The sequence below is a fragment of the Lolium rigidum genome, chromosome 2 (genome assembly GCF_022539505.1).
Source record: "Lolium rigidum isolate FL_2022 chromosome 2, APGP_CSIRO_Lrig_0.1, whole genome shotgun sequence".
Lineage (NCBI taxonomy): Eukaryota > Viridiplantae > Streptophyta > Magnoliopsida > Poales > Poaceae > Lolium > Lolium rigidum.
Genome location: NC_061509.1, coordinates 68,183,413 through 68,254,487, shown reverse-complemented (window position 1 = coordinate 68,254,487; position 71,075 = coordinate 68,183,413). Strand labels below are relative to the sequence as shown.

The following is a 71,075-nucleotide window of genomic DNA, read 5'->3' as shown; positions in this document are numbered from 1 at the left end:
TCAGGGTTTAAATTACCCGATAACTTCAAAAAATTCGACGGCCTGCAAGATCCAGAGGATTGGTTAGTTGATTATCTCGAGACGGTGAAGTTGATAGGAGGAACCAGAGCAACAACCATGCAAAGCATCCAAGTACATCTGAGTAGAGCCGCAAGATCGTGGATAAAGAAGCTCCCACCAGGATCCATCGACAGCTGGGACAGTTTCGAGGAGGTTTTCATCAAGAACTTTCGATCCACTTGCAAAAAACCTGCATCATTAGAAGAGTTGAGATCGTGTCGACAAAAACATGATGAATCAATGAGAAAGTACATCCAAAGGTGGAACATCATTAAAAACTCGGCAGAAAACATATCTCACGAGAGAGCAATAGATGCGTTTGTGGCAGGAATTCGGCGAGGAGATTTTGTCGAAGACTTGGGGAGAACTAACCCAAGGATAGTGTCAGCATTGATGGAGATAGCAAACAGATGGGCAGACGGAGAAGATGTTGTTCACAATAAGCGACACAGGTCACCAGAGGAGGACCGTAGTCGAAACTTTCAAAATAAAAGACGATTTCCTCGACAATTTTCGAGTTACGATGCTCCTGGCCAAATATCGGCTGGGTTTCGGGGAAACAATGGAGGAAACAATAGAGATGAATATCAAAGAAGTAACGAGCAGCGAGGCGACAATAGAGATGACTCTCGGAATAACAGGCAAAATAGCGGATCAAGGTTTCAGAGACCTTTTGTAACTCCCGAAGATATGATGAACGGGCCATGCCAGATGCATTTTTATCTCGACAGGAATGGGAGAAAGCAGTCAGGACATCTGCAGAAGGACTGTCGCAATTTTCAAGCAATGCTGCGAGTTGCAGGGATAGCTAATGCACAAGCAGCAAATAGAAACCCCCAGGGGCCCATGAGTGAGATCCATTTACCACCTCCTCCCGCAATCACGGACGAAAATCGACACCAGCTCAGAATAGCGGCAGCACCACACCCACCTCCATATGTTGATCCTAATTCCAATGGCGCGGTCTAGATGATTCAGAAAGCTAGGCCATCTAATAGGGCTCAGAAGGTAATCTCGCGACAGGTGTTCATGGCAGAGAAGATGCCTCCACCAACAATAGAGTACCTAAATTGGTCGGGACAGGACATTGGCTTCACAATCGCGGATCAGCCGCAGCAAGTTCCTCGACCAGGGCAGTCAGCACTTATCTTACCAGCGGTGATCGCAGGATTCGACGTATCTCGAGTTTTCATAGATAGAGGCAGCAGTCTAAACCTTATGTATGCAGATACACTAAGGAAGATGAATATATCTATGGCAAATCTAAAACCAACCGACACGCGTTTCCATGGGATCACACCAGAGAAGCCGAGTTATCCGTTGGGAAGGATCAATCTCGACGTTCAGTTTGGGACCCGAGAAAACTACAGGATAGAAAGGTTGGAATTCGAAGTTGTGGATTTCCCGTCGCAATATCACGCTTTGTTGGGACGACCAGCATATGCCAGGTTTATGGCGGTACCACATTACACGTATCTGCTATGGAGGTTACCTGGACCTAAGGGACCAATCACAGTCAAAGCAGTTTCGCGTTAGCCGATAAATGCGACAAGGATTTTCATCGACTGCCAGAAACTTTCGGGATGCAAGCGGAGTATATGGCGTCAAGGCATACAACTGATTATGATGTGTTGCCAGATGTAGGAAGGCCTCTCAGAGAACCAACCTTTAACACGACAAAAGATTCTAAGGAGGTGCAGATTCACCCGACAGATTCGAAGAAAACGACGTCCATCGCGACAGACATGGACCTCGCATAGGAAAGCGTGCTTGTCGAGTTCCTTCGTGAGCACTGGAAAATCTTCGCATGGTGTCTAGCTGACATGCCAGGAGTACCCAGGGAACTTGCCGAGCACCACCTAAACTTGGATCCAATCGCGAGACCAATCAAGCAACCTCTGAGGCGTTTTTCGGAGCCAAACCGCAAAGCTATGCTGTCAGAAATTGATCGACTAAGAGAAGCTGGTTTCATTAAGGAGCTGCATACAGAGGCCACATGCGTAGCAAACCCAGTGTTGGTCCCGAAGAAAAACACTAAAGTTCTTCGCATGTGTGTCGACTTTACGTGTCTCAACAAACACTGTCCAAAGGATCACTTTCCCCTCCCAAGGATCGATCAAATTATCGATTCCACGGCAGGATGTGAACGTCTTTCCTTTCTGGATGCATACTCTGGTTACAACCAGATCAGATTGAAAGAAGAGGACGAGGTCAAAACAGCGTTCATTACACCTTATGGCGTGTTTTGTTATAGAACAATGCCCTTTGGTTTGAAAAACGCGGGAGCAACATATCAGCGGATGATGCAGAAGTTCTTAGTAACACAGATCGGGAAAACGTACAAGTGTACATCGACGACGTCGTCATAACATCAAAAAAGGGGGACACGCTAATCGAGGACTTGAAGGAAACTTTTGACAATCTCGACAAGTTTTGTCTCAAGCTGAACCCGACGAAGTGTTCTTTCGGCGTCCCTGCAGGAGAACTTCTCGGGTTCTTAGTTTCAGCAAGAGGGATTGAAGCAAACCCCGAAAAAATCCAAGCTATCGTAACAATGAGGAAGCCAACGAAGTTGAAAGAAATACAGCAACTAACTGGGCGAGTCGCAGCTTTAAGCAGATTCGTCGCCAGGTTGGGAGAAAATGCATTACCATTCTACGCCTTAATCAAACAAGGAGAGAAGTTCCAGTGGAATGAAGAGGCAGATAGAGCCTTTGAGGATCTTAAATGCACAATCTCGACACCACCGATCTTGGTGGCGCCTAAAGAGAAGGAACCCCTCCTGTTATACATTGCGGCTACACCCCAGGTAGTCAGCACGGCGCTAGTTGTCGAAAGAGAAGAAGAAGGAAAACTCCATGGAGTACAGAGACCGGTATACTTCATCAGTGAAGTTTTATCACCTTCAAAACAGCGGTACCCGCAGTACCAGAAGCTAGCGTACGGAGTGTTTACAACCGCAAGAAAATTGCGGCACTATTTTTCGGCGCATCCGATAATAGTGGTCAACGAGGCGCCTCTATCCAATATACTAAACAATCCAGAAGCTACAGGTCTTGTCTCCCTTTGGGGAATAGAACTTTCTCCTCGGGACATCACGTATGAAAAAAGAAAAGCAATAAAGTCGCAAATTCTGCTAGATTTCATCGCAGAGTGGATGGAGCTGCAAAATACAGGACCCCCGGATCTATCGAGAACCTGGACTATGAACTTTGACGGATCCAAGAGGTTAGAGGGAGCTGGAGCAGGCGTGATACTCATATCACCTGAAGGCGACAAATTAAAGTATGTTTTACGGATGACGTTCCCAAACGCGTCTAACAATGAGGCAGAATACGAAGCTCTTATACACGGGATGAAGATGGCAAAAGCTTGTGGCGCAACTCGACTAAAAATCTTTGGCGACTCACAATTGGTGGCTCAGCAAGTCATGAACCAATGTGACGCAGTCAATGATAGCATGGTGGCATACAAAGAAGTGTACAATGAGCTCGAGAAATTGTTCGATGGATGCGAGGTAAATCATATCAGCAGACTGAGCAACGATGAAGCCGATGTTCTTGCAAATATCGGGTCGCAGTGTCTCGCGATTCCTCCGGGAGTGTTCTGGGAGGAGATAACAGAGAGATCTACAAAGCCGAAGAAATCAAAAAAGAAGGAGAAGGATGAGAAATCCTCGGAGGCTGTGAAAGAAACATTGGAAGAAGAAGAGGAACAAGATCTAGTATTGATGGTGCAAATACCATGGATGCAAGCGTACATATCATACATCCTAAGGAAAACAATACCCGACGATCCAATTGAAGCAAGGCGAGTTATTAGATGATCCAAAGCTTTCACGGTGGTCATAGGGGAGTTGTACAAGCGAAGTATTTCGGGTGTGTTACAAAGGTGCGTTACACCCGAAGAAGGAAGGATAATCCTGAAGGACGTGCATGAAGGAATATGTGGTCATCACGCGAGCAGTCGAGCTATTGCAGCCAAGGTTTTCCGAACTGGATTTTACTGGTTGACAGCAATCGAGGATGCAAAGGAGATAGTACGAACTTGTCACGCATGCCAGAGATTTGCCGCAAAGCCTCACTCCCCGGCAGCTGAGTTGATGCCAATACCCTTATCTTGGCCCTTTGCTCAGTGGGGTCTCGATATGGTGGGAAAGTTACACAAGGCCTCGCCAGGAGGATACGAGTATATGCTCGTCGCTGTCGACAAATTCACCAAGTGGATAGAAGCAAAGCTGATAAATTCACCAGACGCAGCATCAGCAATAAAGTTCATGAAAAGCATTGTTTTTCGATTTGGAGTACCTCATAGCATCGTCACGGAGAACGGCAGTAACTTCACATCCAAGGAATTCAAGGCATACTGTGCAGAGGTAGGCATCAAACTGCACTTTGCGTCAGTCGCGCACCCGCAAACCAACGGCCAAGTCGAGAAAGCTAATGGTATCAAGAAACGCTTGTTAGGACCATTGGAAAAAGCTCGACATACCTGGCCAGAGGAGCTGCCAAGTGTGTTGTGGAGTATTCGAACAACACCAAATACGACAACATAAGAAACACCGTTTTTTCTGGTCCATGGTGCTGAGGCAGTATTGCCAATAGAGATAGAGCATGATTCTCCAAGAGTCACGGAGTATGATGAAGAAGCTTCTAGAAAGGCATTGGAAGACGATGTCGATGCACTGGACGAAGCCAGAGACGAAGTATTGTCGCGGGTCACTAAGTACCAGCAAGACCTGAAAAATTATCATAGTCGACGCTTGCGACCAAGGTCCTTTCAGGTGGGAGATCTAGTTCTACGACTCAATCAACAGAGTACTGAAAAACTCGAGTCACCATGGCTTGGCCCTTATATCGTCACGGAAGTCATCGAAGGAGGAGCGTACAGGATTAAGGATAAGAAGACAGGGGTTCCCGAGAAAAACCACTGGAACGTGGCGCAGCTAAGGCGTTTCTACGCTTAGTGTCGAAATATAGTCCTCCTTGTAAAAATACAATGTACTGAAACGCCCGCGAGTTTTCAGACGCACTCTTTTCCTTTTTCGGGGCACCGAGTGGGGCCGGAAGAGGTTTTTAATGAGGCGGGCTCGCGGTGCTGCAATATAATAAAGATAGTCGCGATATATATCTTTTTCTTCGACAGGATCGAGGGCTTATGCCCAAGAGTTGCAATGCAATATATATTACCGACAAATATTTCGCTTTGGTGTACAACACCTTGCAAAATAAATAAAGATACAAAACAGCGATCAGCAAAAACACTCGGGGGCTCGTACCCGCAAATATAGTATATTCAATATAATTTAGTTGCCTTGGTTTAAAACCTCGCATACACAATAATGAAATTCACCACCGAAACACTCGGGGGCTTGATGAGGAAAAATAGAAACACTTACTGACTTTACAATATAGAATATGTTTACAACATACAAGATGCAATTCCTGAGAAAACTCAACGAGTTAAAAGAAAAAGAAAGTCAATTGCTGCCTAGTATATTATCTATAGTCATCCGTTCAGTATTTGCAGTACGAGTACAGTGTTCAGCATAGCTGCCCTTCACAAAGAACTCAGCGTCCATCCGAAGAAGTTCATCCATCATATCTTCTGCTATAGGGGTCACATGATCATCAATTTTGCCAACATCCCTTTTCCTTTTCGCCATCTTGGCCAAGCACTTGGTAACAATTTGACTCATGTCAAACTTGGGATAGCAGATTTTGATCATCATCATAGCAAACCTGGCGCCGACAGATAGTTGGGCCCGAACAAATCCATGGATTCGAGGAGCATCCCGAAATTTCTCCATCAAAGCAGGAAGGGTCTCTGGCATCTTATTGCACGGAAACATGGTGCCGTAAACTAAGGACAATGTCCTTGTACAGAAGTCGAGAAACTCACGGACCTGAGTCGCACGATCTTGAAATCTGACGATTTGGCGAGTACGTTCAGGCGTCACCCAAAAGTTGGAACCATGTTCTTCGGCAAGCCTGAGAAGCACATTGGATCGAGCTTCAACACGTTGATCCTCGGCAGCGGTATCCCGAAAAGAACCTGTTTTCAGCAGAAGAATCAGAAAGGAAGGAAAAACATGGAGAATACAGATAATTATGATCAAGCGAACGAAGCGTACCCGCCATATCCAAGCTGGAATCAAGCATTAGCTCAAGCATGAAATTTTCTCGTCGAGAAGCTTCGGCAGCTGCAGCAACTGCGTCCTCTTTTACAGCTATAGCATCCTGGGCTTGCTGAAGCGCAATCTTTTCCCTCTCCGACGATTTTCGAGACTGCTCCATCATTACAAGTGCTTGCTTCTTCATAGACTGCAGCTGCTGGCAGAGATCTTTCAAATCTTGTCCGGATTCTTTACCCGCGGAACCTCCAGTAAAGTCATCACCGACAGATATTTTCTTTGGGTAGGAGGAAGCAGGAAAAGTGTCGACAGGACGAGAAGTTGAAGTGTAGTTATCAAATATCAACTGAAAACAAAAGGTTCGAAATCAATCATCAAGCAAAATAGAATTCCATTAATTCTTAGAATATTTACAAGGCATTACAAGGGAGGACGCCCTAGCAAGCTAGTAGGGTCAGTGTCGACAATAGCTACTTTGGCGACAGCATCAAAAGGACTAAAGAAAAAGGAAAAAGAAAGACAGGGCACTCTACTAGACCTCCGGCTTCGACGAACTAGGAGCAGGAGTTGGCTTGCATCCAAGATAGGCGAGGATCTTCTTCGAGTTTGGCTTCGCAGCCTTGATCAGCGACTGCCACTTCTTGGTCTCCATCTCCTGCGTGTCGCCAACCCTAGTCCAGTCGATATTTTGTTGGCTGTCGGCAACCAGGGCAATAGTGCCTTCAATGCCAACCTTCAAACCTTCTTGGCGAAGTTTGAGCCCAAGATTTTCTTGAGTATTGAAGCACTTGGTGTTATCACCAGAATTTGACTAAATCAGGAGGTGGGCCGCGATCAAGATGGGCTTGAAGAAATATATATATGGAAGAGTGCGTGGATCGGCCTTTTATACCAAGTTGGGCTTAATTCCCCGTGTATCTGTAACATATTAGATCGCATCTTAGTTTAGAGATAGAATCTTACTCGTGCACGGTTTAGTGCACGCCCACATTAGAAAGTCCCCCGGACTATAAATATGTACCTAGGGTTTATGGAATAAACAACAACTCACGTTCAACCCCAAAAACAAACCAATCTCGGCGCATCGCCAACTCCTTCGTCTCGAGGGTTTCTATCGGTAAGCGACATGTCTGCCTAGATCGCATCTTGCGATCTAGGCAAGCACAAGCCCCACGTTGTTCATGCGTTGCTCGTACCGAAGCGCTTTTGATGGCGAGCAACGTAGTTATCATTAGATGTGTTAGGGTTAGCATTGTTCTTCGTTTAAGCATGCTTACGTAGTGCAACCCTTGCATATCTAGCCGTCCTCACGCCTATCTCAGGTGTGGGGGCGGCACCCCGCTTGATCATTATTTAGTAGATCTGATCCGTTACGATTGCTCCTTGTTCTACAAGGATTAGTTTAATATCTGCAATAGTTTGGCCTTACAAAGGGGGGAGGATCCCGTGGCACGTAGGGTGGCGTTCGCAAGTCCTAAACGGGATGTTCCTAGGATCAACTTCATGTTGGTTTTTTGGCCTTGTTTAGGATCGGCTTACGAGCACCGTGCGTGGCCATCCGGCCCAACCTGGAGTAGGATGATCCGATTATGTGGTGAAAACCCTAAATCGTCGTAGATCTCATTAGCTTCATCTTGATCAAGCAGGACCACCAAGTATTCGTACACCCCGTACGGATCATGGGTGGATCGGCTCTTTGAGCCGATTCACAGGATAACCCGAGAGCCGATCGAGGCTCGTATTTAACGTTTACATGTATGCCCCGCAGAAACTAAGCGAGGCAATCTCATCACCTTCCCGACCAGGTATAGGTCAGGTGGCACGCCCTTGCACTTCGCAACGCCGCGTGTGACCGAAGAGCATTGCGGGCCGTCGCTCGGAGGGGTCTCAGCCAGCCGCAGCTCTAGGCTCCCCCGGCTCTACAAGTGCTGACAAGGCCGCTGCCCGCCGGTGGGTTTTGGCGACCAACACATTCTCGGCACGCCCGGTGGGACAATCGTCTACATCAACCACATCGCCATCTACATCCGAGATGGCGGACGGCACGCCGCTCACCTACGAGGATCCGCCCGACGACCTCAAGAAGCAATACAACGAGATCAAGGCTACCCTCGAAGCCGACCTCATCGGCTCTTTTCGCAGAACCCGTTCGGTGGCATCGATGGAAGGGGTTCTCACCGTAAGGTGCACTCGATGGGGTAGACCTTTCTTCCCCGTCGGAGGAACGCACCGTGGGTCTCGCGGCAAGAGATCAACTACCTCGGTGGCTCACTCGCTACACCGCCACTCGAGAACTTGGTTAACGTGCTGGAGCGTGTCGCCCGCGCGTGATCCAGAGATCATGAGCCACCGCACTCGCCGTCGGACCAGCTCTCGGGACGCATCAAGGAGAATTGCCATTCCAGCCCCGTCCACCGCTGCCATTTGCGTTGGCAGCACTCGCTGAAGTGCCGACTACACCGGCATTCCTCGTTTGCTGCAACTGGTGGCGACCCCGAGTGACTACCAGCTCTTAATGGAGGCGCCTAAGGAGATCCCTCATGGGTACGCATGCATGTATGTGCCGGATTGTGGTGACCGGGCACTCACTAACCAGGCCACAACATCGGGGACTCCGGCGAAGACAGGAGGAACGTCGGCGACAGAGCGTACGTGGCTAACTAAATACGCCACACCGACGAAACTCCCGAGCCCAGCTCCCGCAGCCGGCTCGTAGCCGGAAAAGCAAATGTGGCAGGCCAAGTACGCCACCCCGGCGAATCTTCGCAGTGCAACTCCTACGGCCAGCACGGCGGATCAGATCGCACCATACCGAGAGACCAGCTCGGCATGATGCCGAAAAGAAGGGCGGTCGGCTATTCCAAGCCGTACCCCGACGATTACGAGATGATCCCGCTGCCACCAAAATATCGGCTCCCCGACTTCTCCAAATTCAGTGGATCGGATGGCTCCAGCTCCATCGAGCACGTCAGCCGATATTTGGCTCAACTAGGACCGGCTTCGTTGTCGGATCAGCTACGCGTGAGGCTCTTTTCACAGTCCCTCACGGGATCGGCTTTTGGATGGTACACCTCTCTACCAGCCGAACTCCATCCAGCCTTGGAAGCAATTGGAAGAACAGCTCCATATGCAATACCATTCGTAAGCTTCCGAGTCCGGCATTGCCGATCTAGCACAACTACGTCGAAGCGCGGGGAAACGGTGACAGAATACATCCAGCGCTTCAGGAATCTTAGGAACCGATGTTATTCGGTTCGTATAACCGAAAAGGAAGCAAGCCGAGTTGGCGTAGCAGTGCCTTGCAACACAGCTCAAGGACATGGCCTCCCAAGCAGATTATCCCTCACCGGCGCACATGGTTCAGAAACTATCGGCATATGAACAGCGCCATCCCGACCTCGTACCAAGACAAGTTCAAGCGTGCAGTAGTCATGGTCGATACGGAGGAGGATGAAGTGCCCGCGGGAGGCCAAGAGATAGCAGTGGCTGAGTGGACTCAGTGAGGAACCCCGTGGCCTCGCAAATGGGTAAAGCCACCAGTGGCCGCCTGTGGGATTTGATTTTGACGTGACCAAGACCGAACAAATCTTCGACCTCCCGCTTAAGGAGAAACAGCTTGACGGTTCCCGAAGGTCTCAAGTTCCCCACGGCGAAAGAGCTAAACGGAAAGCCGTACCGCAAATTCCACAACTCGCTTTCCCATGCCACCAACGACCGCCGGTGTGGCGTCGCACATCCAAGCGGCGATAGAGAAGGGGCGGCTAATTTTCAACCAAGCACGCCATGAAGGTCGACACCCAACCCTTCCCCGCCGTTAACATGGTAGGAATCACCTACCCCGAAGGTTGCCAGCCAGGCCCCTCGTTCAAGCATCAACATGGTAGGGCCTCGGAAACCACTCGGCAAAGATGGAGATGAGGGCAGCTGCTCTCACAAGCAAGGATACGGATGAGGCCGCTCCATGCGATCGGCTCCGTCATGATGGCAAGCGCTATGTCACGCAGGGAGAGGTGAAGAATATAAGATATCAGCGACCCCTCTCTCGATCACCTCCTCAACAAATATGTTAATCAGCATGGTCAACGCCGGCGACCCTATTACAGTTGATAGAGAAGATCGTTTGGCTAGAGAAGCCAGAAGATATCGTCGGCAGGATCACGATGAGGAGGAGCATGAGCGCTATGCCACGGAAGCATCAAGGGAGCAAGACGACAACGCCAGGCATTGGGACTGCCCCTTCTTCAGACACCGCTGGGATTCAGGAATGAGCCGATTGCCCACAATCGGCAATTGCCCGTAATGCAATCGGAAAAGAAGGAGGCAGCCAACGTGTCCGTGTTCGAGCGCTTAGGGCCTCTCCCACCACAAAGCAAATGCGCCGAGTCACCTCGTTGGGCAGATCTTGAAGATTCGAAGACGAGGGAGAAGTGGAAGAAGACAGTACCACCGGCCAAGGTGGTGCCCCGACGGACTCAGCCGTTCCCGTAAGCGCAGGGTTCAGCGATTGCGCGGCCCGGAGGAAGCCGAAAGGTTGTACCTGCATACGCTAAGAAAGGCACGGCCCGATCCGGCTGCAAAGGTTCAGCGAACCCCGGATGAAGAGGGTCGTCCACGGAAAATGGAGTGGCGCCCTAAACAGAGGAAAGCCGATGATGAGACATCGGCCGGCACAAACATGGTACTCGTCTTGCCGACAGAGCGTAGCGCTCCACGACTCTACGGAGCACACAAGGTGGACGACAAGCAGCGCATCAAGTCGTAGGTTGGGTTGGTTTCATCCAGCCTGACCAAGTAGCAAGATCAAACCAATGGGCAAACCAGGAGAGGCTGATCCTTGTGATCGGCCCCAAAAATTTACGAAGGGAACGTACAAAACCTTCAACGAACAAGTAACGTGGAGGCTGATTCCAGCAATCGGCCAAAATTATCCTCACCTACCTCTCTGGCTCGGGTTCAACATATTATCCAACGGAGCCGATACCATCAATTTTCTTGACAGAACCGGCTCGGGGGCACCTGTGTATATGGAAATATGAGGGTATACAACAGAAGCATCTCATCTTTTGTTGATGGTTATTGGAATATGGGGGCCGATGCACAGGTCGGCCGCAAAAAAAAAAAAAAAAAAAAAATGAAAATTCGAAAGTTTTCGAACACAACCGATGCAGTGGCCATCGACTCAAGGGAAATTTCTTCAAGGACAATGTCAGGAGCAGCATGTCAAGAATCAAGAAACAGCCGATGCGTAGCCATCGACTCTGGTTGTGCGAGGATTATCCAATCTGTGGGGTTAGTACAACTGGAATGGAAGATTATCTACCGTCGAGGAAGAAAGAGCACATTCTCGCCTCGAGTAAGAACTCGGGGGCAGCTCACCTTGAAGGCTTTCCGTCGGAGAGGCCGATTTGTGTTCAAATCGGCCGACGCTACATAAGGAATTTCCCCGCACACAATCAGGCCCAGGTCTACACAGTTCATGCGCGTATTCCTCGTCTCTGTTTTACATCGGCTGAGACTCGGGGGGCAACAGGCCTGGTAGATCGCTCTGTTGAAGGGCCGGTGCGTTGTTATCGGCTCATCACACATTGGCAAAGTGGGCAAATCGGCAAGGTCAGTAGGAGAGGCAAATCGGCTCAATCAAACTCAGAAGAAATCGGCAAAATCAAAGTGGGGAACAATTCTTCATTGATAAGCGGGATTTCTTACATAAAGAACTGAATTGCTCTCAAAAGGAAATACGAGGGGATACATTGCCCCATCTACCACTACTGACCCTATGACAGAGGTCCTATCTACGGGCCGTCATTGCCCTCATCGTCATCCTCCGAGCTCTCATCGGCACTGCTGCCGATGGGCTCCTCGTCGCTACTCCCGTAGCCCTCCACGGGGGCTTCATCCCCGTCTTCGTCGTCACCGCCGTCGTCGTCCCACCACATGCGGAGGCGCTTCGCCGGCGGGTAGCCCTCGAGGGAGTCGTCGTCGTCGTCGTCTTCTTCTCCCTCTTCTTCGCAGGTGGGGCAGCCGTCCCGAGAGAACCGGTCGTCCTCGCTTTTGGGCTCCAGCTTCCCCATCGGCAAGGAATTGGAGATCTTCGTCCCCGCTGGTCAAGGACTTGTCGTCCTCGTACCAAATGGAGGAGGCATGGCTCTCCTCGTCCCGCCTTCCGGGGCACGAATTTCGGCGGCGTCTCGCGGGAGGAGTTGGACCCGTAGGAAAACTCGGAGGAAGAGGAAGAAGACATGGCGGCACCGAGGGTTTTTGGTGCCGATGCGAGAAGGACGAAGGGGACGCAAATTGTTTAGAACGGTTAAATAAAGGGGATATGGGAGAGATTCAATGCCACAAGCAGCTTCCGAGGAGGTGTTGCCCAACAGAAAATTTTACGGCCACGTGGAGAAGTGGAAGGGGCAAGGCATCATGATGCGGATTCTCGCGGCAGCTCGCTCCGCCATGACATGACCCGACGAAAGAAAGCGTAATGATTTTGGAAATGTCATTTCCAAAACCAGGGGGGCATGTGTTATCACCAGAATTTGACCAAGTCAGAGGTGGGCCGCGATCAAGATGGTTTGAAGAAATATATATATAGAAGGAGTGCGTGGATCGGCCTTTTATGCCAAGTTGGGCTTAATTGCCCGTGCATCTGTAATATATTAGATCGCATCTTAGTTTAGAGATAGAATCTTACTCGTGCACGGTTTAGTGCATGCCCACATTAGAAAGTCCCCTGGACTATAAATATGTACCTAGGGTTTATGGAATAAACAACAACTCACGTTCAACCCCAAAAACAAACCAATCTCGGCGCATCGCCAACTCCTTCGTCTCGAGGGTTTCTATCGTAAGCGACATGCCGCCTAGATCGCATCTTGCGATCTAGGCAGCACAAGCCCCACGTTGTTCATGCGTTGCTCGTACCGAAGCGCTTTTGATGGCGAGCAACGTAGTTATCATTAGATGTGTTAGGGTTAGCATTGTTCTTCGTTTAAGCATGCTTACGTAGTGCAACCCTTGCATATCTAGCCGTCCTCACGCCTATCTCAGTGTGGGGGCGGCACCCCGCTTGATCATTATTTAGTAGATCTGATCCGTTACGATTGCTCCTTGTTCTACAAGGATTAGTTTAATATCCGCAATAGTTTGGCCTTACAAAGGGGGAGGATCCCGTGGCACGTAGGGTGGCGTTCGCAAGTCCTAAACGGGATGTTCCTAGGATCAACTTCATGTTGGTTTTTTGGCCTTGTTTAGGATCGGCTTACGAGCACCGTGCGTGGCCATCCGGCCCAACCCGGAGTAGGATGATCCGATTATGTGGTGAAAACCCTAAATCGTCGTAGATCTCATTAGCTTCATCTTGATCAAGCAGGACCACCAAGTATTCGTACACCCCGTACGGATCATGGGTGGATCGGCTCTTTGAGCCGATTCACAGGATAACCCGAGAGCCGATCGAGGCTCGTATTTAACGTTTACATGTATGCCCCGCAGAAACTAAGCGAGGCAATATCATCACCTTCCCGACCAGGTATAGGTCAGGTGGCACGCCCTTGCACTTCGCAACGCCGCGTGTGACCAGAAGAGCATTGCGGGCCGTCGCTCGGAGGGGTCTCAGCCAGCCGCAGCTCTAGGCTCCCCCCGGCTCTACAGTGTTGACAAGGCCGCTGCCCGCCGGTGGGTTTTGGCAGTCAACACTTGGCGAGAGCAAGAAAAGGCGCGGGTTCCTCTTTCTTCGGGAAGAAGTAAGGGTAGAGCCGCGACAGTCCCGCCCCAGCTTCAGCAAGGCCTTCGCGTGCTTCGTCTCCATGAATCTCAAGGAGAGAAAGCGCGTCAAGAAGGGGATCATTGTCAGGATCTTCAAGTTCATATTCTTGACACGTTTTTCCTGCTAAGGCAAAATTTTGTTGATGAATAAGCAAGAAAAGAAAAGCAAGTTCAAGGAAATCAAAATAGTTGGGGCACTTACTGACAAAGCGACGGCTCTGCGACTCCAAGCGCTTGATAATTGCCTCTTCGCGAGCAGATTGTTCGGTTATATGCTCACTTAGAGAGGTTTCCGCCTCATGCAGCCTTTTTCGAAGGTCTTCGACGACGGCGGCATCAGCTTCAGCTTTCTTGCGAGCTGCTTCGCTTTGCTCTAACTTAATAGCAAGAGCGTCAGCGCGTTTGTTGGCTTCGGCAAGAGTTTCTGGAAAAAATAAACAATGGTAAACGTCACGACAAAACAATAAAGGAGTAAAAACAACAGAGAGGGCAAGGAAAAATAGTACCTTCAAGTTTATTCGCATGATCACGGTACCCGACGAATTGGGTACCGAGGCGAATAAATTCCTTCATCACAGGCTGAAGAGAAAACAAAAGAAAAAAGAAAAGTCAATATAGGAAGGAAAAGTTCGACAGAACTTATGCAAGAAACAAAGGGGAGTCGACAAATGTTGAAATGTTCGGAAAAAGAACAGAGAAAAACTTACATCATCCAATGAAGGAGTCGTGGAACTACTAGCCAGCAGGAGAGGTTCCTTAGCTGGTTCTACCCTAGCTCTCTTTGGTTAAGAGGCTCGGGGGCTTGCAACGGGAGTTGGATGCTCTATATCTTGTTGAGGAGGCGAAGTTTCATCCCCATCAGGATGAGCTTCCGAAACAACTAAAGTACGAGACGTACTCGTTCGAGCAGTCGCGTCAATAGGTTGAATTTCATCCTCGTCATCACTACAAAAAGGTGACAAGACAATAAGCAACGTAGTCAAAATAATCAATGGCAAACAACAAACAGCGGCAGGAACTTACGAGCTGACAAGAGCATCGGTGTAAGGGTCGAAAGTTGTCCTTTTTTCAGTAGGAGCAACTTCTTCGGCAGGAGGTGTGCCGGTCTTGGAAGGGCCGGAGTCGACAATTTCCTCCCTTTTTCTCTTGTTCTTGGGAGAAACAGCTGGGGGAGGAGACTGTGCCGATCCGGTAGCCTCGGATTCAACTTCCTTTTCAGAGGATACCGCAGATTTTCGAGAACCCGCGGCTTCACTCTCAGCGCGAGAAGTACCCTGGTTGTCGTCGGTGACAATGGCCCGTTCTTCGACCTCTCCATCTTCAGGAAGGGGAGGAAGAGAAACAAGATCTGGATGGTTCTACAAAAAGAAGAATGTCGACAAAAAAAGTTATGCAAAGGATGTCAACAAAAATCCGTAGTCGAAAAAATAGTCCATACAAAAATTACCTTAGGGAGCGCGTTGGTGGCGCTGTACGGCTTTACGCGACAAGACGAGGGGACATGATCTTTCTTGTTGAGGGAGGAGATCTTTCGGACAAGTTTTCTAAATCCTTGACCGGCAAATCCATTGACAAGCGATCCACATCTTCGTCGCCAGCGTACTTCCAGAGGGGATTTTTGCGAGCTTGCAGAGGCTGCACTCTAATCCTAAGGAAATACGCCGTGATTTGGATACCTGACAACTCTTGGCCACGGGTACTTTGAAGTTCGTGGATGCGAGTCATCAGTGCCTCTGTCGCCGCTTTTTCTTCGGCGGTAGCCTCTGCATCCCAGGATCGGCGGCGACAGATTTTTTTGGCACCATCAAAAGGAGGAATGTTGTCTTCAACAGGCCCATGGTTTTCCTCGTGGATATATAACCATTTTTTGCGCCACCCTTGAACTGAATCAGGGAATTTTACATCGAAGTACTCGACATCAGGGCGAACGCAGATAACGATGCCGCCTATGTTATAAGCGACGTTGGCATAGCCATTGTGGCGACAAAGAAAAATGCACTTCCATAAAATCCCAGTTAGGTTGGACTCCAAGGAAGGACTCGCAAAGGGTGATAAAGATCGAGATGTGGAGAATGGAGTTGGGAGTAAGATGGTGAGGTTGCAATCCGTACACGAAAAGCAACCCCCGAAGAAAATTGTGGATAGGGGCAGAGAGGCCACGGATGAGGTGGTCAACAAAAATAACCCGATACTCCATTGGAGGGGTTGGGTAGCTTTCTTCGCTGGGGAAGCGCAGTGCGTCTTGCTTCTTGCTGATCCCCAGTTTCTTCAGCAAGTTAATGTCTTGGGCAGAGATTTTGGATCTCTCCCACTCAGCTCTCCCCAGATCCGTGGCAGCCATCTTGGGTTCAGGAGTAGTGTGCCTGGTGAGTCTGCGCGGTGGCATCAACAATGGCGCAGGAGCACAGTGCGAGCGTGGTGGAGCTCAAAGAACTATGGGGCGCAAGGAAGGATTTTCGCAGAGGAGAGCAGAGGAGCGGCGCGAGCGAAAGTGTGGAAGGAGGAAGACGATGACCTTAAATAAATGTGCGGTGAATCGGCGCACCGTTGGTTGGAGAAAATGTGAGATAGATGGTGTACACGTGGAATAGGGGTAACAAAGTAATTTCAGTGTGAAGGCGTTACAGCGCGTGCGCCAGGAAAAGCGGAGGACATGTGTCCCCCACTTGCACGACGTGTCAAATTGATGAGATTTCTGGGCCCGCAAGACAGAGAGAGAAAATTACCCGCGTCTTCCCGATAAATTGGTCGTGGTTATCATCAGCAATGATGTCACCTTGATAAAAGAAAATCTCGGCTATGAAGTTTTATAAGAAGAGCGACAGCAGAAGATTATTGATTATTTCGAGAGCCTTTGATCAAATACAAGTTTTTGACCAAATGCTCGGGGGCTACTTTGGAAAAAAGAAAAAAAATCGAGTATGGTAAAATAGAAATGGCGAGAGCCTATGACCAAACGCAAGCATTTGTCCATAGCCTCGGGGGCTACTCCCATCGGGAGCGCTGTTCGCGCACCCGATAGATATAAAAGTTCGAGAAAGAATGACAATATAGCGACATGAGGCATTAGAGTGTTGAGCCTACAACCAAGCACTAGTCCTTGGCTGTAGCCTCGGGGGCTACTCCCATCGGGAACGCTTTTCGCGTGCCCGATGAAACTATAAAAAAAGAGAGAAGAAAAGAGAGAGGAAAAAGAAAGAAAGCAGAAGTGAGTATATTTCGAGTTATATAAATAAACTCTACATATACTCCCATCGGGAAGGCAAAATAAGTCATTCGTTGACTCAAGAAAATGTGCTATTCCAGCAGCCGAAAAAGCACTCGATAATATATTCTCAGAGCGCCAAAGTTGCGAATAATCTCTCGAATGCCGCATAATTTGCGAAGGTAAGACCCCGGATCCGTTCGAGTGGCGTGGCGCCGTCTCTGACGTCGGTTTGCTACTTTTTTCCGTATCAACAGATGCAAAGAAAAATCCTAACGGACGCGTTAGGTATCCGATAAAATATGACTGGGACTCGACAGAATGGTAAGACCTTAAGCGGCACCTGTCGAAGTTTACACCAGTATCCCGAGATCATGTCCGGGGACGTGATCTTGAAGTAGGTTTTTGCGGATTGCCACTAGAGCAGTTAACTAGTACCTGATCCGTCAGATGAACTAGCCCCAACTACCATCATCCCTGTACAATATATAATTGCATGTCGAAGGATATGTGAAAATTCAACAGAGTTATTGAATGATTAAAGCTGGAGATTTGCCTTGATTCTTCGATTCAAGTAAAATCTCGGGGGCTACTGACATAGGCATCCCCAATGGACCTGCCGAAGATGGTACCCGGGGTTTATTGAAAGCCCATAACCCGAAGAGCAAGAAGATTCGGAAGCCCAAGATATTATTAAGAAAAGCTAGAGTTGTAATAGGAAGCATTATTTGTAATCTTGCGGGACGGGTTAGAAACCCTCCCGGACTCTGTAAACTTGTGTATCATGAATCCCTCGGCTCCGCCTCCTATATAAGGGGGAGTCGAGGGACAAAGAAAGGATCGAATCATTGTTTAACAAACCCTAGTTTTCACATCGTCGAGTACTTTTCGTCTGAAACCTTCGAGATCTACTTGCCCTCTACTTCCAACGAAACCCTAGTCTACAACTCGTAGGCATTGGCAAGTTAATACCTTGTCATCAGGTTTATTGGAAACCTGTGGACTCTCATTTTTGGGTTGGTCTTATGGCAACGAAGAAATTCTTCTTCCCATATCGTTCTTTTTTCCATTAGGATGAATCGGGGATTAGATTTTGGGAGAATAAATGGTTAGGAAATGCCACGCTCCGAGAGCAATATCTGGCATTGTACAATATAGTTCGACACAAGAGTGTTACACTCGCTAAGGTGTTGAAAACTTTGCCACCGAATGTGTCGTTCAGAAGAAGTCACATTGTCCCTAGACATGTATTATGGAATGACTTGTTATGGCGTCTGGATATGGTCCAATTGACGCCGGGACCCGATGTATTTTGTTGGAATCTTACTGAGAATGGCACTTTCTCGGTAGCTTCAATGTATAATGATTTAATTCAACCCAATGTTCCAGTTGATCATAATAAGAAAATTTGGAAAATGAAGATCCCACTTAAAACTAAAGTGAAAGAGCAAATCATTTCCATATAGTATTGTGTGTTTGATAACAACACTAGAATGTACTTCACCGTGTGCATAGTTTATTTAAAGATTTGTAGATACACGGTGTTCTCGTTGAACACCTCAAGATCAAAAGATCACGATCGAAGCTATAGTCATCGATAGGGATAGTTGATAAGTTTTCTAGTTTTGTGTCTGTGTCGTGAGTCGGCATGGTTTGAGAGGTTTTGAAAAGAAACATGTTTTTGCTAAACCGGTATAACCGGTGCTGGTTGCGGTAGTACCGCTACAGCTACCAACACCAGGTACATGTCAACCTGGAACCTTGCTGACGGTACTACCGCTCCATTTAGAGATCGGTAGTACCAGTCGAGGTACTGTTGGCGATACCGCATTTTCGGCCGAGCTTACAATATCCTTCTGGTACCCCAATCGGCACTACCGCTTGAGTCACCCTTGATGGTGAAACGTGGTAGTACCGGTTATGTACCAGTTAAGGAAAGCGTGCGGTGATACCGGGCTCAGTACCACTCTGGTACCGACCAGGCGTCCAGGGCTCACAGAACCCATGCCGGTACCTTGACGGTACTTACACCAGTAGTACCGGTTGAGCCCCATGTGTCCTTCTTAGAAGGCATCTGTAAGCCCCAGGGCGGTAGTACCACTGCAGAAAGCGGTAGTATCGGTTGTGCGGGAACTGGACATAACGGTTGGATCTGAGGATCCCTATAAAAGGGGGTCTTCTTCCCCAGCTCGAATTAGATCTTTTCCACTCTCTCTCCTCCATTGTTGTTGAGCTCAAATCTAGAGGATCTCCCTCCCCATCCAACCAATCAAGCCCATATTTTGAGGAGTGAAGGAGGAGGTCCTGATCTATAGATCCACCATGAAAGAATTCGCCAATCCCACCTAGTCCTTTGTGGATCTTGTAACCTATGGTTCCTTTGTGGGATGTCTTGAGATGAGTCCCTATGGAGACTATCTTGGTGTTGTACTACAGTACTAGTCCCATAGGGTGTTGGGAGCCTCCGACTGTTGTGGAGCTCGCCCCAACCTCGTCTGAAGGAACCGCCGCCTTGACCAGCCTTGATAGTGGAGAGGTGAAGACTCCTTTGTGGGGTTTTCACGAGGAGCAAGGTGAAGCCTTCGTGGATGTTGGAATATTTGTGGTCCACACCTCCTCAACGCAGACGTACTCCCTTTTGTGGGAAGAGCTGCGGTAAATACATCGTGACTCGTCTTCGCTACCGCCCACCCGGTTGTCTCGCTTCCCTAACACTTGCTTGTTTCTCGATCTACTTGTTTCCTTGCATTGCATCATTTAGGATCACCATTTTAAGGAGAAAGTTATCACCTTTACTTCTGCTATGCCTAAAATTGAAAAAGGGTAAAACTTGACATAGCTCTTATTCACCCCCGCCCCCCTCTAGTCGCGCCTATATCCATTCATAAAGTGTTCGCGTGGTATCTTCGTATAGGGGTAATTCTTACCAAGGATAATCTTGCAAAACGCAATTGGCAGGTAAGTAAAAAGTGTGTCTTCTCTTAACATGATGAGACTATTAAACACTTATTATTCCAATGCAAATTTGCAAGATCTCTATGGCTAGCCATCCAGATAGGTTCTACCTTATATCCACCACGGAGTGTTGCGATTGGCTTAATGGTGTAGATCATAAGTTCAAGCTACTTATTAGAGTGGGAGCGATTACCGATATATGGTCGATATGGCTATTTAGAAATGACAATGCTTTTAACAATAAAAATGCTTCTATTATGCAGATCATTTACCGGTGTACAACTACCCTCCGTTTGTGGTCACATCTACAGCGTGCGGAGCATCACGGCCTATTTATGGAAGTGTCTACACGGTTGGAGAACATGACGAGGGATATTTTTTTCAACATGGATGGCAGCGGATCGACCTTCCTTCGCCTTAGACTTGTTTTGATTTTGTAATAGTTGAGACCTACAGTTTTCCTATAGTTTTAACTTGTGGATTGTTGCGGCATAAATGTATTGCTTTTTATTGAGTAATAAATCGCCCAATCTCGAAAAAAAATGATCATCATAGATCTACACTCATGCAATGTCTACCGAAGACAGGATTTGGGGAGCCTTGAAATTGCAGAAGTCGCCACTTTGATAAGGCACACATCATAGCAAATCTTGAGTTCGACCTTTAGGCCTTGTTTCGCTACTAGGGCAGTTGTATCCGGGGAAGAGCAGCCCCCGAGTGGCATATTCTTGGCACAACAAAAAACCTCACTACTATTCCCTTTGTACAATTTTATAAAACGTTTAAGATATTTTATAGGTTCACTCATTTTTATCTGTATCTAGTCTATTTTTAGTGTGTAAGTTCACTTTTCTTATTTTATATCTAACCAACTTTGAAAGTGCCTAAAACTTCTTATATTAGTAAACGAATGGAGTAGTTGATTTTTCTCCGGAGTATTCGACATGGATGGGCCAATATTTTCCTCCTTATAGAGCTTTGTGGGTTAAAACCTAAGGTGCAATCATCATCCTAACTATTCAACTAGTTGTGAGATTTGCTAGATTTCGTCTTAAACTCTTGGTATTTAGATTCACAACATGACGAGCACCTCGATAAGTGTCCTGCATCGAAGTGTGAATCTTATGCTAATTCTGAACGCCTATGAAGAAAATATATGGCCAAATTTATAACCATAACAAATCAATCAAAATAAATAAACGTAGTTCCATTAGAAAAAGAGTGATCGTACCGGAAAAAATCAGCAACAATTTGTACTTTGACAGAGATAATTGTACGCACAACACCAAGAACACAAGCATGGAGGCTCGAACTTGGGCGGACAGGCAAGCTCTAGGTTCGCAACTTAGTCCCATTTTGAAGCGATGGGCATGTACATTCCTTCACGATAAGATATTATCAGGCTGTTTGGACATGCTCCCTCCGACCCATATTAATTATCATTTATATCGTTTATATAGAAGTAGTATCTACAAATATTTTAGTTGTAAATATACATTTATTTATATTAGTCATAATTAGTATGAGCTGGGAGGGAGTACTAAAAAGTCGTGTTGTTTCGACCTCAGAAATAAGGTGTGGTACTCGACAGTTTTTTAGTAACCATCAGTACGCCATAGCGCAGCTCCAGATTCCGACGTGAGAGCGCTCGGCACGAGTCAGCGAGCATGGCGGCTCTCACCATCATCCTGCTGGTCCTCCTCCCGGCGCACCAGGCGCTCGCCACGGCGGCCGGTGACGCGCACCCGGGCTACGCGGGCGCGGAGGCCGACACCTGCGGGCCGTCGCTGGGCGGCTCTTCCTCCTCCTCTGCAGGCGCGGCGGTCCGGCGTCGTCATGGCCCGGAGCTGGAGGAGTACGGCGGCGGACGCATCATAGACATCACGCACGCGTACATGCCGGGCAAGCCGGCGTACGCGCCGGGCGCAACCGTGGGCCCGGTGGTGCGGCTCAAGGAGTCCATGGAGAACGGGTCAGAGTACAACCTGTCGGAGCTCCATATGGAGTGCCACACCGGCACCCACCTCGACGCGCCGGGGCACTTTAACCAGGCCCACTTCGCCGCCGGCCTCGACGTCGACACGCTCGACCTCGAAGTCCTCAACGGTGAGTGAACTAAGCTTTGATCTTCGTCAGTCATGTGCGCATTTGAGGGGAAAATATGAGATGCTGATTCAGATGCCAACTGACACAAGCAACTGAGCAGCCGATGCATCCTCTGTTCAGAATAGCTGTAAAACGAACTATCGCTAAGATTCTGGACACAAAATCGCAGTACTTCAATGCACCATTAACATGCTACTTGTGAATGATTTGTTCTTGTTGCTGGACAGGTCCTGCATTACTCGTCGATGTTCAGAGAGACACAAATATAACAGGTAGCGCTTGCAGGTTTTTCTTTCCTTCCATGAAGCTCCACCTCCATCACATTCACACCATTGGTGGATCACCTTTTTTTTTTGCAAATGATGAATCACCTTGATAGCAAACATATTATCATATCATGTCTCGAGATTAATTTACCATGCATGGGAGATGTAAGTATTTCGCTCATATGGTGTTGTATTCAGATATTGGCTTACCACAATCAAGAAATTCCAAGTGGTTTGATATGCATGAACTCATTACGCATAGAGCACCATTTGCCTTTTAGCACAAAAATAAGTGTCGACATCTTCACTAAGAATATTCTAGTTCGAATGGACGCCGCCTAGTATTTGGTATATGATTCCCCACTAACTGTATGCAGCTGCGGCAATGGAATCCCTAAATATACCGAAAGGTGTTCGTCGAGTTCTCTTCAGGACACTAAACACAGACAGGTAAGGCCTCTTTCAAGTGCACATATTCCAGTATATAATATATTTTTATGACATAATTTGTAAGTGAATGTAAGCAAATGATATGTAGGGGGCTCTCGTGGAAGGAGGGAGGTGATATGAGTTATGTTGGATTTACGGAGGATGGTGCACAGTGGTTAGTTGACAACACCGACATCAAGCTGGTTGGTATGTGGCAGTATGTTGGATGTTGATTTACAAAAACTGTATCGGATTTTTTTCGAGGATGAAAACTGTATCGGATTAGAGATGTGTTCTTCATGATCTGGTTATGGCTTCATATATTTGCTAGACGTCTGTGCAATCGCAAACTAGGGGTTTGCTGTATGACCTTTTCTTTTCCCATATCGTATCTAATGCAGAACTTAACATGGTAATATATGCAAATCTGCAGGGCTTGACTATCTATCCGTTGCATCACTTGATCATGCAGCTTCCGCCCATATTGTCTTTTTCAAAAATGCGGTAAGATGCTGCCCTTATCTGAGTGCAAAAAATAAGTAAACAACAATGGCATCAGTTAACCTTGTTACCTTTACTAGCTGCTGTTTCCCTAATGTAACTGCAAAAAATACCTTCTCAAACATTACTGACTAAATAATCAACTCTGAAAAGAATCTTACTACAGCATTGCATGTTGACTAGTTCACCAAAGTCTTGGTTCCACATTGTCCTTGCTAATTAACCTCTTTGGGGTACAATTTTTGGTTACTCTATTTTGACGCTCCTGCAAAGAATATTACAGTAGACATGTAGGTGATCAAGAACTGAATGAAGTAAATGCTTTGTAAGAGATTGCGTCATAAGACCGGGGTTTCCTCTTTTGAAAAAAGAAGAGATTGCGTCATTGGCTGGAATCATCCGTTGATTGGCTTACTTTGTTCTTTCAGGATATCATCTTAGTCGAATTTCTGAAATTAGACAACGTCAAGACTGGAATATACATGCTGCACTGCTTACCTCTAAGATTGGTTGGCTCTGAAGGGTCACCAGTCAGGTGCATTCTTATCAAGTGATCACTCCGCTGCTCACCGCTGCTATTCTCGAAGGCTGCAATTGATCATGCCCGTTGATGCTACATATATACGCTGGCTAACATCATGGTGTATGCTCCATCTCTGTACAATAAACACTGCATGTGATATAATTTGTTTTCCAGAAATTTGTCATGCAGTATATTAATTTGTACTATCGATAAAGTATTTCAATTGGAAAAGATTATGTAGCATTACTACAGATAACTGGTGCAGCAGAAACATAGTCTGTAATGGCAGTTTGCTTGCTCCAGCGCTGTTGAGCTGCAACAAAATTTTGAAGTACTACCATTTTTTTATGAGTGAGTTCTGCAATATTTCCGCTCCTGCGATGAAACATGTCAGTATTGACATTTTGAACTATTCTGTAGTTCTTTTGTATGTTAAGATGTCAAGCAGCTATATCTACTAATGTATTTTTGACAAATAAATTATAAATTCAACGCTGAATAAGAAATAGCTATAATAACCTAAGAATATATCAAGAAAAAATAAATCGGTGTATTCTTATTTTTCAAAGATTGCATACTTCTTTGGGCTTGTTTTGATGCTGTATAATCGTCCCACGCTTTGCTACACCAGAAAAGCACAAGTTAAGCAAATTTTATCTAGGTAGTCACCTATTTTCCTGACAGCTAACCGCAAATATATAATTCTCTTTGATTTGTAGGATTCTTAAAATGAATTTTTTTGGACTGTGGTGTCATGACAATTAAAACAATATAGATTTTTGTTTTATTTAATCATGAGGAAAACAAAAGATCCTTTCTAGGAGTAATAGGTTTGAGTTGATGCAGAAGTTCCTACAGTATATGCTGGCAAAGTAATAGAGAAAAATCTATAGAATTTAATCTTATGAATAATTTTTTTCCTAAGGATTTCAATCCTCGGATATACCTATGAAAATTCTTTGAATCAAAGAGCCCTTAAGTCCCATGTAGGGCCAATATGCTGGTTGCGTACCTGCAGGCAACATTTGTTTTTGCGAAATGGGGCAAGCCCAGGCTATGCATCAATATGATGCACACAACTTTTTTTATTAAAGTATCTCCAAAGCACAGCAATTCAAAATCTTACATCAAAGATCAGAGAGGGTCGATACATGCACCAACCAACGAAAAATGGAGAACAACAAATTATTATCTATTTTGTAGCCTACTAGTGTGTCGCCACCCAGTAGCCAGGAAAAAGAAGTCCTGGATAACCGTTAGCAGACGGTTGCATCCAGTAACCATAGTTTCCCGCTGATCCTTCGGGGGAAGTAAAGCCCATTGTTGAATCCAGTACGCCGCACGTCGGATAACCTGCAAAAAAATAATTCCCTTTTGTTTATAAAAGATTATGTCATTCCAACTCGTCCAAATAGACCAACATATAGCAGATATGCCGATCCTAATTCTGGCCTTATCTAATTTCTTTACCCCATTAAGCCAGTTTCCAAACATATTAGTGATATTGGCAGGTGGGGGTAAATTGAAGGAAAATGATTGTTTTCCTCCGGAGGCTGCGCTCGCTCGCAACCTCCGGGTGGGCGAGCGTTGGATGCTGTTTTATCCTACGGACGTCCTACTTCCCGACCCCACCAACCCACCCTCGCCTGGGTTAACTCGGTATGCATCGCTCGCGTGAATCGGCCGCGGCTCCTGCAGCTCGCCGCGGTCCCCCGCGTGGGCGGCCGCCGCAACCGCTGATCCCGGCGTCGCGCCCGACACGCCCTCGTCGCCGGAAACCTCCCCCGAACCTTCCGCGCCCTCGTCGGCCTACATGCCGAGCTCCACCTCGCCTGCGCGCGACCCTCCTCCGACCTCCTCCTCCTTCAGCGGCCGTGCCCTCGTCGTTGGCCGTCGCCCACGGAGCGCCGCCGGTCATCCCAACTGTGGTGGTTCTGCAAGCACCCTACCGTCCACCAGATGCTCCCACGCAGGAGACCAACCAAGCTCCGCCGTTGACGTTCTTCTCCCACTCTCTCATTGGCATGCACCTCCTCTCCCCGCCGCCACCACCTACCGTGCTGCAGGCCGGCGTAGAGGACGACGGGGCTAGCCTTCCGTGTGTGTTGCAGGACGACGCTGCATCGAGCGTCAGTCATCGGTGCTGCAAGGGGATGCGTCAGCGAACAACGTGGTGGGGAAAGCTGCAAAGGCTGCCGCCGGAGCTGCAAAGGCCGGTATCGGCTGCTGCAAAGGCCACTCGTGACTGCTGCTGGCGGGGGCGACGATGCTACCGGCTGAAAGTGCATGGAGCCCCCATGTGTGGTTTTGGTAATTAATGACAATCCCTATGGACTAATGTTTGCATTGAGTTATATTTGTAGTAGTTGTCCATAGGCAATGCTTGAACCATATGTTGGCTTCAAGGTTGCAATAAGAAGAAATTGATGAAGGATATCAAGTGTCAAGTATGTCTTGAAGATGAAGATGAAGTGAGCCCTCAAGTTATCTCAAGACATCAACATGATGAAGAATGAAGAAATGAAGTGCAAGTTCAAGATGAGCCAACTCGAAGAGATCATATGCTTGAAGCTTGTCATCCATATGGTGTTCATGGATTTGAGAAGATGCGCCGAAGAAGAAGCTCTCCCATGGTGGTTTATGGGGGAGCAATCTACAAGACTTCGTCAAGCAAGCACAATCAAGAAATGCGTTCCATCTTGTTGCGGTCAAGACCATCATCATCAAGCTCAAGTGGAATGCGCAAGGTTAAGGTTTGCTCTTGATAGGGTTTCTTTCTCACCGGTCTCATAGTGTAGTTGGAGACCGGTTTATAGTTTAGTTGCCGTACTATCAAGAGGGCTCTCGAGTGAGTAACTCGATCGTATCGTTCGGAGAGAGCTCAAACCTTTGCATCCTTGCATCATCTTTCTTGGTTGTTACTTGGATCTTATCCATGTGATATTTTAGAGCTTGTGCTTATTCTCATGACAAGCTCTAATTCATCGAAAACGGATTTCGCATAAATCACTTGTTGCGTTTTCGAGTTTGGTGATTTTCTCGGTTTCTCATGTTGAGGTGTTGCACCTCTAAAAATAATAGAAAATCACCCCCAACTAGTTTCCATATTTTCACTATTTGTTGGGTAGCTCTTGTTGTCCTCTTTCCAACAAAATTGGTTTCGTCTTGATCGGAGTTTCCAAACTCTAGATATTATCTTTTGAAGTTTGTCTTCTATTTGGGTTTAAAAGAAAGAAAAGTAAAAGAAAGGAAAAGGAGAGGAGGGGCAGCCGCCGGAGGCACGGGCGGTACCACCGGCCTCACCATGGCCGGAGCCTCCGGGCTCGGTACCGCCCGCGGTACCGCTAAGGTGCCGAGTGCCACAGTGAAGCTCCAGGGCTTTGGGGAGGTTCGGCGGTACCCCGGCCGGTACCATGGCCGGAGGCTCCGGCCTCCCCCTCCCTGCCCGCTGCTCGCCTCCTCCGCCGCCTCCTGCCATCTCTGGCCGGTAGTACCGGCCACCAAGGGCCGGTACTACCAGTCCCCTTCTTCCCCGCGCGCAGCACTCCAACGGGCAGAAATTGGGGCATCCTTTTAAGCCCCCTCTCTCTCCTGATTTTTTACTGCTTGCTCCTTCTTCTTCCTCCTCTCTCTCAAGCTCACCACCATTGTTGTTGACTTTTTGTGAGCTTGATCTCTCTTTCCCCAACCAATGATTCTTGCATCTATTTGAGAGAAAGATTGAGGGGATCTAGATCCACACTTTGACCAAACCAAATCATCTCTTTGTGAGTGAATCTTTGGGATCTAGATCTTGGAGAATTTTGTGTTCTCCTCTTTGTTCTTCCTCTCTTATTCCCCCAATAGCTTTTGTAGCTTTGTTGGAATTTGAGAGAGAAGGACTTGAGCATCTTTGTGGTGTTCTTGCCATTGCATTTGGTGCATCGGTTTGAGTTCTCCACGGTGATTCATGGTGGTGAAAGCAAGAAGGTTGTTACTCTTGGGTTCTTGGAACCCTAGACGGATTCTACGCCTTTGTGGCGATTTGTTGGGAGCCTCCAATTAAGTTGTGGATGTGTGCCCCAACCTTTGTGTAAGGCCCGGTTTCCGCCTCGAAGGAAATCCCTTAGTGGAACCGTGACCTAGGCCTTTGTGGCGAGGGTCACCGGAGATTTAGGTGAGGCTCCTTCGTGGCGTTCGGTGTGTGGTGTGAGTACCGCATCTTGGGGTGAGGCCTTTGTGGCGTTGGTGTGCATCGAGCAACCACACCTCAAGGTGAGCCTCTTGTGGCGTTCGGGAGCACTAAGCAACCGCACCTCTCCACCGGAGATTAGCACTCGCAAGAGTGTGAACTCCGGGATAAATCGTCGTCTCCCGCGTGCCTCGGTTATCTCTATATCCGAGCTCTTTACTTATGCACTTTACCTTGTGATAGCCATCGTGCTTGAAGTTATATATATCTTGCTATCACATACTTGCTTGTATTGCTTAGCATAAGTTGTTGGTGCACATAGGTGAACCATTGCTTAGAATAAGTTGTTGGTGCACATAAGTGAACAATAGTATATAGGCTTTGGGCTTGACAAAGTAAACGCTAGTTTTATTCCGCATTTGTTAAGCCCATCTCGTAAAAGTTTTAAATCGCCTATTCACCCCCCCCCCTCTAGGCGACATCCGTGTCCTTTCAATTGGTATCACAGCAAGGTCTCTCATTCTTAGGCTTCACCGCCTTGAGAGTAAAGATGTCGGTTAGGGGATTAGATCACAATAACTTGTTTATATTTGATGGCACAAACTATGATCTATGGAAAATTTATGTGCTTAATATTTTGCGGGTATTTCCCCGAACATGGAGCGATTTCTTGACATGGGTTTTTCTTCTCCTAAGGATCCCCAAAATTTATCTTATGAGGAGAAGAAAAACTCTTGCCTCGATGCTCTTGCTTCTCATGTGTTTTCCATTGTTGTGAGCAATGTAGTTACTTCTTCAATCATGCCTTTTGGGAGCGCTCATGAATTATGGACAAAGCTTCAAGACAAATATGATGTGTCCAATATTATTGAGGATGATTGTATTGCTTCCACTTCCGGCCGTGATGAGTTCTCATCTTCATCCACTTCACCAAAGTGTGGTAAGACACAAGGTAATGATATGGTGAGTGGTGATGAAAATTGCAATGTTGATATTGAGCTTACTATTGATGATTCTTCATCTCTATCTCATTACAATGCTTCATCTTTGGACTTAAACACATCTAGCACTAGAAATGATTTACATGCTTGTGTTGATAGTCCTTGCATATCATGTGTAAGTTGCTTGAATAAATCTCATGATGATATGCTTGATTTGTCTTGTGGCCATGATAAAAATGCTTCTATTTCCTCTAGTTGTTGTGTGGCTAACAATGTAGAGGAAACCAAAGATTCTATTGGTCAAGACAAGATCTTGAAAGGAGCCTCAAGTAACTCCTCATCTTTATCTCACGGTCCTCATATATGCCTTATGGCCAAGGGTTCCACGGTACCTCCTACCATGGAACCTAATATTTCTCGTGGTGATAAGGATGAGGATGAATATGAAGAAGAGGATTGGGTTGTCTCTCTACGCGATAAAGGTGAGAGTGTATTCAAGGTTCTTTACAAAGATAAAATTGCTAGCTCTCACTTCTTTGAAATCTTGACTACCGCTATTGAGAGCCAAAAACTTATTTGGATGCATGAGAACACCATTGATAAAAAGGGTGCTCTTGAACGAGAGTATGCCGATGATGTAGCATCTTTAAAGAATGACCTTGAACAAGAACAAGAGACCGTAGCCTCTCTTGAGGAGCAACTTGAAACCCTTGAGGTGTCTCAAAATGAAATATTTGCTAAACTCACTAAAGAAAGAGACCATGCTAAAGCTAAATTAAAATTGCTTAAAAATGAAAATTCCAAAGTTGGTGTTAGTCATGATAAACTTGTTAAGGATCTAGATGATCTAGACAAGGCCCACAAGGTCTTGGAGAGCGAACACTCTATCCTCACCAAGTCCCATGAGCAACTTCAAGCTTCCTATCTAAAAGAGCATGACAACTTGCCTTCTCCCATTTCTATTAATAATGATGCTTGTGCTACTAACTCTACTTCTTGTGAAGCATCTATCTTGAAGGAGAATGTTGAGCTAAGGGCTCAACTTAAATTGCTAACTAGCAATTATGGGAAATTGGAAGAAAATCATGGAAAGCTTTCTAGCTCCTATGAGGATCTTCTAGCCTCTCATGATAGGCTAAAGTTATCTCATGAGGCTATAATATCTAAGGAAACACCTTGTGAGCCTCATGTGGGTACTAGCACTAATACTCAAAATGTTATATTGCCATGTGCTAGTCCTAGTAATTCATTCACTCATAATATTGCTAAATCTTGTGATGAATTATCTTCCTTGCCTTGTTGCTCTAACAATGAAGGTTCTACTTCCTCTAGTACTTGTGTTGTTGCTAACCATGCAGAGGAAATCAAAAAGCTCAAGGCCCAAGTCTCTTCTTTGAAGAACGACTTGGTAAAGGGTCATGAAGGGAAATGCAAACTTGACAAGATGTTAAGTGTGCAACAATCCCCCAATGACAAGAGTGGACTTGGATTCAACTCCAACAACAAGAACAAGTCCAAGAACAACAAGACTAAGAAGGGCCAATTACAAGTCAAAGACCCGGCCAAGATTGTTTGCTTCAAGTGCAAAATTGAAGGGCATCATGTTAGATCTTGCCCTTTGAAGAAGAAGCAAAAAGGGAAGCGGCATCAAGCTCAAACTCATATTCAACCTCAAGTTGAAGAAATGCCACTTCCCAAAAAGAATCAAGCCAATGCTCCCATTGTGGAGAAATCTAGTGAGAAGAAGGAGAAGAAAAGAACTTGCTACATATGCCGTGAGAAGGGCCACATCTCCTCCTTTTGCACTATTGGTACCTCATCCAACTCTATCACCATTGATGATGTTTATTCTCTTCGTAAGGATGAGGGTGGCAATGTGTTTGCCAAATATGTTGGTGCTCAAAGTGGTGTCAAGAAAAGAACCATTTGGGTTGCCAAGCCTATTGTGACTAACCTCTTAGGACCCAACTTAGTTGGGGACCAACAATCCAAAACTTGATCAATAGGTGCTTGTTGGAGGGCATTGGAGACTTGGCTACATCATGAAGAATTAAGGGATCTTCATCATTTATATTATATCAAGCCAAGTCTTTTGATTATCTTGCTACTATCATATATCCAATGTTCCTCCTTGCGGTAACATGTTCTCAACTCATTTATATTGAAAGTTACTCGCCCCTTTGCATGTGTTAGTTTTGTTCCTAACATGTGTTTGTATATGTTGTGCTTCCTAATAGTTTTTCTTGAGAAATCAAGTCTATGCTTGTTGGGTTGCACACCATGTATTTGTGTTTTTGTTGGAGCCTCTTTGCATCTTGTTGTATCTTATATGGCTCTTATGAGCGATTAATGGACTATCCCATTTTTGGGGAGTGATATTCCTTTGGGAATTTCATGATCCTAACAATGTGTGTACATGAGGAATATCACTTAGAATTGATATTCCAAGATTATCTAGTCTCTATGTGGTATGTCATCTTTATGAGAAATTCAAATTCTAATGTCCATTAATAACTCTAGTTGGATCCTATTTTCCTCTTGTGAAAATAAATTCCTTATCACATTATGGGGGAGTAATAAGCTTTTTGCATATTACAAGCCTAGAAAATGTGAACATTTGAGGTTGTGTCACATAGAATTGATATCGTAAATTATCTCTCTCCTATGTGGCATGTTTGCTCAAACAAGCTGCAGTTTGCTTAAATGGCTTCATTGCTAATATCTTTGTGGATCTTATTTGTGTAAGTTTTTCTTGGCATGGTTTTTCACAATGTGTCCCTCAATACATTTTTGGAAAACCATGTGCTTCAAGTCATACTATTAATTGTCTTGCATGTTGGTATGAATACTATTAATTGCTTTGCATGTTGGTATGAATACTATTAATTGCCTTGCATGTTGGTATGACTAAATGAAGCTATCAAGAAACTATCTTTGCATGATGGTTAACTCTTATCTTTTACCATATGCTTTGTTCGTTGTAAATATGATCTTATGTATACTTACAAAAACTACCACCGGGAAATATTTCCTAATACCTCTTGTCCTCGGACAATTGGTAATCATTATGAGGTAGATATTTATTGATCATATCTGCATTGGCTCTTGTGTTTAAATTGCCTTATTTATTGCCATGAATTTGTTGTGCCTTGACTCCCATGTGTCTTCCTTGCATCTTATGGATCTAAGTTGTCTATTCAAACTTTCTTAGCATTGTTAGAAGATATAGGTAGCGTGATGATCCTAGTTTTGTGCATTTTGTATTCATATAAAAAAATCCTAGATAATGCACCAAACTTGGGGGAGCTCTTCTATATTAGTAGAATGCTTAACATCTCTTGATCTTTATCAAAATTTTTGGTTTTGGGAGACATAAAATTTTCTTTTTGGTACTTTGTGCCATCATAAAAAGTGTCGAGGGTTTGGTTTATTTGTTGGAACCTTGCTCTCTTGGGAGTTGGTTATCTCATTCCTTTGTGCTTAGGCTTAATTAGCTTCTTATAATGAGATAAGTCTTTGGAGTCAATCTTGTGTTGATTTGATTCTTTGATATATTTTGGGCAACCATTGTCTCTTGATTTATTTGGTGTTTTGTCCAAATTGTATCTTCCTTTGGTTCTTGAAAGTATTGTGCATGCATATTTAATATATGTATATCTTATGGCATGTGTTACTTTCTTTTGATCCAAGATATAGGGTAAACTCCATCAAATCCTAATTTGGCTAAGATGTGCATGAAATTCAATTTCATATCTATATGCACATAGAATTGTGGAGTTTGTCCTATATGTTGTAGTGTGTCTAACGACTTCGGACCCAATTAGGTTGGGGACCATTTTGTACTTACCTTTGTGTTAGGTACAATGGATATGCGTTGGAGGCTTGGCTCACTCTTGGAAAGAAGTGATGACTCAATGGTAACTTGAGGCAAGCTAGGATGGTCAACGAACACATATCTACTACATCCACACCAATGCTATCTTGGTAACAAGTATCTTCTCATGCATAGTTTTCTTGTATCCAACCTTATGGTTGCATCTTGGCATGAATCTCTTGATTTGCAAATGTTGTGCTTCTTGCAAAAGTCTTAATGAAACCTCTTTATTGTGAATGTGAGTAATTTGAGATGAGTGCATTTGTTGGGAAGTATTTTAAATCATGCTCATGATTCATCCATCCCAACTATGCCTATCTAGCAATTTTATTGCATATCAATTCCTCAAGGCTCTCACATGTGCAATATAGATGAAAGTGCAAATTTAGTTACTTCTTTTGGTATCCTCGTTTGTGATACTTGTTGCCTTTCTCAAGTGCATCCCAACTATCTTCTATCCCTTGTTGATATTTGTGATGTATTTTAGTTGTTTGTGGTTGAAGTTCATGAATGTACAATAAGATAAAATTGAGCCTTTGGCCATGCTATTAAGCAAAAATTCTTATTGGTATATTGCATGACTTCATCTTGGATATCATACTATTTTTCTTGCATATCTATTTTATGTGTGCATGTTTCTTTGTGGATAAATATCTTTGTGATATTGCCCACTTAGAGAAACTTATACACATAAGAGATGATACATCTCCTTTTGATATCTTATTTATTTATTGCGTGTTGATTGGTCATGCTAAGCAATATAATTCATTGAAGACTATGATTATGCTTTTTGCTCATCCTTGTAATAGTCTTATAATATGCTTTATCATGCCTTTCACATATCCTCTTGGTTGAGCCTTTTTATTATGGTGCCTCTTACTTGTTGCTCAACTATTTGTTTGTTGCAAGTGCTTAGCTTACTTTTCTATCTATGATCTATTACAAATGTTTTTGTTTTAAATGAGGGAGTGAGGATTCCATGTTATGCATATTGTATTCAAATGCAACATTTTATTTTATGCATGTACCTTGGGGAGCTTCCTCATTTGATTTAGAACACTATCTTGTGGTGATCATTAGAGTTTGATTCACTTGGTATCTTTTGTTTTTGAATGATATTATGGGAGTGATGATTCCATGTTTGTGCACCTTATACTCCAATGCAAATTGTCTAGTTTTGTGCATAAACCTTGGGGAGCTTCCTCATATTATTTAGAGCAATCTTCTTGATCTTATCATAATATCTATCTTTATTTTGGTATCTTCCTTGTGGTTCATTTGGTTGCTTGCTTCATTTGTTGAAGCTTCTTGAATTTGTTATCTTTTTGCAATCTTTGATCCTATCTATAGTGTGATTCCTTCCGAATATTCGTCATTGGATATGTGCATTTGATTCCACTCAAATTATGAGAAATGCACACGCTATGGAGGAACTCTCACTATTTTGGCCTTCTAAATTTTTCACCCATTTCGGCAATTGGTGCCAATGGGGAGAAGTTTGGAGGGTTTAAGGGAATTTGGTTATGTCTTTGCTTTGTGCTTAAGCATGTGCCTTTATTGCATTGCATCTTGTTGCTTTGCATAGTTGAATATTTAGAGGAAACTCCACTAGGATTTGAATGCCAATATATGCAATGAAAGTCAAGATCATTCACACATGCATATATTATGGGGGAGTTTGCTCTATATATTCGACTTATTTGTTACTTCAATTCCTTATATAAACCCTCTCAAAGAGATTGTCATCAATTACCAAAATGGGGGAGATTGAAAGTGCATGGAGCCCCCATGTGTGGTTTTGGTAATTAATGACAATCCCTATGGACTAATGTTTGCATTGAGTTATATTTGTAGTAGTTGTCCATAGGCAATGCTTGAACCATATGTTGGCTTCAAGGTTGCAATAAGAAGAAATTGATGAAGGATATCAAGTGTCAAGTATGTCTTGAAGATGAAGATGAAGTGAGCCCTCAAGTTATCTCAAGACATCAACATGATGAAGAATGAAGAAATGAAGTGCAAGTTCAAGATGAGCCAACTCGAAGAGATCATATGCTTGAAGCTTGTCATCCATATGGTGTTCATGGATTTGAGAAGATGCGCCGAAGAAGAAGCTCTCCCATGGTGGTTTATGGGGGAGCAATCTACAAGACTTCGTCAAGCAAGCACAATCAAGAAATGCGTTCCATCTTGTTGCGGTCAAGACCATCATCATCAAGCTCAAGTGGAATGCGCAAGGTTAAGGTTTGCTCTTGATAGGGTTTCTTTCTCACCGGTCTCATAGTGTAGTTGGAGACCGGTTTATAGTTTAGTTGCCGTACTATCAAGAGGGCTCTCGAGTGAGTAACTCGATCGTATCGTTCGGAGAGAGCTCAAACCTTTGCATCCTTGCATCATCTTTCTTGGTTGTTACTTGGATCTTATCCATGTGATATTTTAGAGCTTGTGCTTATTCTCATGACAAGCTCTAATTCATCGAAAACGGATTTCGCATAAATCACTTGTTGCGTTTTCGAGTTTGGTGATTTTCTCGGTTTCTCATGTTGAGGTGTTGCACCTCTAAAAATAATAGAAAATCACCCCCAACTAGTTTCCATATTTTCACTATTTGTTGGGTAGCTCTTGTTGTCCTCTTTCCAACAAAATTGGTTTCGTCTTGATCGGAGTTTCCAAACTCTAGATATTATCTTTTGAAGTTTGTCTTCTATTTGGGTTTAAAAAGAAAGAAAAGTAAAAGAAAGGAAAAGGAGAGGAGGGGCAGCCGCCGGAGGCACGGGCGGTACCACCGGCCTCACCATGGCCGGAGCCTCCGGCTCGGTACCGCCCGCGGTACCGCTAAGGTGCCGAGTGCCACGGTGAAGCTCCGGGGCTTTGGGGAGGTTCGGCGGTACCCCGGCCGGTACCATGGCCGGAGGCTCCGGCCTCCCCCTCCCCGCCCGCTGCTCGCCCTCCTCCGCCGCCTCCTCGCCATCTCGGCCGGTAGTACCGGCCACCAAGGGCCGGTACTACCGGTCCCCTTCTTCCCGCGCGCAGCACTCCAACGGGCAGAAATTGGGGCATCTTTTTAAGCCCCCTCTCTCTCCCTCGTTTTTTTACTGCTTGCTCCTTCTTCTTCCTCCTCTCTCTCAAGCTCACCACCATTGTTGTTGACTTTTTGTGAGCTTGATCTCTCTTTCCCCAACCAATGATTCTTGCATCTATTTGAGAGAAAGATTGAGGGGATCTAGATCCACACTTTGACCAAACCAAATCATCTCTTTGTGAGTGAATCTTTGGGATCTAGATCTTGGAGAATTTTGTGTTCTCCTCTTTGTTCTTCCTCTCTTATTCCCCCAATAGCTTTTGTAGCTTTGTTGGAATTTGAGAGAGAAGGACTTGAGCATCTTTGTGGTGTTCTTGCCATTGCATTTGGGGCATCGGTTTGAGTTCTCCACGGTGATTCGTGGTGGTGAAAGCAAGAAGGTTGTTACTCTTGGGTTCTTGGAACCCTAGACGGATTCTACGCCTTTGTGGCGATTTGTTGGGAGCCTCCAATTAAGTTGTGGATGTGTGCCCCAACCTTTGTGTAAGGCCCGGTTTCCGCCTCGAAGGAAATCCCTTAGTGGAACCGTGACCTAGGCCTTTGTGGCGAGGGTCACCGGAGATTTAGGTGAGGCGCCTTCGTGGCGTTCGGTGTGTGGTGTGAGTACCGCATCTTGGGTTGAGGCCTTTGTGGCGTTGGTGTGCATCGAGCAACCACACCTCAAGGTGAGCCTCTTGTGGCGTTCGGGAGCACTAAGCAACCGCACCTCTCCACCGGAGATTAGCACTCGCAAGAGTGTGAACTCCGGGATAAATCATCGTCTCCCGCGTGCCTCGGTTATCTCTATATCCGAGCTCTTTACTTATGCACTTTACCTTGTGATAGCCATCGTGCTTGAAGTTATATATATCTTGCTATCACATACTTGCTTGTATTGCTTAGCATAAGTTGTTGGTGCACATAGGTGAACCATTGCTTAGAATAAGTTGTTGGTGCACATAAGTGAACAATAGTATATAGGCTTTGGGCTTGACAAAGTAAACGCTAGTTTTATTCCGCATTTGTTAAGCCCATCTCGTAAAAGTTTTAAATCGCCTATTCACCCCCCCCCCTCTAGGCGACATCCGTGTCCTTTCACCGGCGGAGTGGTGCTGCCATATGTGGATGACGGCGCTTCTACCAGTGTGCGGCAGTGCTACCAGCCATGGCCAGCGGTGCTGCCATAGGCGGACGACGGCGCATCCACCGGTGCGCGGTGGTGCTAGCAGCCATGGTCGACGGTGCTGCTATGGTCTATCGGAGATGCTTCCATAGATGGGCGCCGGTGCTTCCATGGGCGTACGCCGGTGCTGCAAGGAGTAGGCGGCGGTGATGATGGTCGTAGTAGACATGCTATTGGCGGTGCTACAATTGCATTTTTTATGCTATAAATGTTATGTGGTTATGCTACTAAAAAGTAGCATAATTTTATTTGCTACGTGCGGTTAGCGGTGAAGCCACAATCCCAGCTCCCTCGGCGCCCCGCCATCGCCCGAGATTGAGGCCATGGGTGTTGCGATTGCCGATGGAGGGTGCTGCCACGTGAGACGGCTAATGCTTCTAGGCAACGCCGACTGCGCCACCCACCGGCAACGGTGGTGCTTCCCATGGTGTCGAGCGGTGCTTTCAATGGAGTCAGGCAATGCTACCACCGGCGACGGTGGTGGCCGTGCTGCAAGGCGAGCCGGTGGCAGCGGTGCTGCAATGCGGGCCAACGGATGCTACCACCGGCGATGGCGGATGCTACGATCGGCGGCGGCCGTGGTGCAAGCTGGGCCGGCGGTGGCCGTGCAGCAAGGCAGCTCGGCGGTGCAGCAAGGCGGGCCAGCGGATGCTACCACCAGCGATGGCGGATGCTGCGGCCGGCGGCGGCCGTGCTGCAAGCCGGGCTGGCGGTGACGGTGCTGCAAGACGGGCCGATGGATGCTGCCACCGGCTACTGCAGATGCTACCAGCCTACGACCAACGAGGGCGGATGCTGCGATCGGCGGCGGCGGAGCTTCAATCCGGGGTTGCGATGCTGCAAGCTAGAGCGGCAAAAAAATTCTCCGGCGAGTCTTTTTTTTTTATTTCTAGACGGACCGTTTTCTGCTTCAATGAAGCAAAAGCGGGTATTTTTTTGTTGCGATGAATAAAAACCGGATCTCCAATTAGATTTGGCGTTCAAGTGGTCTTTTATGTTTTTCTCCTTAGTGAACCGTTTTTTTGCTTCAATGAAGCAAAAGCGGGGGGGGGTTTGCTGCGACGAAGCAAAATCAGGATTTTGCCTAAAAGTGGACACGTGTCGGTCTATGAAGCAGGAGGCTGGAAGGACTCGGTGCCTCCGAGGGATTCCTAGCACTTTCCTAAATTGAAAGTTAAGTATACTATGCGCCAAACAATTTTGCCAAATGGACATGCTAAAAATAAATGATGTATAGTTTCTAGTTCATTACAGAAACAACACTTTTGACACCCATTCTAATTTCTCTTGGCCAGATTATCGTTAGTAAGCAAAACTTTATTATTAAGAAACCACATGAATATTTTGATTTTTAATGGAATCTTCAACTTCCACAAATTTTTCTGTAAGCCTATGCTATATCCATTCATTAGGTCAAGATACATAGATTTGAATGTAAAGATGCCCGAATCATTAAGCCTCCAGACAAAATTATCAGGGCTATTCGTCAACTGCACTCCCATGAGTTGTTGACAAAGAGTGATCCATAGGTTCCATTTATGTTCATTTAAAGTCCGCTTGAAGGTAATATTAAAAGGTGCTTGAGCTAACACAGTAGACACTAACACGTCCTCCCAAAATCGGATTGAAACCTTAAAGTAGTGACAGAAGAAAATGAAACGTAGTCCCATTTCTGAGAGATGGGCACGAATTGATATTTGAGAGGGACTGCTTGGACAGATTCGAAATTTCCTTAGAAATTTTGTGGTTTCCAGAGACCGCCTCTTATTGTCCATCCTCCAAGCAGCCGAGTTGAAGGAAGCTGTCACTGCAACTCGGTGTGTACATATCGGCAGCAGAATCTTCCTGTAACAATCACTCCCCCGAGTCCACAGACTCCAGAGCGAGAGCGCTCGGGACAGCAACTCGGCCAGCAACCATGGCGGCCGCGGCGGCTCTGGCCCTCCTCCTGCCGGTCCTCCTCCAGGCGAGCCACGCTCTCGCCACGCCGGCCGGCAACGCGCACCCGGGTTACACAGGCGCGGACACCGGCACCTGCGGTCCGGCGCGCCACGGCCCGGGGCTGGAGGAGTACGGCGGCGGGCGCATCGTGGACATCACGCACGCGTACCGGCCGGTCATGCCCGGCGCGACGGTGCAGCCCCTGCTGCGGCTCAAGGAGTCGATGGAGGAGGGGTCGGACTACAACCTGTCGGCCCTGAGGGGGGGCAGGCAGGGCGGCCGCCCCAGGCCCCCAAAATCTGGGGGGCCCCATCCAGACATGTAGATGCACTGCAAAGTTGTGCTGCAGCCATGGAAGATTGGACAAAGCGCGATCGAACCGTCAGAGGAAGAAGAAAGGATGGAACAGTCAATGTGAACGGTTGGCCGTACCAAAAGTTTAAGGCCTATCCTAGCCGTGTATATGCTATGACCAGGTTTTGGATTTATAAAGCCCAAATGTGTTGGCAAACAATTTCAGAAACAATCTAATAGAAGGCCTAATGGTAGCCCAATCCATCGGTCGTGGCCCCCTTTGATCCCTAAACTCGTTCGGTTCAGTCTAAGCGGCGCTGGCTGCTCATTCCTCTCTCTGTTCCCTGTGCCCTAATTAGCCGCCATTCATGAAAGAGAGATGCAATCCCTGTTATTCCCAATCACCTCTAAAAAAGCATTCGCTTGTACGCCATCAGTAACAATCCAATTTTGTTTACTTCAGTCGCTTTTGGTTTTCACTCCCTTCAATATAAAATGTACTCATCTGCCAGGAAATTAAATATTGAGGAAGATGTTGAAGATATAGAAAATAGCGTGGATTTTTCAAGGTAAATCACATCGCGCTGATGTTCTATTCGTCTTTGCACTAATTTAATAACGATTGGGTTTTATAATTTCTGTCACCAGGGACATTTCTAAAGTTTGTTTGATGGAATTTCATGGTTCATCTATATTTTCTTTAGCAATTCATTTTTTTGCTCAGCGGGCTCCAAATTGTAGGTGCGTCTCTTATTGATCTGAAGCATATGTTAGTATAAGTCACGTTTAAATTTATTCTTGCAACATCACCTTGCGATGGTCACATATATCTTTCATAGCTTTAACACCAAGATTTTTCAATGGTGTTGTTACACGTGGTTTATATAAAAGGCTCAATTAGAGCTTTTGTTGTTACACGTGGTTTACATAAAATCGTTTCGAAGCAATATAGATGTATAAGTAAAAGTTAAAGATGTATTAATTACTGGAGTACTTTGATGTTTAGATTAAGGGCCTCATTTTGTACTTCCGCCCCAGGCCCCCGAAATCTTAGGACCGGCCCTGAGTGCCACACGGGAACCCACGTCGACGCGCCGGGACACATGAACCAGGCGCACTTCGCCGCCGGCCTCGACGTCGACACGCTCGATCTCGACGTCCTCAATGGTGCGTGTCCCTGCTTTTCTCCGAGAAGAACTGTCTAAACTTTGGTTACTTTTCGTCAGATAAGTTCAGTGTTAGCTGTGTCCATTTCGGCACTTAGTCATTTTTCAGTTATGTGTGCGATGATTTGACGCGTTCTTGTTCCTGGACAGGTCCCGCGTTACTGGTCGATGTTCCAAGACACACAAATATAACAGGTAAGGCATGCCGGCTGTTTTCTCTCTTTTTTCTTTAGTAATAATAGGGAGCTGAATCATGATTGAATCACATTGCTAATGAACCTCTTCTCATATCATGTCACCAGATTAATTCAACCTGACGAAAGAACGTGCATCACTCGTATGGTGTTGTATTTAGATATCGGATTCTTTACTGAATTCATGTTTATTTATACTGATTTGACCAAATTTAAATGCACAGACCATCATCTGCATTTTGAAGAAAAAAAGATGTTGGTATTCTTACGGAAAATATTCGATTCATGCTTATTTACACTAATATCGGTCTAGAGTTTGGTAAATTTCCTTTCGAAAAGGAGGCAAAGTTATTCCCCCCGCTAATTCTGTGCAGCTGAAGCAATGGAATCTCTAAATATACCCAAAGGTGTTCGCCGAGTTCTCTTCAGGACATTGAGCACAGACAGGTGTGACCTCTTTATGAGCATATATTCATGTACAAAATACATTTTTATCCGTATCAGTAGTCTATCTTTTCATAGGTTGTACTGAACATGTATGTAAGCAAACTATATGTAGGGGGCTCATGTGGAAGGATACTACTGACTGGAGTTATGTTGGGTTTACAGAGGATGGTGCACAGTGGTTAGTTGACAACACCGACATCAAGCTGGTCGGTAAGTATGCATACATAGGTTCGGCTAGTTCATGGCCTTTTTTTCGCTTGGGAATCAATATAAGGATTCACTTCATTACCTTATCTGATGTGAAACTTAACATGATGATAATTGCAATTCTGCAGGGATTGACTATATATCAGTTGCTTCGTTTGATCACTTGATCTCCGCCCATGTGGCCTTTTTCAGAAATGCCGTAAGATGCTACCCTTTCACGAGCTCAAAAGAAATCAAAAACTGAAGCTACCAGTTAATTAACCTCGTTGGTCTCTGATCCTACGTTGCTTACTGGCCAAGTCTACTGCGGGGAATTCCTTCTAAGAATTACTGACTAAACAACCAACTCTGAAAACATGTCAGTACAGCATTGCATGTTTCCCAATTGACCAAAGTTTTGGTCCACAATCTCCTTACTAATGAACATCTTTTGGCGGGTACAATGTTTGCTTATGCTGTATTAATGCTCCTTCAAAGAACAGTACATTTCTCATATCGGTGATCAACACAATTAACTTACTTTTGCTTAGAGATTGCATTATTTATTTTAAACTATCGGTTGATTTACTTACTTTGTTCTGTCAGGATATCATCCTGGTCGAATCCCTGAAACTAGACAACGTCAACACTGGACTGTACATGCTGCACTGCTTACCTCTAAGACTGGTTGGGGCGGAGGGTTCACCAATCAGGTGCATTCTTATCAAGTGATCACTTCGCTGCTGCAACCTATATTCCCCGCTGCTGTTACATACTGGCTAACGTTACGGTGCATGCTCCATCTCTGTAAAACAAAGGCTGTATATCGTGTAGGAGTAAATATGTTTTTCAGGTAAATATGTTTGTACTGTCGATGAAGTATCTCAATCGGCAAAAAATATGTTTAAAGTGTAAATGGGAGTGTGCTTGCTCTGCCGTTGTTGAGCTGCAACCCTCACTGAACCTTTTGTTCAGTAAAATTGTCAAGTACCTTTTGCTTTTGAGCGATTCTTACAATATTTTCACCCTGCGAAGAAGCATTTCACTGTTAGTTCATATTTTTAGATCTTCTTTGCATGCTAATCTGTCAAAGTGTTTGTCTTTTTCATAAGATAGTTGAACCTTCTGCATCCGCCGATAAAGTCTATCATTATTTAATTAAACTAGATAAAAGATAACAAGGCCCAAATAACAGCAAACAGAGTACATGTAATAGAAAGTACTGTCAAAACTATGAAAAGATATATATGTGACAATTAACACCTGAGGTTGCTATGTTCTAAAACTTTGCAACTGCATACCTATCATGCCCCTGATGCTACATAGTGGCTAACGTTATGGTGTGCATGCTCAATTCTGTAAAATACAGGCTGCATAATATTTTTCGAAAGCACCACCAGCACCCGAAGCACCACCATCAGCACCACCAGCACCCCTAGTAGGTCAGGTGAAGAAGGCAAGGAAGAGAGGAGCCAAGAAGGGCGCATCTTCGAGCCACCCTGCTCCTAAGAGGATCCGGGCCGACGACATGGTACCACCTACACCGGATGGCTTGCCCCGGTATCATGAAGCTGGTAAACCTATACTGCCTCTGGACATGGAACACCTCGCAAGTGGACCAATGCTCCCTTTGCAGCACTCTATTAATTTTCTAGAGAGCGTCCTTCTTAAAGAAAAGGATCCAAATTACCCGGTGTTCTCGGTCAAGGTGCCGTCCGACCAGAACTTCGTCCATGAAGACCCCGTGGATATCTTCTTCATAGCGTTCGAGGACGTCTTCAATCTATTTCACTCGAAACGGCTCGACTATAACTTGGTCCGCCTATACGCGATCAATCTTCAGATGAAGATCAACAGAGAGAGACCCCGCTACATCGCGGTAGCGGATCCCTACTACATGCGCGATAGCCAGCTCCAGGACGGCTCAAGGACACGGACCAAGGCGGTGCGGTACCTCCAGAACTTCATGCTCATGTATCCGAGTAAGTACACATCCGCTCACGGCCGTCGTAACTTATGCTTTCTTATATATTTCTTCCATTTCCGATCATTTCCAACATTCCATTTCAATTGCATGTGTTGAGCAGGGACAAATACTGCACACTCATCATCCTAGATCCAAAGTGGTCACTAGCCCAGTATTTCGACTCGTTGAGTACGATGACGAAGAAAGACTACAACAGAATAAGGGGTGTTCTCGATGAGGCTATCCTTGGCTACTCCAAAAATGGAGGCACCTTCGACAAGAATGGGCAATATATCAGGCCGGACACTAAAAAGATCGGGTTCAAGCACGTGATCGACTTCCCTTGTATCAAGCAGCCAGCTGGCAGCATTAAGGAGGCCTTCTATGTCCTCCATCACCTTAAAGGGTTTGTCGAGGATGCAGAGATGATGTCTCTGCCACCTAGTAAGCGAGACCCCATTAAAATGTCGAGGAAACTCAATGATGATGATCTTAGAGAAGACTTCCATCGCATCCAAGTAAAGCTCTCGGAAATTATCTTACAAGATGTATCCAACGCATCGGGGCTCTTACACGCAGTCAGAGCGTTGCCTAAGAGGGATATCGAAGAACGCCTACATAGGCAGGGTGATGGAAGGACGTGGACGACGAAGGACTTGTACAAGCCGTTCCCGGAGCCGCTCAAGAAGACGTCTCGTTGACCGAGGCCGGTGTGCCTAGCATTACTTTGAATCGATGGACAATTTTTACCGTGTTGTAAACTTAACTTGCTTAATTTTCTCGAAACGGTGGTCGTCGTTGTTGTACTTCAATTACTATTGTAGTCGTTATCGTTGAACCATATTACTTATGTGATACCGATGCTATATGTGTTTTAGGTTTATTATTATTTCCTTGCTTTAATTCTTGTGAATATGTATGCATGTGAACCCTCTAACTCTTTCCATTGCGTTATATACTAATATGCCTTGTGTCCATAGAGATGACGTACTACGTCGTGTTCGAGGGGCGGGTTCCAGGAGTGTATGAGGAGTGGGAGAAGTGCAAGAAACAGGTGCACAAGTTCAGCGGCAACTTCTACCAAGGGTACCCGACTAGACACGAGGCAGTTGCCAAGTGGAGGAAGCACCAGTCGAACAAGAGCAAGATGAAGATGAAGACCTTCCTTGTGCTCTCGCTCTTGCTCACCATCGTCGCGGCGGTACTCTATTTCATCGTAGTGTAGGCGGCGGCCGGCTGGTGTCACTTCATTTGTATCTAGAGATGATAAACTTAATTAATTTGCATGTATTGTGAGTTGTATGGAGCTATATGTATAACTCGATCGGGCTCTAAGTAATGTGATGATGATGTATAATGTTGCTATGTTATATGTGTCCATACTATATCTGTCTATATTATATCTGTATATAACCTGTATACTGTGTACAAAACCTGTATAATACACCAGGCAGTATAAAATCGAGTACACCTGTACAATATTCTGTGGCGCACCAAAATATAATTCAGTGGCGCACCTGTTTCTGTGGCGCAGGGGGAACCAGTGCGCCACAGAAAATTTTATTTATGTGGCGCACCACAACATGTGCGCCACGGAAACCTTAATCCTGTGGCGCACGGGCCACTGCGCCACAGAAACCTTATTTTTGTGGCGACGTTTCTGTGGCGCACCACCCGTGCGCCACAGAATCACTTTTTCGTGTGCCACTGATGAGGCTTTTCCTACTAGTGACTGTTACCCCAATATAAAGCTGACCATTCTCATCAGCCCTCTTCTCAAGCACTTTAGGATCTAGCATGGCCACCAACAGACGTACCACACCCCGACTCCTCAAGGTGACAAGATCGACATCTAAGGTGGTGCCAATTAGAGAGCCCACCGCCCATAGACCATGAAAATGTCTCACGGAATACGGCACACCCTCAACATGAACCCAAATAGGTTTAAGCTCAAATTTATGCGGTATCTCCTTCACCTTCCAAGTACTGATAGTGAGCTGCATGTCCGAGGATTGCACCTTCATTTGGAAACCATCCACTCTCTCAAGATCTTCAGCCGATGGAAACCCAATGAGAAAAGCATCGCTACCATGTGCGAGGGCCTCCCATTTCCAAAGAGGAGCAGGACAAATGCGAGCCATCTGCCACTGTGAACAAAAATTCTTGAGATAGATAATGTTGTACTCTACCACTGTGAAAAAAAAAAGCAATACAAAAGACTAAGTATTTGGGCTGTACAAAATTCACAAATCCATGGATCTGAATAAATGAATAGTGTAGATTTTGAAACATCCAAACTTTGTCAGAAATTGTCATTTTTTTAGCCTCGAATATAATGTATTTCATCATGAGATTTTGCACAGTAATAGAGTACATCATTGTCTACATCGAGAATTTTCTTCATAATTTTTTAAAACTTCAAAATGTTGGATTCGAATTTTGTGAAATGTAGCTCGGGCTACATTTGGACTTTTTGCTACGGTTGCTATGTTCTAAAACTTTGCAACTGTTCAATAAGAAATCGCCATCTTAAAGATATCGAGAGAACAAAAAGGACACTCCATTTTCAACGATTGCACACTTTGAGTTTGTTTGGGCGGTGGTGTCTAAACAATGCCACGCTTTGCTACACAACACAACTGGGAACAAGACAAAGGAAACGAACATAGTCCATTTTCCAAAGAGATGGCCACGAATGATATAAGTACGTATTTGATGGGGACTGCTTGGACTTTGGACTGACGAAAAACGCGGAGCTGATAGAAGCTGCAGGCATCCCCATTGCAGTTCGGTCAACTGAACTCGGGTATGTACTTATCGGCAGCAGCCTCGTCGCCTCGCGCACATCCACTGCTGAATTGACACCAGGAATCAGGGAAGGTCAAAAAATTTCCAGTAACCATCACTCCCCAGAGTCCAGAGTCAGCGAGAGCACTCGGCACGGCATCGCCATGGCGGCTCTCGCCCTCCTCCTGCTGGTCGTCCTCCCTGCCCACCAGACCCTCGCCACGGCGGCCGGCGACGCGCACCCGGGGTACGCGGGCGCGGAGGCCGACACCTGCGGGGCGGCGCCGCTGGGCGGCGCGGCCCGCCACGGCCCGGCGCTGGAGGAGTACGGCGGCGGGCGCATCTTGGACATCACGCACGCGTACCGGCCGGCCATGCCGGCGTTCGCGACCGGCGCCACGGTGGGGCCCCTGGTGCGGCTCAAGGCGTCCATGGAGGAAGGGTCCGAGTACAACCTGTCGGAGCTCCGCATGGAGTGCCACATGGGCACCCACGTCGACGCGCCCGGCCACATGAACCAGGAACACTTCGCCGCCGGCCTCGACGTCGACAAGCTCGACCTCGACGTCCTCAACGGTGCGCGCTCCCTGGTTTTTCTTTCTTGTGACTTTTCTCGGCCGGAAGATTTCGCCGCTGGAGTTTATCAGAATTAGCATGGTGCTAGTACAGTACTTGTGAATGATTTGACGTTTGACTTGTTCGTGTTCCTGGCCAGGTCCTGCCTTGCTGATCGATGTTCCAAGGCACACGAACATAACTGGTAGGGCTCCCTGCTAATGAACTTATTCTTTTATTATCATGTCACAAGATTAATTCAGCTTGATGAGAGATACACGCGCATCACTCACTCTATAGTGTTTGTATTCAGATACCGGTTTCACTGTCGGATTCATGCATTTTGCATTGTTTGATGCGAATTCCATATGCTGATATTCTTACTAAGGATATTTGATTCACATAAATGACATCTAGTATTTGGTATATGCAGCTGAAGCAATGCAATCCCTAAATATACTGAAAGGTGTTCGTCGAGTTCTCTTCAGAACACTGAACACAGACAGGTACATATTCAAGTAAAGAATAAATTTTCCACCATAATCATTAGTTGATCATTATACCGAAAGGCTGCATTGAACATGTATGCAAGCAAATCATATGTAGGGGGCTCATGTGGAAGCCAGCTGGTGACCTGAGCTATGTTGGATTTACAGAGGATGGTGCACAGTGGTTAGTTGACAACACCGACATCAAGCTAGTCGGTAAGTTAACAAGAGCTGTATTTGTATCATACCAGATTTGTTATATCCTTAAAAAAAATGTGTACTGTCCATGTTCAGATAGTTCATGGCATTTTTGCTATGCATTTGCTTACCTTATCTGATGCGAATTTAACATAGTGATATTGCCAATTCTGCAGGGATTGACTATATATCAGTTGCTTCGTTTGATAACTTGATCACTGCTCATTTGGCCTTTTTCAAAAACGCGGTAAGAAGCTGCTGCCCTTTCATGAGCCCAAACAGAAATATGAAACTGAAGCCACCAGTTATGCTCGTTCTTCTGTACTAATCGCTGATTTCCTCAAGTCCACAGCAGAAATTCCTTCTCAAGCATTACTGACTAAATAACCGACTCTGAAAACATGTAGTACAGCATTGCTGACAAGTAACAAGTTGACAAAAGTGTTGGTTCCGCAATTTCCTTGCTAATCAACCTCCTTCGGGGGTAAAATGTTTGCTTATGCTGTTTCAATGCTCCTCCAAAGAAGATTGCAGTTGAAATATCGATGATGAATACAATGAACTTACCTTCTTGGAGTTTGCATTATTGATTGAAACTTATCGGTTGGTTTGCTACTTTGTTCTATCAGGATATCATCATAGTCGAAGCCCTGAAACTAGACAACGTCAACACTGGACTATACATGCTACACTGCTTACCTCTAAGACTGGTTGGGGCCGAGGGTTCACCAATTAGGTGCATTCTTATCAAGTGATCACTTCGCTTCTGCTCTGGCTGAAGGCTGCGATGTATCGTACCCACATATGCTACATCCTCGCTACTGTTCTCGGTGCACAGTTTCTGTAAAAAGAAAACGCCTCATGTCACATATATATGTTTGTACTGTCAAATCAACAATGAAAATTAGTATTACTACAGGTAAGTCTGTGGTGCAAGGCAAACCTATAGTTACCTAGGGCAGCCTGCTTGATCTGCCGATGCTGTGTTGTGTGCCTGTAATGGTGTGACCCATGTTGAACCACGTGAACTGAGCAGTTTATAAGTACATTTTGTTCTCAGGTGATTTCTGCAATCTCAACTCAGACTAAGACTATGATGAAACCTGCTACTCCTATTCTCGTTGCTGCCACGTTGAACTCTTCTTTGAGATGCTAGCTAGTGAAAGCTGCTATAGCTGCACTATGTTTCCTGTGTAACTCAACGTGTTGCATGCTGGTGAATATTGCGTACGATCTTTGGATGCTTACTGTATAAGTTCTCATTTTTTCCTTCTAGCTGCAATTAATGATACTGATATAACAGCTTACATGGATACTGTTGTGCACGTCTACTACCTCCAATCCACAATAAGTGCCAGGGGTTAAATTTAAATTTGAGCTAATTTGAACTGAAATCCTAACACTTATTATGGATCGGAGGGAGTACTATTTTAGCCCTGGCCCCTGGGCAAAATGCCACTACTCATTCTTTGTAACGCTATCATGTCAATCTGACATATCTTTCCATGCTTACTATCTCGTCATTAATACCTTACATTACTTTTACAAGGGTAAAGCAATTGGACCGTCCTCACAGGAGGAAAAGGTAGAGAGCATGTCAATCTGATGTATCTTTGGATGCTTATAATCTCATCAGTACTCGTACATTACTTTACAAGAGTAGGTGCAAAATTTTGTATGAGAAAGCATATGCGGTCACTCAAGCAGATCAGTGAAAATTCAGTATACCAAAAGCAAACTAGTAATGCTGCAGACAGCTAATCTTGAAAGCATGATCCAATGAATCAAATAACTAGAACATAGGTTTTGCCATATTGATGATGGCCTACTTTTCTATGTCAATTTTTCCGTTGCACCTTGTGTTGAATGATCCATCCAGCAGCTGAGCCAAGAACAGAAGCAATACTTGGTATAGCACCAGCAGGTAGATCTGTTAGATCGCTCTTAAGGATCAGGCCATTATGTTGCAAACAGCGACTGTGTAAGCCTTGAGTTAGTACTTGATCACATGGTGCCGCAGCCACAGCTCATACATAACCATGTGGAATGCATCATAAGGAAGAGGAGGTGAGTGCCATACAAAGTGTTTCTGAACCTGCAATCCCAAATTAACATGTTAGATCGGACGCCAGAAACTATCTAGTTTTTTTAACACTACGGAAAAACAATCGAAAAATCAATAGGATCCACTACTCAGGTCTTACAAACAAACTTCCGAGTAGCTAATAGTCCAGTGAAAAGACATGTGACCAAATAAAACCTCAACCAAAGAACAAAAGTGGTGGTCTTGTTATTTTGTATTCTGATCTCCTAGATTATTTTCTACAGCAATTAGATTCAGTATGCAACAACATTCTTCTGATTGTAAATAACTATTCTGTCTTGTAGATAAAGGAAGGTGAATATATAAAGAAGCTTTATAATGACAAAATCTTCCTCAAGAGATGCATACCTGAACTAGAGATTTGTGCAATGCAACAAACTCTTCCTGTGATATTGATTTTAGGATACTCTTCAGTTCATATACATCGCGCTCCTTAAGTACAACCGCAAACTTTCTCCAGTCAAGAACATCATTGAAAGGCAGATCATAGTAGTCTGACAAAATAACTACAAAAAGAGAAGAACAGAACAGAATGAATTAGAACATAATAATCTGGAGAGCACCACAAAACTTTGAGTGCCCATGGAATGAGAATAATAACAACGAATGGACATGGGTAGCATGTATTTTGCATGTAAAAAATACTAACCAGGCACACAACCATAGTGTATTGAATCAGATATACGAGCACTGTTAACTTGAGAGCCACCAGGACAGATACAGAACTTAGTACGGTAGAACTGCTTCTGATAAACTAGCTCTCCAATAGCTCTATTAATCCGATTATTGCTGATAGCAAGCTCTGTATCATTCTCCCAGACTCGTGCTAAAATAACTCTTATTTTTGAATTGCGATGGCCAGCCCAAAATCCAAGATTTGTCCTGTTTCCATTGCAGAAGCAACAAGTTAAAGATGCAGGTTTAGGAGGAACGCAAATAGATCCTTAGGCTGCAGTTGAGACCAGTTTATGGTTATCAATTACGAGCAACTTCCAAATTCCCTATGCACTAGAACAAAACATTGAGCAGTGTAAAATCATGTACACTTCTGAAGTATTCAGATTCAGAGAGTATAAACGCATTAATAATGAGACAATTGGGTAAAGAAGCGTGTGAGTTTCTAAAAACTTCTACATAAACCAGATATTTACGATATTTACTTCGTAAGAGGCTATAGAGTTATTAAAGTCATAGCCATCAAATCTAGCAAATTCAAAACTCACGAGTTCCAAACAGTTAAATACAATAAAAACTAGCATATAGAAGAACTTTTTCTTAGATCACATATAGAAGCCCATATAGGGTACTTTATTATATAGCACAACAAATAGGAAGTGTCATCTAAACCTGTTTTCAATGTCATTCCCTCCTTCCGGTAGAGCAAATGGCTGTAATACTTGAGGCAGAGCAACATCCTTATGAGGTATAAAGTCAACATTATAGCTTGGTGAGCAGACAACTCTAATAGAGTTCTTCACCATGAATGGAAGTCCTTCGAACGCCCTCACACCTACGTCATGGCATGTCACAAAGAAGTGGTCCGCTCCTAGTGTCCGGTTCCAGTAAGGGTACTTGTTTATCAAGCCTTCAACATAATCCTTAGCTATCATTGTCATGTTTTCATACGAAGTACCCTGCAAGGTAATTGCAAGAATAATTTAATCAAAGACCAGACGAGCACAGCAACTAATCAGTTCAAGTGGCTTCTGGTCACTCAGCAGCATAGTGATCTTTTGGAAAGTAAAGCTTGATTCCGAGCAATACTAAGGAAATTATAGCACTACAATCTGATGAAAGGAGAAGTAGGGCTAAAGAGAGTGTAGGGGACCTTGCCGCGCATCTTGTGGGGCGAGATGGGGACGAAGAAGAGATCGGCACTGTCGGGGTCTTGGGTGCGAAAGCGGCTGTCCCGGATGTTCTGGAAGAAGTATCCCTCGCTGGCGTACTTGCCGGTGAGCTTCCGCGGCGTCTGGTAGAAGGTCTTGGGGTCACCGTCCGGGTAGATGTATACCTTGAAGCTCCGCTCCATCTCCGCGTAACCCGCCGCGAACGCCTCAGGGGAGTGGTACACGGACGGGCGCGGCGCCACCGGCGTGGAGGATGAGAAGGGCCGGAGGCGGCGGGGTTCATCGACGGAGAGGGAGGGGGCCGCGCCGGGGCGGAGCGAGCGGAGGAAGAGGAAGGATATAGAGAGGAGCGCTACTGTGGCGAGGAGGAGGAGCGCCCGGGGGAAGGGAGAGGAGGCGCCGGCGAGGCGGCCGGCCATCGCCGGAGGTGGGGAGAGGAGTGGAGCGAGGGAGTGATGCGGGGTGCGGATTGGGAGGGAACAGCGACTCGAGGGTGTTTTCTGTAAAAGAAAGATGCCGTTTAGATCTTCTGTGTCTTTGGAAGAAAAATTATGATCTCTTTGATTTTCAAAGAATTTTTATTTAAATTTGGTGGAGTAATAGTAATTTTCTCTATGAATTTCTTTGAACTACATTCTAAAAAAAAAATCCAGCCACCGCAACCTATTGCAAAGAACCATTTGCATTATGAAAATTTTAAGGATAGTCGAGAGTCTCGAGACTAACTTCTCATGCATGTAGTAACATAAACAAATTTGAAACTAACTTCAAATTTTAAAAAAAAATTATGACTAAATTGTCTATTCAAATGATAATCTGTTATCGACGGGGCACCAAAACTAGATCGCATATGGATATGTTTTGACACATTTTGAACTTTTGTGTGCCAATTTTAGTACTAATATGTGGCAGTTTATCTCAGATAGCAACTTTAAAATTGAAAAGAATGCGGCAAAATATAGCAACATAGTGTTCAGTTTTGAAGATCTCGTCTAGACCCATCCGACCAGGAGCGGTGCTACATCATGGGTGGGTCCAACAGGGTGGAAGGGTGGGGCTAGGACCACCCTAAGAATTTGTCCCAATAGCCCTATTATATAAGATATATTTGAGAAAAAAAATAACATCTCTAGAGATAGCCCAAGAAGCAAAAGACGTCCATATCGGTTTCTACTCTCAATAATCGGGGCGGCCGTTCTGGCGATCCCCAAACTTGCCCTAGCCTTGGTGATACTGCAGTTCCAAACTCTGATCGGAGGTAATTTGTGATTTGATTCGATCAAGCAAAGGAGCCCAATCGGAAGCGGTGACCGAGCAGGCAGCGCTGCAAATTAGCAGAGAGCAAGGATCACCACAGCTACATGAGTTGTCCCTGATGCACATCAGGGTCAAGAAATGTACGTAGTACTAGCATGAGCTAAGTAAAGCTAGTGCACCAGGTTAAGCTGAGAATAGTGCATCAGGGTGGCCATAATTCCATCCTGCAATGCTATAAACGTAAGAGCAACTATCTATGCTTCAGAGATGCATTAGAGAAACTTCATGTCCAGCTCCGCCCTTGAATCCAACTAGTTGGAGATGGATTGTAAATCGGGCTTCACAGTTTCACTCATGTTTCTTTCCCTATTATTTCGGTTTTTTAGCCCTACAAATCAAAAAGGCATTAAGAGTGCAGATTATGATCGTTCAAACAAAAACAGTCTTATTTTCTCTGGAAATTAAGAATCCTAATTTTCTGTGGTACAGCTTGCCAAGATTACACACCATGGTCACAAGGTGTAATGTCGGTACTTGCAACGAAGTATTTATCTGTCTTGGATGACAAACAAAACCACGCTTACGCTGGATCTGCATCACAAAGGTGCTGCTTTACGTGCTGGAACACATGAGGCGATGAACTGTTTAAGGGTTGAAGGCATTAGCAACGTGCATGCGATTCCAACGCCACTTTACCACTTTTATATTCCAGTACAAGCACAAGAATGGCTGAATAGTCGTTTTAGATCCACAGCTCCATGGAGCTCGGTTTTTTTAATCAAAAGCATCATTTTGAAAACTCAAAAATTCTGAAAAAAGTATGGACATATCTTTTCAGACAAATACGGGGAGCAAACTTCAGATTTCCTTTTTCCATTTTTATAGCCACAAATATTTTTTGTGTAGCCCAAAATGAATGTACTCCCTACGTTCTAAAACGTAAGGCGTCTTAGGATTGGTCAAAAGTCAAACCTTACTAACTTTGATCAAATATTTAGAAAATAATATTTTCATCTACAATATCAGATGGACACATTAAGAAATTAAACATTACAGTGAATCTATTGATACTGATTTAGTATTGTAAATATTCATATTTTTATGTATAAACTTGGACAATGTTGACTTTTAACTAATCCTAATCCTTAGACGCCTTACATTTTATAACGGAAGGAGTATTACTTAACTAAACTTTACAGATGCATAGAAATCATCTCTATGTATCAACTGATACAGAACAAAAAAAATGGAACTTCTAAATATCATTTCCGAAATTTTTAAAATCCCAGGCTCACTCGAGCCCGGGAGAAAAAACGCCGCACTCCAAGAATGGCATACTACATAATTTACATTTTTCAGGTCTATTTACATTTCACAGCTCTTTAGTTCAGACGCTAACATGCAGTACCATACCAGTACTACAGTAAAGCAAAAGAGCCTACAATAAATTTCTACTGTGTGCTTCATGCCGGAGGAAGGCAAGTGTCAATCAACACATTCGATGAAAAGTTTCTGGAATTAAAGGACTATATCATGCAAGAGAAATAGTCCTGGAGTCTTGGTGAGTCAAGTGGGTGACATGCACCATGAATCTGTGCAGAATGAATCACTGCATTCAGCTGCTGGGTCTGTATCGCCAGAGGTAGAGGAACAATGCCGTGAAGGCCGCCGCTGCGTAAGGGAACACTGTCCAGATGCCCTGTTTGCAAAGGAAGTATGATTTGGATTAGAGGAGTTAGGGGGAGGGGCAAACGGCATTGTGGGGTGTGGGGGGCAGATGATGTACCACGGCAGCTGCGACGCTTGCAAGTGCCACGACTGGGCGTTCTCTGAGAAGAAATCCGACCACTAACTGCAGTGAAACATCTTGAATGTTATGAGTAAGGATTGACAGGTTTTTGTTCACTGATATGTGGCAAGTTCTTGTGTTGATAAATCATGTGGCTGTATCAAGTGGTCAATTGGTAACTTAAGAACAGAAAACAGTTTCAGAACCAAATTATAAGGTCAATGCCACTTTACCTGGATCGGAAGAGTAAATAGACAGCCACAACAAACTCCAGCGAAATAACAATCTGCGGATACGCCCTGTTTACAGTTATCAATAATGTCAATGACACAGCATTCATGAGCAGTATAATGTTGAAAATTTTAACTGAGAGTGAACCCTCAAGAAGTACTAACTGCTGCGCCGGCCAGAAATGCTGTGGGATTCCTTACACCAATTGAAAATCGCTCAACTGCAGTAAATTGAACCAATAGTTTAAGTGCTCAAAAAAATATTTATGAACGCATGTGGTGCATTTTGTGGAATTTACAGCACTTGATGTTTGCCCAAGCTTATCAATTGTTGAGAAACTAATTTCAGACGCATACCAAAACCAATCAGATTCCCATACTTTTGTATCGCACTGGATACACTAAGGGCTTTCTCCTTGCTAACTCCAAGCTGTAAAAATTAACTGTAATTAGATCTCAATATAATGCACGAAAGGTTTGTGCGTGATTTTGCAAAATAGAAGACACTATAGCAAGGTTAACAATTAATCTTATAGTGGGCGGATAAACGAAAATCCCTGCCTAACCTTGCTGTATATGTCTTCAGAGGCTTTTGTTTTCCTAAAAAGCTTCCCAAGATAGAAGGGAACCATATCGCTGATACAAACACCCCTGCATCAAAGGATGGTTTATGGTAATATTTTACATTAGTTAATGTTGTAACATCCTCTGACAAATGGTCTGTATACAGAGACAAAGGGTGAGCATACCAGTAAACCCACAACACTGTAGAAATTATATAAGATGCATTCGACGAGAACGAGTTAACAAAAGATTGCCAAGTTCCATCCAAACAAAGGGTCCGTGATAAGGAAATCCCAACCTACATTATGAAATATACAATCAAACTAATATGAACAAGTATAATAAAGTTGCCCATGTGAAAAATAGAGCTAGTATCTTAGATGAGCAGTCTGAGGTACCAGTACAGAGGACAGACCCAAACGTTCAAAGCCTCTTCACTGATAAACAGTCCAAATCCAGCAGCCATGAGCAACCAGAAGTACACCCACCTGAAGAAATTTTATTAGCAAACCTAATATAATATAAAAGAATCAATGAAGAATTATTTAAGACATGGACCAGAGCCCAACATGGGGGCAATTGTCTCTAGACATCGACTGTCATGTGTAGTGTTCGATTCAATCACAGTTCACGGAGGAATAGATCTGACACCTCAGACTCCCAGTGCCTTACAAATACGTTCCAACAATAAATATTTTTACTTCAGCATATATTTATTCCTAGGGTAATAGCATAACATTTAGCATGTGGGAAACAGAGATGGCAGAAAAATGGTCAAATGCGCATACCCTGGCGTGTATTCCGGAATTATCACCTTCTTCCCAAATAGAGGAAATGTATATCCGATAGTTGCTGCTGCTGTATCTGACTGCGTAGAAGCATCGATAATCTGGGGCAAGCTGAAAGAAGGGCCAGCAGAAGATTGCTTCATTAAGATCGATACCGCGGTGACCGTCACTGCAACACCCAGAGCAACTGCCACTTTTGCAAGGAAAGAAGCACCAGGATTGCTAGATTCCGCTTCCACCGCATCAATGATCTCACTCGGATCGGCGCCACCAGCACAAGATTCTGCCCCAGACGTCGCCTTCGCAGTCCATGAACCCAAACGGCGCAACCCTCGCAAACTGTTAACGTTTGCAGGAAAGAATTATCACACATCCATCAACAATTTTCCCCCAAAGCACTACCTTTCTGTAATAAAATCGAGCACTAAATCTCCAAGAGAGGACTATAAGAAATCCACAGCTTGTTAAATTCAGTGAGAAACATAAGGAAACTTAGGAACAACTACACTAGAGATGCTACAGCGATGCACTAGATATTAGCCACAAATCGAAGCACAGAAGCGTCATTTCTAGAGAGGCGTGCTCCAAATTTGCGCAGGCAGCAGAAATCTTAGCCTTCTGCACAAACGCCTACGGAGAAAAGCCACCCTCAAACTCTGATGTTACCAGGGGCCAGGGGGCAACTCCAAGAGAGGGAGAATCCAACCTCGTAATACGACAGCGGGCGGCTGCGGACCGGCGGGATCCGGCAGAAAAGGTGGCTCGGTGGCGGAGGAGACGAGGAGGAGGCGGTGGCGGAGGGGAGCCGAAGTGCGCGGGGACCATCGCCATGAGGAGGCGGCGGCGGCGCGCGTGTGTGTATCAGGAGCAGGCTATCAGCGTATGTTTTGTGTGGCGCCAAAGTAGGTTGGTTGCTGCAGGGCGGGGGAGATGATGATGCGCATACACCAGGGACGCGTTTGGTTGCCTGCATCCTTTGGCTCGTATCGGGCCAGCAATCGGCTCGTTTGGTTGCTTCGACTGAGCAGCGTTTTGCACGAACCGCTTCTCAAAGCAGTATCGGGCCAGAGCTTGGAGGAACGCCCGGTTCGGCAGTTTCCAGCGGTGCAGGCAAATCTCCACGCCCGCTGATGCAAAAGAGAATCTTCGATGCACGGGCGGAGACGAGAATGGAGATGGCGGGAGCTGCGACGCGTATCGGCGAAAAGCGAAAAGGGGGGCGGGAAGGATTCCGTCACCTCCCGCCGCGCCACATGTCCTATTTCTACCCCCTCCTCCACTGTCCCCCAAATTTCGAGCTCCTCCTCCCGTCGGTAAGCAGGTAAGAGGCGCACGCATCTCCGGTCGGCGACGGTTGCAGCGCCGGCGGTGGCGGCGGCGAGTGCATCTGGGCTGCTTCATCTACTTCGTGGTCCAGCGCACCTTCACCTCCGGCGATGAATGTAAACCATCCCGTATCCCCGTACCGCGGTAATGTTTAGATCTAGGTTAGGAGTAGTCAGATCTTGCAAGGGTTTGTGCTATTCACCGTTGCAATGAATTGCTTGTCTGATTTAGGATGATTGTTAGTATGGTTTGTGCTATTCACAGTTGCAATGAACTGCTTGTCTGATTTAGGATGTACTACGATGTGTGTAGGACTCCTTCTGCGATGACTTTAGCCAGGCGCTTGTCTGCGTTGGAGACTCTCAGATCCCTTCGCAAGTTCCCGATTCGCAGCCCACGTATGAGTCCAAGGTCACCACTCTGCCTGTGTCTGACCTGGTGGCTCAGGTAGCGGCAGAGGTGGAGGCTAGGTTGGCCACCACTACGAAGAACAAGAACCGCAGGGAAGCGGAGAGGGCCTTGAAGACCGGGCAGAAAAGAAATGCCACCATGAAATGGCTTCCATTCATGTCCAGCTTCGTGTTGGAGAATATGTGCGACTTGATCCAGAGAGGAGTGAGAACTGACAAAGGATTCAAGAAAGTTCATCTCAATTCTGTGGCGATGGGCCTTTTTGAGCATTGTGGTGTGTCCGTCTGCTCCACTCAGGTGTACAACCACCTGAGGTAGTGGAGGCAGAGGTGGCTCACCATTAGCAGGCTCCGCGATCTAAGCGGTGCTCAGTGGTGCAAGGACACCAAATGCATCGTCCTTGAGGGTGAGCACTACTGCGGGCATGTCGCGGTGAGCACCTCACTAACTCAGTCATCCTCACTAACTTTTGTGATCAGCCACAAGCAGAACTAACATGATTGTCCCTTCGTATCGTAGGATCACCCAAAGGATGCGGAGTTCTTGAATGTGCCCATCGCCAACTACGACGAGATGCATACATCTTCTCCTTCGGCCTCGCCACCGGCAAGTATGCCATGGGATCCAGTGAGCCCCCGGGCTCGGCTGCAGCAAATCCTGCACCTGAGGATCCTGAAACCCAGGAGTCCGACACGGTCAACCTCGATGCTGACAAGCCCGCTGACGCGCCTGAGAAGCCGACCACCGGCAAGAGGAAGAGAGGTGCCTTCGCCGACGACGAGCTGGTGGCCTTCACCAACATGACTGTTGCTGTTAAGGACGTCGCATAGGCCATCATGGACAACAAGCCCACGAACATGCACCCTGACCTGTACAATGCGGTCATGGACATGCTTGGCTTTGCCGAGGATGATCTCATGGCCGCCCTCAGCCACCTCGTCGACCACAAGGCCCAGATTTCCAGCTTCGTTGGCATGATCGAGCCACACCGCATCCTCTGGCTGAGGAACTACCTTGGCAAGTACCACGGCAAAGTGTAGTGGTGCCTTGAGGGGGTTGTTCAGGGATGCATGCATGGAGATGGTGATGATGATGATGATGATGTATATTCTGGCAGTAGCTAGGATGAAAAACATTTGATGGCCCCCTTTTGTAAGTATGATGAGGTGGTATATACTAACCCCTCGAGTGATGGTGAACTTTGCGGTGTTAGGATGAGACACCCACTTTTGTTGTGGTGGTAGGACGACACCATAGTAGTGTAGGATGAACTTCTGATCGACTTTTGGAATGATCATGCATGCCCCTGTTAGTTTATCATTTGTTGTTAACACTTGTGTTGTTCTATTGCTCTTTTCTGAATTGCTTCATGGTTGTGATCGCTAACTTCTTCTTATGCCATGCTAGTGGTATGTTGTGTTTCGCGGGCGGGTTCGAGGAATCTACAGCTCATGGAGAGTTTTTCAAGATCAGGTCAATGGCTACATCCAAACCCGTGGGAGGACTTTCTCTTGTTCTCCTACACATAAGCCCATACATCTTCCTCAAAACAGCCACCATACCTACCTACCACAGCATTTCCATAGCTGTTCCGAGATATATTGCCATGCAACTTCCATTTTACATTACATGACTTGTTGTCATTCATCATTTATATATTGCTTTGCGTGATTCTATACAAACTGATGTGTGGTTTACCCATGTTACGCTAGATCATTGCACATCCTGCTACATCGGCAGAGGCATACAGTTTTATACATCATGTTTTGTTCATTATGAGTTATTTGTACCAAAAAGTGTGTTGTCATATTAGGATGTTGCCCCTAAAGGTGAAAAGAGCCATGGAGGCCATCGAAAAGAGAAACAGAAAAAAATTGAAAAAAGGAAAAAAATAGAATAAAATAGAATAAAAAAAAGGGGGAAACATTACTATCTTTTATCCAAACTTGTGCTCATATTTCAGCACCTGCAGTATTCATAGTCATCATTTGTGCTCATGTTTAGCACCTATACTCCATGAGAGAGAGTTTTCATGTTTTACTAGTATAACTATGTGGGGAATTTACACTATAGAACTTGGGTTGTATATTCCAATGATGAGCTTCCTCAAAAGTGCTCTAGGTCTTCGTGAGCAACCAAGTTGGATGCACCCCCACTAGTTCCATTGGAGAGCTTTCATAAACATATAGCTCTATGTGCATCCGTTGCATGGCAATCACTACTTTTTACATAGCTTCGATTATAAGACTTCCTCTTGTCTAATGATCACTTATAGCTTTGTGAGACTTTCTTCCATTGGCCTTCCAAACCCCCATTAATGTTCTTTTTGCCATAACATCCTGGTGCCAATACCAAATGCTTGCGCTCACCGGTTGAGTAGGCTTCGAAATAGTTGATTCATGACGTTCATGTTTATTTTTACTTGACTGAATCCTTCTATGTTGTGAAAATTTAAATGATGCTTGGAATGAAGGATAGAACTCCTACACTGGATACTTAAAACATCTTTAATGAACCTTGTACGGTTTCATGTCTTTAAAGCAATCATTCACGAAAACTTTTAACTTGTTTGACTAACTTGCTTTATTATCTCTTATATCAACTATAGACATTTGCTTTGAATGATTTGATCTCAGTTCACATGCCTTACATCATTATTGGATCAAGATTATGTTAGTAGGATGTCACTTCAAAAATTATTTTCTTTTTATCGTTTACCTACTCGGGGATGAGTAGGAACTAAGCTTGGGGATGCTTGATACGGCTCAAACGTATCTATAATTTCTGATGTTTCATGCTTGTTTTATGTATCATTGTCACATGTTTTGTATGCATTATTTATCATTATTATACATTTTCTGGGACTAACCTATTAACAAGATGCCACAGTGCCAGTTCCTGTTTTCTGCTGTTTTTGGTTCCAGAAAAGCTGTTCGGGCAATATTCTCAGAATTCGACGAAACAAAAGCCAAACGTCCTATTTTTCGAGGGACACACGGAGCTAGAAGGGCAAGCCAGGGGGAGGCCCACGGCCTCCAGACCATAGGGGGTGCGGCCAAGAGGGGGGGCGAGCCGCCATATGGGGTGGGCCCCTCGGGCACCCCCTCGCGCCGCCCTTTCGCCTATATATTCCCTCGCGACGCGAAAACCCTCCAGAGATCGATCATACTCCAGAGAGACTCCCGGAGCGCCGCCGCCATCGTGAAACCTAGTTTCGGGGGTCAGAAGTTCCTGTTTCGGCACCCTGCCGGGACGGGGATCGACCCCCGGAGCCTTCTCCATCGACGCCACCGCCTCCATCATGCTCCGTGAGTAGTTCCCCCATGGACTACGGGTTCTAGCAGTAGCTAGTTGGTACTCTCTCTCCCATGTACTTCAATACAATGATCTCATGAGCTGCCTTACATGATTGAGATCCATCTGATGTAATCGGTGTTGTGTTTGTTGGGATCCGATGAATTGTTACATTATGATCGGTCTATCTATATAAGTTTGTGAAGTTATTGTTGCTGCAACCTTGTTGTGTTTAATGCTTGTCACTAGTGCACGAGTGGCATGATCTTAGATTTGAGCTCTATAATTATTGCTTAGATTGTATCTACAAGTTGTTTGCACATGTCTCTGTCCGGAACCCGAGGCCCCAGAGTGACAGCAACTGGGATAACTGGAGGGGATGGCTTAGATATGAGGATTGATGGCGTGTAACTCACACGTTCGTTGGGAACCCCAAGAGGAAGGTATGATGCGCACAGCAGCAAGTTTTCCCTCAGAAAGAAACCAAGGTTTATCGAACCAGGAGGAGCCAAGAAGCACGTTGAAGGTTGATGGCGGCGGGATGTAGTGCGGCGCAACACCGGAGATTACGGCGCCAACGTGGAACCTCGCACAACACAACCAAAGTACTTTGCCCCAACGAAACAGGTGAGGTTGTCAATCTCATCGGCTTGCCGTAACAAAGGATTAACCGTATTGTGTGGAAGATGATTGTTTGCAAGAAAACAAGTAAAACAAGTATTGCAAGCAGATTTGTATTTCGAGTATAAAAGAATGGACCGGGGTCCACAGTTCACTAGAGGTGTCTCTCCCATAAGATAAAAGCATGTTGGGTGAACAAATTACGATCGGGAAATTGACAAATAGAGAGGGCATAACAATGCACATACATGTCATGATAAATATAGTGAGATTTAATTGGGCATTACGACAAAGTACATAGACCGCCATCCAAGCATGCATCTATGCCTAAAAAGTCCACCTTCAGGTTATCATCCGAACCCCTTCCGATATTAAGTTGTAAAACAACGGACAATTGCATTAAGTATGGTGCGTAATGTAATCAACAACTACATCCTTAGACATAGCATCAATGTTTTATCCCTAGTGGCAACAAGACATCCACAACCTTAGAACTTTCGTCACCGTCCCGTATATCAATGGAGGCATGAACCCACTATCGAGCATAAATACTCCCTCTTGGAGTTAAGAGCAAAAACTTGGCCGAGCCTCTACTAATAACGGAGAGCATGCAAGATCATAAACAACACATAGGTAATAACTTGATAATTAACATAACATAGTATTCTCTATCCATCGGATCCCGACAAACACAACATATAGTATTACAGATAGATGATCTTGATCATGTTAGGCAGCTCACAAAATCCAACAATGAAGCACAATGAGGAGAAGACAACCATCTAGCTACTGCTATGGACCCATAGTCCAGGGGTGAACTACTCACTCATCACTCCGGAGGCGACCATGGCGGTGAAGAGTCCTCCGGGAGATGAATCCCCTCTCCGGCGGGGTGCCGGAGGAGATCTCCAGAATCCCCCGAGATGGGATTGGCGGCGGCGGCGTCTCAGTAAGGTTTTCCGTATCGTGGCTCTCGGTACTGGGGGTTTCGCGACGGAGGCTTTGAGTAGGCGGAAGGGCAACGCGGGGGGCCACACGAGGGCCCCACACCATAGGTCGGCGCGGCCAGGGCCTGGGCCGCGCCGCCCTAGTGTGGCGGCGCCTCGTGGCCCCACTTCGACTCCTCTTCGGTCTTCTGAAAGCTTCGTGGCAAAATAGGACCCCGGGCGTTGATTTCGTCCAATTCCGAGAATATTTCGTTACTAGGATTTCGAAACCAAAAACAGCGTAGAACAAGAATCGGCTCTTCGGCATCTTGTTAATAGGTTAGTTCCAGAAAATGCACGAATATGACATAAAGTGTGCATAAAACATGTAGATATCATCAATAATGTGGCATGGAACATAAGAAATTATCGATACGTCGGAGACGTATCAAGGATCACATGTTTTCACCAAGTGTTAATGCTTTGCTCCGGTGCTCTATTAAAAGGAGTACCTTAATTACCAGTAGATTCCCTTGAGGCCCGGCTGCCACCGGCTGGTAGGACAAAAGATGTTATGCAAGTTTCTCATTGCGATCACGTGTGACTATATATGAAAAACATGCCTACGTATAATTAATAGATTGGATGTTCTGTCTTAATGCTATTTCAATCCTATCAATTGCCCAACTGTAATTTGTTCACCCAACACTTGTTATTGGAGAGTTACCACTAGTGTAGATAGCTGGGAACCCCGGTCCATCTGTCATCATCAAATACTCACTCGGTCCTATATGTCATTGGAAGTAGTATAAACTATTTTCTGGTGCCATCGCCTCTGTGTTACTGTTACTGCTGCTGTGTTATTGTTACTATTGCTCTCATATTACTGCTGCTTTCACATCACCCCTGTTACTAGTGCTTTTCCAGGTGCAGCTGAATTGACAACTCAGTTGTTAAGGCTTATAAGTATTCTTTGTCTCCCCTTGTGTCGAATCAATAAATTTGGGTTTTACTTCCCTCGAAGACTGTTGTGATCCCCTATACTTGTGGGTCATCAAAACTATTTTCTGGCGCCGTTGCCGGGGAGCATAGCTCTACTCATAAGTTCACCTGGGGAGTACACTCTACCTCTCTCTCTGTTTTTTTTTTGCTTAGTTTACTTTTGTCTAGTTTATTTGTGCTTAGTTTATTTCTGTCTAGTATTATTTTGCTTAGTTTACTTTTGTCTAGTTTGTTTTTGTCTTGTTTTATTTTTCTTATATACCCGAAAATCCATAAAAATTTGAAAAACCGAAAAATTAAAAACTGTTGGTATGGAAGAACCCACAACCTGTATGGAGTTTATAGAATTATATATGAATTATAGAGAATCAAGAAAGGGTAAAGTCATGAGTGCCGTGTTAGAAAAATTGAATACAATTGCTAAAATCTTGCTTAAACGCCATGATATAAATTGTTGCTCTGAACAGGATACTAAACATCTTAAATTCCAATGTGGCTTTAGTAAAGAAATTTTAATTGCAAACTATCATTGGCATAACTATATTCATCTTGGATTTGAAGAAGTAGAACAATTTGTTTTATTTATGGGAGCTTCTGAAATAGAATCATTCATGTCTAAAAATTATGAAACCTGTGTTGCTTGTAATGATCTTAAATATTATGTCTCTTCTATCCTTGATTATTGCATAGAACATTACAGCAATAATCCTTATATCATTGATTATAAAGAGAGGCTCATTCATGCACAAGAATGCACTCAAAATTTGCAGGAACCTGTGAAAGAAGAAATTGATGAACCTGAAAGCTCATTGGATGAAAAAGGGGTGGAGAGTGATGAACAAAAGGAGGAAGAATGGATTAGCTACTCATGCCAACCTTCTAATGAGAGTAACTCTTTATCTCTTACACTATTTGATTGCCCTCCATGCCTACCAAAGGAGGATGAATGTTATATTCCTGTGGATTCTCTTGAAATATTCCCTATGAGTAAAACTTGTGAGAATAATTATGCTACTGTTATCTATGATAATCCATGTTATTTTGATAAATCTTATGATAATGCTTTATTTGTGCCTGATATCGAAATGCGTGGTACTAAAGAGTTTTGCTTAGCAAATGTTTATGATAAAGCTCTAGATGATGGTCCTATGTTACTTGATAATATTAATTGTACCACTAATGAAAATGGGATTGAAAAGGTCTTGACTTCATCTAGTAGTCCCATATCTTTTGAGATTGATCAATCATCTTGTTATATTATTGATAAAAGTGGGTTTGAAAGTTTTAATCCCATTATTGTTTAGCTTGATAAAAATTATGTGTTTGTGGATCATGAAAAACATGCTTTATGTGATAGTTATATTGTTGAGTTTATTCATGAAGCTACTGAAAATTATTATGAGAGAGGAAAATATGGTTGTAGAAATTTTCATGGTACTAAAACACCTCTCTATATGCTGAAACTTTTGAAGTTACTCTTGTTTTATCTTCATATGCTTGTCACTTTGTTCTTTTTGAATTTATTTGTGTACAAGATTCCTATGCATAGGAAGTGGGTTAGGCTCAAATGTGTTTTGAATTTGCTTCTTGATGCTCCTTTTGCTTCATTTTCTATTTTCATGTGAGCATCATTAAAATCTTCTGCGTCTAGCTGAAAGGAGTTAAAGAAAAGCGCTTATGGAAGACAATCCATTGTTTTATTTCTGTAATTTTTCTTTTATTTGAGTCAAGGAGTTTGCTTACTTATGTAACTACTCCTTTGTATCTTTATTTTATCGCATTGTTGTACCAAGTAAAGTCTCTAATAGAAAGTTGATACTAGATTTGGATTTCTGCGCAGAAACAGATTTTTAGCTGTCACGAATTTGAGTTGATCTCTCTGTAGGAAACTCGTAAAATGCTGCCAATTTACATGCGTGATCCTCAGATATGTACGCAACTTTCATTAGTTTTGAGCTTTTCTGATTTGAGCAACGGAAGTACCTCGAAAAAATTCATGTTTACTGGCTGTTCTGTTTTGACAGATTCTGTCTCTGTTTTTTGCATTGTCTCTTGTGGACTTTGCTTTCTAGACGTGGAGAGCTGTAGCTAATGTTTTATTGAGTTCTTGCAATATGTCACTACAGAACTAAAGTGGATTAAAGTTTTTTGAGTACTAACCCCTCTAATGAAGTTTATGAGAAGTTTGGTCTGGCAGAAGTTTTCAAGGGTCAAGAGAGAAGGGTGATATAATGTGATCAAGAAGAGTGAAGAGCCTAAGCTTCGGGATGCCCCCGTGGTCACCCAAGCATATTTCAAGAAGACTCAAGCGTCTAAACTTGGGGATGCCCAAGGCATCCCCTTCTTCATCAACAACTTATCAGGTCATCTCTAGTGAAACTATATTTTAATTCTTCCACATCATATGTGCCTTACTTGGAGCGTCTGTGTGCTTTTATTTTTAGTTTGTTATTTTTATTTTTTGATCATATCAATATTAGATCCTAGCATTCTTGTGTGGGAGAGAGACACGCTCCGCTTTTTCATTTGAACACTTGTGTTCTTAATTTATGTATATGGCGAAAGCTGAAAGCCTCATCATTTATGTTTGGAGAGTTGCTTGGTTGATGTGTTGGTTCAGAAAATGTTGCATGTGGTAGTGGTATAATGAAAAATTTGCATAATCTTGTAGATCATTGAACTTTGATAACCTGATTCTTTGCAAACGTTTTGAGATATTTAGATAGTGAAGGTTGTTGGTTAATTAAGTTAAAATCAGTAGTGGATTGTTGTCTTTAAGCTTGTACCGTACTACAAACTCTATAAAATTGTTGAAGGTGTAGTTGGACTTGATAGCTTTCCATGTCTAAAGGTTCATCGTAATAACTAAGTTGTGCTGAAGGTCGAGGGAGCTAGCGGGGTACTTGTGCCGCCGTGAATGGCCCTCCTTGGAGTGAAATTTAATCATGCTCTTAATGTTGAACCTGCTAGTCGTTTGCAATAAGCTTGTGAGTTCTTTTTGACTGATGTTAAGCTACGGTTTTTGACACTTCCACCATCCAAATTTGCTAGCCTCTTCGGTGCTGTGCATTGCCTTCTGCTCACATTGAGAGTTGTGCATACTTCGCCAGTACATCCAAACCCGTGGGAGGACTTTCTCTTGTTCTCCTACACATAAGCCCATACATCTTCCTCAAAACAGCCACCATACCTACCTACCACAGTATTTCCATAGCTGTTCCGAGATATATTGCCATGCAACTTCCATTTTACATTACATGACTTGTTGTCATTCATCATTTATATATTGCTTTGCGTGATTCTATACGAGCTGATGTGTGGTTTACCCATGTTACGCTAGATCATTGCACATCCTGCTACACCGGCGAGAGGCATACAGTTTTATACATCATGTTTTGTTCATTATGAGTTATTTGTACCAAAAAGTGTGTTGTCATATTAGGATGTTGCCCCTAAAGGTGAAAAGAGCCATGGAGGCCATCGAAAAGAGAAACAGAAAAAAATTGAAAAAAGGAAAAATATAGAAAAAATAGAATAAAGAAAAGGGATTTCTATTTTCGTGCCCTCGGTTCCTTAGTTGTGCTCAGTTTTCCCCAGCTCCTTAGTTTTTCCTCAGTTTTCCCCAAGTGCTTGTTTGAAACCCGCAGAAGGCAGCTCAGACGGCAGGATTCCCGTTAAGTTGACCGCTCCGTGCCGACGTGTGGGGCCGCGTCGTGTGGGCCCGCGTCGCGTGGGGCTGGTAGAAAGGGACCGCGTGGGACGGGACGAGATAGCGTTTGGTTGCACGTGAGCGAGGAGCTGGGTTTTGTCTCTCTCGGCCATTGGCATTTCCCTTTTAAGAGTACCTTTTCCGCCTCCTTCTCTCTGCCTTTTTTCACCTAATTAGTATCAAATCTAGAGAAGCTTGCATTTCTGTCTTTCTTCAATTATTATTTGTGCCTTTTGGCCCTCGTTGTTTGCCCAATATGGTAGCAAATCTAGTAGGGAGCCCAATCTAGTACTCCATCTGGTCCATATGTATGTAGTTAAATCTAGAAGCAAATCTACAGGGAATGTACGATAAATTCACAAGGTCATATAGTAGAATAGGGATAAATAATATATATAATAAGCTGCATTCAGCAGCCAAACATAGTAGGGTTCGAGGTTCTTCACAGCAGTACAGCACCATCATACTAACAACATAACAACGAGGGATCCCTAGCTAACAACAAAGGGATCCCAACAACAAAATGGAGGAGGCAGCAGCAGACACGTCCAGGACTCCGCCTACCCCATCTCGCCTCGCCTCCACTTGTTGCTCCCCTTGGGAGCCTTGGGCTTGAGCGGAGGCATGCGCCCGGTGGAGATCTCCACCCGCTGGATGCTGCGGAGGTGCATGCCGAGCGCCAAGTGCTTGGCGCGGAAGGAGTTGGGGTTCACCGACGCGCCGACCTTGGGGTTGGTGTGGCCGATGTTCTCGGCATGCGTGAGGACGCAGTTGAAGTCGGTGCCGCCGAGCCTCCTAGTGCGAAGGGGCACCCGTAGACACCCTTGGCGATGTCGAGGTAGGAGACGTATCGGCCGACCTGCAGCCTCCGCCGCACCCGGCGAGTCTTGACATCATGGTGCTCGTCGTCGCTGCCGACGTCGCCGCCGCACAGCTGATCCATATCAAACGGGAATTTATTAGTGAATGAGTTGCAAACGTGCATGATAACAAAGTTAGGAAAAACAGAGGCAGCCTCAGTTAGAGTGGACACGATTATATGTCTACATGGACGGTGTAAGTGAACCAAAGCTCATGCACAACAGATTTGTACACGAAATGGTTCGTCGAACCCTCCCCGTAAAAATCTGTGCCCACCGATTCATCATAGGCAAAGAAACAGATTCCGGATCTGAACTTGAACACATCCCGGATTATTTGCAAAATTAAACGGTTGATATCTTTTGATTCGTGCATAAAATAACTGATTGAGATCCTATGATTACTTGCATAAATTAACTGATTGAGATCCCATTATTACTTGCATAAATTAATCGAACGGCCGAACCCCAAATCTTAAACGAAATCAAGGAGGGATCAAAGCAAAATGGAATAAAATCGGCGCAAATATTAGCCCAATACTCATCCATCCACAGATCCATCTACACCAGCACAAATAGGGTTCAAAAAGGAATGGGGAACAAAAAGGAAGCAAACCGTAGTTACCTCGTTCCATGGGTCCTCTATGGAGGTGTCGTAGCGGTTCGGGGGCGGGACGTACGGCACCGGCTCGTAGGGGTCCCATCCCGGCGGGATCCGACCGCGACCGGCGGCAGCAGCCTCCGATGCACCGGCGGAGGCGGCGGCGACGTCCGTTGAGGGGACGGCGGCGACGTCCGTTGAGGGGATGGCTTCGAAGAGGGAGGCGTCGCGCTTGGAGCCGACGGCGCCGTGGACGATGGGATTGGCATTCTCCTTGTCCATCTCGCCGGCAGAGGAGAGGGAGAGGGAGAGGGTTTTTTTGCTTTGGAGAAGATGATGGGACGTGAGAGAGGCGGCGTTGCGTAGGCGAGTGAGAGTGACGAGAGATAGTGGGAGGACGCGTCTATAAAGGCAAGGGGTGGTTAATGCGGCCCGCGTCCTACGCGTCCACCGCTGCACGTCCGCACGTCTTGGACTTACGCAATGCGCCACGCGTCCACGATTGCACGTCTTCGACTTCGCACCGCGACCGGCGTCTATGTGTCAACAATTGCACGTCTTTCATTTCTGCACCGCAACACGCGTCCTCGAGTCTAACCCCGGAAATTTAGATATACTCGGGTATAACCTCGAGCATTATACTAGCATTTTTTGTGTGCTCGGTTTTCCCCTTGAGTGCTAATACCGGCTAGTGCAATATGCTCAGTTTTACCTTCAAGTAGCTGGTCAACGGACGAGTCAACAAATGGGATTAACTAGTTAAATGAGTCATTTAATGTGCAAAAAATTCCGAAAAATAGTGGCACATACTCATGGAGTCTTTACCACAAATTGACGAGTTCTCAAAACATAGATAAGTCATAGATAAATCAAGTTTTACCACAAATTGCCACTTCTCAAAGGCCTTCTCAAATCACCTAGTAGCTATGAAGGTGCATGGTTTTCCACAATAAGCCCTTCCCAAAACAGCTTTCCCCAAAACATACTTTGTCTAAATGAGGCCACAATTCTCACACTCATGTATATTTGTATTGCAAATAGTTTGAGATAGGTCAAGATGGGTTTTATTGTACAAAACACGCATTTTCCATTTTTTAAATCTCATATTTGAATCCCTTAGTCTGTTTATTACATAGGTGCCCTTGGTTTCTTGATACTACTCAGCTTTGCCCTCTCCCTCCACAAATTCTCTCACACGTGCAACATTGCCCTGATTGGTCTAGCCCATGTCACGCGGATCGTGCCCGCCGACCGTTGATCGTATGATCTAACGGGCAGGATAACCCCTCTCTCTCTCTCTCTGTCGGCGGTTACCTTCCACTCTCTAAGTATGCTAAAGGGCGGTTTTCTGTATTTATTTTCACGCGCTAAAAATTATGAACTCTTTTAGGCATTACTTTTCACGCAAAAAATGATAAACCATCACCGATTTGTTGTAGCCATAAATTTTCACGCAAAAAATGATAAACCGTCACCGATTTGTTGTAGCCATTAATTTTCACGAAAATCCCAAATGATAAACCATCACCGATTTGTTGTAGCCATTAATTTTTTCACGCAAAAAATGATAAACCATCACCGATTTGTTGTATCCATTATTTTTCACGCAAAAAATGATAGATCATCACCGATTTCTTGTAGCCATTACTATTCACGGTAGCCTAACTTGTTACAAAAGCTGGTTTCAGTGAGACCTAACCAAATTTGGCATACATTATGCCATATCTATAAGGGAATAACAACAAGGAATATCTAAAAGGGAAAGTTTCACAAAATTTGAAATTTATGGCGAAAATGATGCCATACATAATGCTGTTTTTCGAGGTTTTGACCTGAAAATCAATTGGATATTATAAAGGGAAATAAAAAGTTCGAAAAATATAAAAACGAAACAATCTATCTATCTATGTATAGAAGATCAGCTGTATGAAATTTGAGGTCATTTAGAGGAGGTAGAATAAATCACCTTGTTAGAAAAGCTGGTTTCAGTGAGACGAAACGGCATGCGTTTAAGCAAAGTGATTTTTTCGAACATCTCCAAATGATCCCAAATTTGCCATACATGATGTCATACGTGTAACAACAAGGAACCCTATCTAAAAAGTGTCAAAAAAGTTTGCCCAACCGTATAGCTCTATCAAAAAGAACCTCACCATGACGCTAGTATAATTTTGGGCTTAGTTACAAACTTTCGTTACCTAACCTTCAACACGAAACTTGTTTCAAATCACTTTTGACATACAAGAAACAAATCCCTCCTTGATTCGAGCACCACAGCCTCCAAACTTTGTCGATGCCGATATCGGCATGGTCAGAACGGCTATGCTCGACGCCACTGCTAGGTCACCGTCGGGA

At 45.0% G+C, this 71,075-nt stretch overlaps 4 protein-coding genes across 5 annotated transcripts; 2 read left to right on the top strand and 2 right to left on the bottom strand.

Moving 5' to 3' along the window:
* The first annotated feature begins 21,777 nt into the window (after window positions 1–21,777).
* Window positions 21,778–42,398, top strand: LOC124691889 (cyclase-like protein 1). 2 transcript variants are annotated; one of them, XM_047225170.1, is made up of 6 exons: window positions 21,778–22,220; window positions 22,448–22,492; window positions 41,139–41,211; window positions 41,324–41,421; window positions 41,547–41,617; window positions 42,004–42,398. In XM_047225170.1, exons 1-6 carry the CDS (start codon window positions 21,782–21,784, stop codon window positions 42,127–42,129), a joined length of 852 nt encoding a protein of 283 aa, XP_047081126.1. In that variant the 5' UTR covers window positions 21,778–21,781; the 3' UTR covers window positions 42,130–42,398. The 2 variants fall into 2 exon arrangements, with proteins under 2 accessions (XP_047081126.1, XP_047081127.1); XM_047225171.1 differs by lacking the exons at window positions 41,139–41,211; window positions 41,324–41,421; window positions 41,547–41,617; window positions 42,004–42,398 and adding exons at window positions 22,864–22,936; window positions 23,025–23,122; window positions 23,349–23,419; window positions 23,845–24,290.
* Window positions 42,399–46,314: 3,916 nt separating this feature from the next.
* Window positions 46,315–48,309, top strand: LOC124689840 (cyclase-like protein 1). The gene is made up of 6 exons (XM_047223305.1): window positions 46,315–46,726; window positions 46,866–46,910; window positions 47,139–47,211; window positions 47,312–47,409; window positions 47,568–47,638; window positions 48,021–48,309. Exons 1-6 carry the CDS (start codon window positions 46,315–46,317, stop codon window positions 48,144–48,146), a joined length of 825 nt encoding a protein of 274 aa, XP_047079261.1. The 3' UTR covers window positions 48,147–48,309.
* A 668-nt stretch (window positions 48,310–48,977) lies between these two features.
* LOC124691887 (probable glycosyltransferase At5g03795) lies at window positions 48,978–51,782 on the bottom strand. The gene is made up of 5 exons (XM_047225169.1): window positions 51,324–51,782; window positions 50,843–51,129; window positions 50,145–50,377; window positions 49,844–50,001; window positions 48,978–49,486 (listed from the first exon to the last, which is right to left on the bottom strand). The coding sequence occupies exons 1-5, from the start codon at window positions 51,759–51,761 to the stop codon at window positions 49,385–49,387; spliced, it is 1,218 nt and encodes a 405-aa protein (XP_047081125.1). The 5' UTR covers window positions 51,762–51,782; the 3' UTR covers window positions 48,978–49,384.
* A 2,077-nt stretch (window positions 51,783–53,859) lies between these two features.
* On the bottom strand, window positions 53,860–56,874 carry LOC124691886. The gene is made up of 10 exons (XM_047225168.1): window positions 56,677–56,874; window positions 55,971–56,309; window positions 55,598–55,670; window positions 55,368–55,480; window positions 55,185–55,269; window positions 54,976–55,048; window positions 54,784–54,839; window positions 54,622–54,687; window positions 54,386–54,451; window positions 53,860–54,298 (listed from the first exon to the last, which is right to left on the bottom strand). Exons 1-10 carry the CDS (start codon window positions 56,799–56,801, stop codon window positions 54,215–54,217), a joined length of 1,080 nt encoding a protein of 359 aa, XP_047081124.1. The 5' UTR covers window positions 56,802–56,874; the 3' UTR covers window positions 53,860–54,214.
* Between the last annotated feature and the right edge of the window lie 14,201 nt (window positions 56,875–71,075).

Coding starts and splice junctions, on each gene's coding strand:
- LOC124691887 (XM_047225169.1), bottom strand. CDS start 51,761: ATGGCCGGCCGCCTCGCCGGCGCCTCCTCTCCCTTCCCCCGGGCGCTC. Junction 51,130..51,323: donor CCCACAAGATGCGCGGCAAG/GTCCCCTACACT, acceptor ATTACCTTGCAG/GGTACTTCGTATGAAAACAT. Junction 50,002..50,144: donor ACACTATGGTTGTGTGCCTG/GTTAGTATTTTT, acceptor CTCTTTTTGTAG/TTATTTTGTCAGACTACTAT.
- LOC124691889 (XM_047225170.1), top strand. CDS start 21,782: ATGGCGGCTCTCACCATCATCCTGCTGGTCCTCCTCCCGGCGCACCAG. Junction 41,212..41,323: donor AGGACATTGAGCACAGACAG/GTGTGACCTCTT, acceptor AACTATATGTAG/GGGGCTCATGTGGAAGGATA. Junction 41,618..42,003: donor TGGCCTTTTTCAGAAATGCC/GTAAGATGCTAC, acceptor TTGTTCTGTCAG/GATATCATCCTGGTCGAATC.
- LOC124689840 (XM_047223305.1), top strand. CDS start 46,315: ATGGCGGCTCTCGCCCTCCTCCTGCTGGTCGTCCTCCCTGCCCACCAG. Junction 46,727..46,865: donor CGACCTCGACGTCCTCAACG/GTGCGCGCTCCC, acceptor GTTCCTGGCCAG/GTCCTGCCTTGCTGATCGAT. Junction 46,911..47,138: donor AAGGCACACGAACATAACTG/GTAGGGCTCCCT, acceptor TGGTATATGCAG/CTGAAGCAATGCAATCCCTA.
- LOC124691886 (XM_047225168.1), bottom strand. CDS start 56,801: ATGGCGATGGTCCCCGCGCACTTCGGCTCCCCTCCGCCACCGCCTCCT. Junction 55,270..55,367: donor ACAGTGTTGTGGGTTTACTG/GTATGCTCACCC, acceptor CCTTTGATGCAG/GGGTGTTTGTATCAGCGATA. Junction 55,049..55,184: donor CTGAAGACATATACAGCAAG/GTTAGGCAGGGA, acceptor TAATTTTTACAG/CTTGGAGTTAGCAAGGAGAA.